The following is a 72,089-nucleotide window of genomic DNA, read 5'->3' as shown; positions in this document are numbered from 1 at the left end:
TATTTATTTTACATGAGTTTTAAATGGGCTTACTACAATGGTCATCTCATATTGCACACATATATAATATTTATAATATTTAAAAGAATTTAATTCATTATAATTATTATCCTATGAATATATTGACAAAATGATATCTCTAATCCAAGAGTCGATATCTTAGCTCTTAAATGTAAGTTTTTGAAATCGAAAATTTAAAAATTCATGCTATTAAATAGCACCGTGGAAAATTAGAATTTTTAAGATTTAAATCCCATGCTCCCAAATGATTTGTAAGAATTGGGTTATAAACCATAACACAATATAATCATTTTCCTATAGATTGGACAAGCTTTGGCCATTTTTCATGAACCTGCGCCTTTAAATTAGTTTGATTTGAGTTGTTTAGGTCTATGAAAGTGTGTTTTAACTGCTAAACTCTAGTTTGTTAATGTCATTTTCAGCTATACATGTGTGCGGGCATGACAAAATTGAAATTGCAGCTTTAATTCAAACCAAACAACAATGACCTCAAGCATCAAGATAGGCAGACACGTAGTATATGATTAAAATCTAATGAAATCGGTCACTTATTTAGTCACTCGATTAACATGTAAAATAGGATCAGGCGATGTTCAAAGGGTGAGGTTTGTCCTCTGATGATGGGTTGTACATTTGTCTTATGTACAAAAGAATTTTTCAATACAGATAAAAGTGAAAATGAGAAAGGGATTCTTATAGTTGGTTGTGAGGAGCAACTGCAAAACACCTTTCGGAATGAAGAACAGAATCCACCGTGTGAGCATAGACTCAAGGCTTGTTTGGGCATTTGCGTTAGGGTGGATTAAATGGGATGGAACTGCACTGACAACAACATTTCTGATAGACAATGGATTGTCTGGGGATAGAAGTATTGTAACGCCTTAGAAATCGAGGGTCGTGCATATACTCGACTCCCGAGTTCCCGAGTATCACTTATCATAAATTTTATGGTTTTATGATTAATCACGCTTCATTGTGCAACTTGGAATTACCTGGAACATAGAACACAACCACAACTAGTCTACTGAAATGAAAAAAGATCAAATATATACATATATGTACATGTCCAAAAGAATAAAGGGGTCGCACAAGGCATTACCTAACAAAATCACAAAAGAATAGCATGTCCAAAAAGAATAGAGTTGAGCCCACTGCTCAACGATCCAACGTCCCATCTACTGATCCGTTGGGGTCCCGCTCATCAGCTGGAAGTAGGAGAACTTGTCATCCTCATCGAGGCTCGTATCACCATGTTCCTCATACTCGATATTACCTACATTTACGAACGAGTCTGGCTGGTGTTTTAAAACACCGTCCCAGAGTGGGAGTGAGTGATCAACTCAGTGGGTGCTATTAGTCTTAAGTTGTAACAGACATTAGTTATAATATGAATTTAATGAAAAACAATCAATCATAAACACATATCTAATCTTATTAATGCACATGCATGACGGATGATATGATGCATGTCCTCGCCACAACTCTCCATCGAGCGACTCCATCTAACGAACGCGTATGACCAACACTCCCTTAGAGTGACCTCGACTGCCGAGTCGCCACCCCTAACTAGTGCAATACAATGCGGTCGTGTTAGTCGAGTTCTTAGTTAAGTTCATTCATCCAGCAGGTTTGGGAATCTAATTCATCCCATGTATCAAATGCCCTGAACTAATTGCGAGGCCAAGACCCCCCAACGTGTGAGGGCAAGACCTCGCGATCCTTGATCCCGTCGGGTTCCCCGTCCCCAACTTCAAGCACACAAAGAGTGCTGAGAGAAAGGGATCGCTCACGGTCACTATAGGGAGGTGCATTACCCCAGCATAGGCCGATGCTCGGATACAGTGTCCAATTCCACCATGCCCGGCTCACGAGACTATGGATCAATATTCCATTCGTTATCGATGGGATACAACGGTGGTAGGGTGTTCCGGATTTCATACATAAGTGAGCAAACATAATTAACAAACAGGGTTGAACAGTAAATACAATAGGCTGTACGAGTCAGGCGAGCACGTGACGGACGACATTGAGCACAAGAGGCCCATGTAGTCGAACTACTGCCGCCCACGTGCACCCGCCCAAATCCATGGGTTTAGCCTTGGGTAGCCCTACTAATGGGGCTGCCGTCTCTCCTCGAGTTTCTTAACCAACCCAAGAATTTGAGAACAATTTATAACATGCCAACCATCAAGGTTATCGACTAACATAACAGTATCATAATCACATACCTCTCAACATAGGATTCAAATATTCCTAACTAGTAAGTTACAACATCATGAACAAGGTGTATATAAGTGATATAGATTAGGGAGGAAGTTAAGCACTTTCTACACCTTAAGGGATTAATTACACAAGAGTAATAGATTCTATACACTATGAAACAATACACATGAGAAACATCAAACAACATGGGCATGTAATCATCTACACTAAATCATGTGAGAGGCAAGAATCAACGTCATGTGAAGGAAATCAAACAAGACATACAACTTCATGCAATTCCAAACAAATCAAGTAATTCCTAGGTTTCCTCTAGATTCTTCAATACAACATCTCAAACAAACAAAATCATTAAACTCATGGTATAATTAGTGCTAGGCTACCTAAGGATAATAGTCCGCACCTATGGATCGTTGGAGAGTTGGAAAATGACCTAAGAATGCGAATTTCGGGGTCGATCGGCCGGAATCCCTAAAGCAATCATTGGTATGTTAGATTTCCATGTAAATCTCCTCTCATCACGAGGGTTTCAAGAAAAGGGGTGATGAATCTTACCTAGACAATCAACAGAATGAAATGGCGGTCGTAAATGAGGGTTTCTTCTTAGAGAAGAGGTAGGGAGTTGCAAGGTTTGATTTTCCTTAGCCCTACCTCGATCTAGGGTCCACCTTGCTCACCTTTACTCCCTCTTTCTTCTCCTTTACTCTCTTGCTCTCCCTTTACTCCTTGGTGGTTGTGGTGAATGAGAGAGTTATGAGAGAGCTAGGGTTTATTTTCTAGACTTGAGCCCTTTGGCATTAAGTTTCAACAACTTCCCAAAATAGCTCTCTAGGACTCCTTATTAGTGTTGGGGCCACACTAGCACCCCTTTAGCCACCAAACTTGGTGTGTATGTGTCTCATGGCCCAATGAGGGGTCATGCAGAGTTTGAGAGCAAACGGATAAACGAATATGGGGTTTGATCATATGGTTCCGATCTTTAAATGGCCCTGTGTGGTCTATTCCGGTGATTGGAGCAGTTCTCGTGGCCATCTAACCCTGAAAATCATAGGGTAGGTGCTCCATGGTCCGATGAAGGGCCATGCAAAATTTGGGAACGATCGGGCATGGGGTTTGGTCGTACGGGTCCGATTTGTGATCAATGATCGCCGTACCACGATCGGGTCCCAGATTTTGTGGACGGGCATAAGAAACTACATTAGGCCTTCACCGTAAATTTTGAAGAAATCCGCCGGCTGAAATGTCTCACATTTCAGTTTTATTTACAAGTGTCAGATTCCAATTCTGGCATTGGAGGGGCGCGTTTGGCAAGTGTCAGATTCCACTTATGGGTGTCCGCTGGGTCTGTGGCCCGCGATGGCCCACAAGCCCAGTGAGATCTATGTTATCCTAAATTTTTATAATTTTCTGACCTTCCCGTGTCGCGGTATAACCCGCACGGGCTGTTGCTAAGTGTAAATGGCCATCTGGCTTGACGGCCCGCACTTGGTCCTATCATGATCTGTGTAGTCTATTCAATTTGGGCTAATCTTGGATTAATTTATTTGTGGTACCTCACTACGAGTGGCTTAAACGAACGGTCCTGTGGCAAATCCTACATGGACGCCCCAGGACACTGTACTGGTTCGACAGGATGTTACAAGTATGCACCTCTATTCCAGGATGGATCCGACATTATGGTTGAAATTCATGGGATTCCTTTCATCCCATAGGATATCACGATGGGGCTGTTTGGATTTCCCATGAGATACAATATATGGTAAAAACTAAGATGAGCTTCATCAATGGTCCACAGTCAGTACTCAATATCATCATTGGGGATTGTTGGATGGGCCTCGTTTTTGGACACAGTCACATTCAAGGTGGGGCTTACCTGATGTCCGCCTTGGATTCGTGCCCCACCATGTGTGTGAGTGGGCCAGCTGGTATTAAACGCCCACCGTTGAAAATTTTGTGGGGCCACATAAGTTTTGGATTAGAAGTTTTCGGAAAACTTTTGAGGTTTTTTATTCTGTCTCTGCATCACGATCTGTCTGTTTTACCACAAAAGCTCAATAAGATCATCATCTTATGGCTTGAAAAAATTTCAAAAAAAAAGAAGGAAATTCTAATAAACTAAAAAGAAAAAAGAAAAAAAAAAGGAAGGAAAGGTATTTCCGTAAATAATTACAGAGTAGATTTCTTCAGATGGTGGAATCCGGAAGAAGATGATGGGACGGAAGAGTCGTCTTCCATATCAAAATCTGGAACGTAGTGACTCATCGTTGGTTTATGACTGGAAAAAAAAAAGAAGAAGAAGAAGAAGAGAAAAGAGGATCAAAATGATGGAGAGAGAGAAGAGAGACTTGAGGAATTAGAGCGAGCAAACGTACTTGATTGCGTGAGGGTCTAATGATGATTTCTGCCTTCACTAGGAAATGGATTTCCTAGAATTGTATGTGGATGGGATTTGCGAGCCGAATTTAGGAATCGGCATGGAACTCAATCTAAAATGAAACGAGAGAGAGAGAGAGAGAGAGAGAGAGAGAGAGAGAGAGAGAGAGTGTGTGTGTGTGTGTGTGTTTCGAATCTTATGGGGAGGAGTTTTGGGCGGATGCAGGAACCTGCTCTTTATTTCCGAGCGCTTTGCTTTGCTTTTGTTTGGGATGGATGGATGGAGGAAGATAAGCGTGGATAGATTGAGTTCAATGCCGTTCTCCATTGTCATCTGGGAACTTGACGTCCTGCTGCGGGATGATGGACTCGAGAAGTCTTTCGAAAACCCTCCAAATCTCGCCCGCGGGATTGCCCGAATCCCGCCTCTTTGATAGAGGATTTTGAAAGTATAAGCTGGGACGGTGGCTCGGTTGCCCAAACGTTCATGGGATGGAATAGGGGAGGATTTTACAATCCTACCCCTCGTAAACCAGCGTAAATCAAATGTCCAAAGAGGTCCTCAAACTTCAAGTAAAATTACTAGCTATTTAATTAACGCTACACATTACACTATGAAATGTAAACAATATGCTGAAAGTAAATTATTATACTAAGAAATGTAATTTATTTGATAAAGAAATATAAGGATTACACTATATAATGTAAATTGACTAGTAATTAAAATGATAATTGAAAGATAACGTTTGGTTTGATTAGATTGGTATGAGATAATTTTTCCTGCTGAATTCATATACTATTTATAGTGTTCAGACCATTTAAATCATTTTTGCATTATGACAGTTGCTATAACCATTCATTATTACTTGGCTTCCTGTGGTTTTTTGCTTGACATATGTCTTGATAACCGCTTATGCACGATTACTTTTACATTGGTCTATCAAACAATGACACGGCATCGTTTGATACGCTCCTATTGTTATTACCAAGAAATCTCCTCCACACATATATACAGATCTTTGAATACACTATGCAGACTCGTACAGATCACATGTAACTCCCCGTGATTAGCTCTCAAAGGGAATGGGGATGAACACAGTTGGGTATGATTAAGTGGACGACCACATTCTAATTAATGGTATGTTTTAAATTGATGGTCTTAATGGAGATTTGGATTGGACCACCTAATTAACCATTCATTAAATCATAAATGTACTGAAAAAAAGACACTTGTCACAACCAAGTTGCAGAAATGAGGGTGGAAATATCAACTTGGGGGGGGCATGCATGGCCCATTTAAAATGGAAGGTGGGGTTAGGGGGAGTTAATGATTTTAATCCCTTTGCTTGACCAGACCCTACCACAACAAGAAAGCTTCAATCAAGGCATTTATTATTAGGAAGCTTTTTAGTTATTGCTTTGTCACCAACATGCGACCACTTTCATGCCCCTTCCCTATTTCTACAAACTACTAGATCTCTTCATTTAATCACTATTCATGCCTTGCCATATCTGTTACTATTGCATGTGAATTTGTGGGGCCCACTGATCCCAATACGACCATCCTAATCACATATCTGCCACACACGTGGCATTCATTTGTCCAGGTGGGCGTGTAGCAAAATATTAAATCGATCAGATGATCCTGACCGTTTGATCTCCGGTTGACTCATTTGAAAGTGGGCCACCATTGTGATGTGTGCACGCGTATTGTACACTGTTTGATTGGGAATCATGATGGGCCCAAGAAATAGATGGCTAAAATTGTTTATTGAACCTTTTTTTCGGTAAATTTTCTTGATCATCCATTTTATAAGCTTTTGATCAAATGGTAATAATCATCTGATCTGTGTATTATTTTTTCATGGGGGTACATGGAATATGTGCTTGAAATAAATGGACCGTCCAGATCAATCGAATCGACTGTTCAATTGACCGAAATCAGCAGTACGTATTGTAACTTATGGTGCTGCGAGAGTACGGTAAACAGAATTTATTCATCGGTCACGCTTCTTTGCATTTTCCCGAGTTATTAGCGAGTAAATCGGTGTAAAGACTCGGATACGCAGCCGCTGACTCACCAACCAACAGAACGCAATCTACCCTGCTAGAACGGCATGTGCTGACACGTGTCATGGTCCCATTGGTGGAGCCTGAAACCGCTTTGGAGTCTGAACCTGGAAAGGATTTGCACGAGATTGACGAAGCCCCATAAAAAGGCCATTCCCACAAAAATACCTAAAATACCCTCGCTGCACCGCTACAATATCCCCGTGCGAGGGTAATTTCGGAAATATAGGTTTCTATTTCCGACCGGAGGTTTAAAACGCGACCGTTTTTTCTCTCTTTTTCTTTTTTTTAAGGGAACTGAATACATACAGGCAAGGCACCACAAGTTGTGGTACAGCACTACCTTTTTAGGTAGAAAAGCATTTTTAAAGAGATCTATACCATGAACAAGGCTCTAATCAAAATTATATTAACCAGGAAGAAAATAATACGATAAATTCAGTTAGTACATATATTTAAAATAATGGACAATTGACGGTCTATAATACAATATAATTGTGGACTACTTTACAATTATATGGAGATTATTTTAAAGAAATATGATCTTAAAATTATTTTGTATGTTTTATATGGTACGGATTTTTAACTTAATTTTTATTCTAGTGGAAATGATGGTGCAGTACCACATGTTGCGGTACCGTTGCCAGTATCCGAACAATTCTCTATTTTTAGAGGGTCAAAGGGTACGCAGCAGCGGGTAAAGAACCAAGGTTGTGCGGGACCCAAATCGTTATTAATGTGTTATCTGATCCGTCCATCATCTGAAAATTATCATTTCCATCGTACATATAAAATTTTATCTCGATATTAAACTCAGAGAGGCCACACCACTGATATTATTTCTAAATCATGCATAAAGCCTTCAACTCAAGCTCTGTGGCCCACTGAGTTTTAGATCAGTATGATTTTTAGACCGTTTGTTCATTCGATGAGGCTCACCTGATTGACAGGTTGGATGGAATGCGAAACCACGGTGGGATCCACAAACAAACCTATGGTTGTTGTTCACTCCTCATTGTGATCTATGGTGTGGCCCACATAAGTTTTAGATTTCTCTTATTTTTGACCTTAGAGCGTAGAATCGGTGAGAAAACCTGATGAACGGAGTGGATTCTAGATGTGGAATACGGTGGTCCCACGGAGGCAGGAGTCTTTTACCCACTACGTAAAACAGGGGTTGTAGGGGATTCCGGTCCAGTCAAAAGAAGGAATTCTGAATAGGTCTTGACCCAAGTAACGCATGCAAGAGCTGAGGCTGGTGGGGTCCACCCCAAGGGATGACTGGCTACAGCCGGTGGAGTAGGGGATGATGACCGGCTACCGGGGGGTTGTTGATAGGGGTGGTGGTGGTCACAAATGTCATGCTTTTAGGATCACTGCAATAATTGAAGTGATGCAGAGATTAATGATAGGGGTAGGAAGGAGGAAGACATGAGAGAAGCATGAATTAGGGAAGGTGTGATGGGAAGGGACCCACAAACCCTCAACTACTTCCCATCATGCTTTTGACAAAGATAAGCTATTTTATTTTTATTTTTTGAAATGGGTTGCACCATATGATGTATGGCATGCATACAGGTGGCTGACATGCATGACCCTTTTGGGCAGTCGGAGTCCTGTCTTTGGTGGGACATGATTAGATATAAAACACTGTAAATAGTTTCATGTGGGGTGCACTATATATGGTACATGTATGACATTAAATTCTTTCAACAAGGTTGTCCCATCGTGAAAATAAGATGGCTCAAAACTCATGTTAATTAAACTATTATCAATAATTGTATCATTCACGTGATAGCCCATATGATGGTTTGACAAGTATGAGTTTCTAGCGTATTCCATTTGTATTAACTCCATGAGTGGGCCATGGTTTATGTCGGTGGGGAGAATATGTGGGTTGATGCAGAGTCAACCTATCAATCCATGATTTGAGGTGGAGCCCACTTTACATATTTGTCAGTTTTACGACGTGTTAGATTGGGACCTAAATAATTTAACCATGGATCACATTTTGGGTCAAACTTAAATGAATTGGTCTAACTTCTATAAAATAAAATGCATACGTTCGGCTATTCAAGTAGTTAATTAGTTATCCAACCATGGGGTTTTTTATTTTTAATTTTTTTTTTTATCATGTATTTGCTCTGAATGTTGGCCCCACTTCGAGGCTCAACTTTTGCCAAAAAGCAGCATCAGGTGGGCCACACTTGTATTCCTTGTTATAGGGACGCTATCAATTGTTTTCTAGGTGATGTTTCGCAATAGGTGGTCATCATGGTGAGCAAATCTATTGGATGGGTTGGATCTCATGGTCCTCATGGTGAGGCCAATCTATTAGATGGGTTGGATTTTTATTTTTATTTTATTTTATTTTTTTTAATTGGATTGGATTTCACATGCACATGGGAGGTTGGAAATTATAACTCATTAGATGATAACAAATCATCTAACCAGTTGGACACAAGCATTTTTTATTTTTAATTGCCTATTTAGCATGCATGTTTGCTAAGCATCACCTATTGGCTTCATCATATGGATTCTTAAATTGTAATTAGTTTCCTTGATTGTGTTAATTATTTAATTAAATGATTTGAAGGTCAATTCTAAATTGAAGGTTGAGCCCATGCTTGGATGGTACATTTAAAGAGATGCTCAAGTAGTACAAGGCCTTTTTAGCTTCGGATGTAGCGTAGCAACTAAGATTTAGAGAGGAAACCCTTATTTTGATATGAAGTATATAAAGTTTTCTTTGTTTTAAAATCTCTCTTTTGTTATGCTTATGAAGTAAAAAAATTTGTCTCATTTTTCGAAGGTAAAAGAGTCACATATGTAACAAATAATGTGTCAGTGGGCTACTAATATATTATATACGTGGTACATTAATAAACCCTAAAACAATCAAATTATTAATTGCATTACTAAAATTATATCAATAAAATGATCCAAATAGTCCAAACATTATGTGAGCATTTTCAAACTTGAACAAGTGGTCCAAATTTTAGATGCAGACCCAATCCTTGTCAAGTGGGATCTAACTAGCCAAATGGTTCATCTAACGCATTTGCATGTGGCTTTGGATAAATAGGCCACTTTTAGATGATCTTTTCTATGAAAATAAAAATGATACCAACATTCATTAATTTTGACCAATAATTGAAAGGATGCGGATTGCGTCGCATCCTACTCCAACTCGGACGGTAATTCATCTGGGCAAGGCTCTGTGAGCCACTTCATAATATAAGTGTTTTATGCACGCCATTCATCATTTTCTCGAATCATTGTAAGGTATGAACCAAAAAATGAGGTAGGTACGAGGCTTAAATGGACCACAAATTGGGGATTGAACATCCACCATTAAAAACTTCTTGGGAGTCGGAGAAGTTATAGATCAAGCTAATATTTGTTTTTTCACTTCATCCACGTCTACATGACCTTGTGAATAGGTTGGATGGTAAAATAAAAAATAAAAAATCACAGTGGTCCTTAGAAAGGTTTCAACGATGAGTGTCATTATCACTGCAACTTCCTTTGGTGTGGTCCACTGGAGCTGTGGACTTGCTTCATTTTAAGGATCTTACCTTAACATGACTCGAGAAAAGCGATGAATAGCGTGGATAAAATACTTACATCACGATGGGCCCCATAGACCCCTGCTCGGATGGATTACCGTCCAAGAGGGGGTAGGATGCAATCTGCGTCCTAATCGAAAAATTCAATCTATCCAATTACAAACATATCATAAGAAAGATGTTGTACACACAAGTGTAAGCACTTAGATTAAGAAGATAATAGAATAGATAGCTTTATGCTTATCTCTTTGATTATATATAAATTCTCTACAATCTCTACATAAACCATGTATGTGACCAATGGGGGAGGAAAGGGTGGGACCGGGCTCTACCACAGTATGTTTCAACCTTGACCATCAGGTGCATGACCTCATGTTAGTCCTAGGGCTCAATAATCAAATAAATATGTGATTTAGGTGGGCTACAACATTGGAAACAACTAAAAAGGATTGTTCCACCTTGATTTTTTATGGTGTCCATCAGGACCTTCATGTGAAATCACCATTAAATGTATCATCCTATGGTAGACCCTGGTTAAAAAAATCATCTTGAATTGTTAAAAAATTCAAGTTGACTTGTGATTCAGGTGAGAACGGGAAAAGAAAATGTCGGTAGAAGACCGACTTTCTCAATTATTTACAAGGCCGATCATGATGAGTATGTGAAATTCACTCTAACAATTAGATGCTACACCTAAAGAAAGCCGTGTAGTCCAAAAATCAGGCTCATTAATGATTCAAGTTGACTATACCAAGGAAACTAGTTCAGAGGGTGTGTCAGCCTATTCTCTTTCCAATGGGATGGTCCACCAAAGTTACAAATGGGTCTAGTATTTAAACCACAGGTCTAAAAATCGGATACCTGTGGCCTAAAAATAAGCCCACTATGAGTTGGGTGTACCACACCAAGGAAAATAAATGGAGGGCATCACCCTCGACACTTATTCCAATGGCATAGTACACTTGCATCCGAGATGTATGTTTGATATTTGGGCCCTAGGCTTAAAATGTCGTGACACACTCAATGGTGGGAGTGGATTTCACAAACACATAATGGTGGGCCCCTAGCTACTAGCTGATGCTCCAACCACCTACTTACTTCTGTAAGTGTATAAGGTTTCTAAGTCCAACCGGTTGGATCACAGGTTATGGTCCACTTGGCAAATAGTTTCTAACATATTAAGTGTACGGGACATCCAACCCGTTCAATAGATTGGCCCCACCATAAGAAGTACTTTATGCAAAAAATCAGCCCTATCCACTAATCAACTGAACTACACTTGTAATTTTCTATTTATCAACGGCTACACACTTTTTCTACAGTATAGCTCACTTGATGAATGGTTAGGGCTGATTTTTGCACTAGATCATCCACTTGGTGGGCCAACCTATTAGAATGGTTGGATGTCACAAGTACTTACCAGCTTGAAATTATCAACTGGGGTGGACCGTGAAATAATGGTCCAACCAGTTGGACTTAGACCTCATATACATTATTCTTATTGAAAATCATTAAGCTTTCACACTACGTAGTCCCTAAAGATTATCATGTTACCAAACATCATATATTTACTATTTTCCAAACATGTTATGTCGTTTATACAAAGGTTCGTTTCAGCCACTAATCAAACGGTGGACACCGACATTTCCAAAACCTGATCAAGAGGAGGTGGGCCCCACCAGAGCTGGCTCCAATTCATTCCGAGCCCAACCACCCTTCATCATGGAAATTACTCAAGAGTCAAACCAGGGTCCGGTTTGGTGTGAACCCATGCAACAATCTCTAGATTGGCTGTATGTGTAAAAAAGAGAGGACGGCATGATTCAGGTCTTGGGTGATGATGTCATGGTTCAAACCGGTCTGATATTGAATCATGACCCTTGAAATAATATGGACGTACACGTCTGGACGTATCTGTATACAGCTACTTTTGTTGATAGATGGATGGATCTTTTCCTTTCCCTTGCATTACAATATTACATAAATTAGAAAAAGATGGATGCTTGTATCGAATGTCTGTGTATAGATATCAATTCTATTATTGTTTTTCTTATTATTATTATTTTTTAAAAATTTGTTTTAGAAATAAGAAAAATCAGGATCGTCCATTCATGGGTGTGCTAAATGGGAAGGTAGCTTAGTACTCTTAAGTAAAGACTGTGGGGCCCACCGTGATTTATGTATTTTATCCACTCCGTCTATCCATCTTACAGATAATTTTATTTAATGAATTGAGCTCTAAAGTGAAGTATATCGAAAGCTCAAGTGGACCACACCATAGGAAACAATGTGAATTGAACGGCTACCATTGATTCTTGTGGAGCAATTGCTGATATTTGTTTTTTAACCTTCATCCACGTTGTGTGATCTTATGAACACATTGAATGACAAATAAACATGAACACGTTGAATGACAAATAAGCATCGCGGTGGGCCCTAGGAAGGTTTCAACTTTGGAAATCATTATTCTCATTGTTTCATGTGGTGTGGTCCACATGAGCTTTGGATATGCTCTAAATTTTTTCACAACCTCTACGATGAGCTAAAAAAACGGATGGACGGCATGGATATACCACATACATTCATGGTGGGCCCAACAGAGTAACGTTTACTCACTACCATACATTTATATGTTGTTGCAGATTAACATTCTATTTGGGCCATTCTGATTTTTCAGCTGCGTGATCGTTAAGATTAGAAAAATCCTTTTTAACGGCTAGGATTTCCTGAACCTGTGAGACATAGGCGGGAAACGATCCTGGCTATGGTAAAGGGAGTTTTGGTACACCGAAAGAGTATGAGGGTTGATACGCAGGCACTTGAAGTCTGTACATGGGTCATATATCATCACAATACCCGAACAGTTATAACCTATTATTCATGTACCATATTTGCATCATTTTCAATAAATGTCCATGGACATTTTTTTGTGATGATATAAGACAATTAGAAACCTTCATTTTCAACCGTCCAATAAATGTCCGTGGACCTTTTTTTGTGAATTACTTATATGCCACGTAAGCAATTTCTAAACGCCTGAGTACCATCCATCACACTCTGCTGGAGCATCAAAATTTCTTTTCTGATGGCAGTGGGGGCAGTACCTGATCATTTTTCCTTTCAAAATTGGGCTGTCTATCCCATCGACGGTTACAGAATCTTGGACCAGAAAATCATTAAATTATCAGTGATCCTGGCCGTACAATTACTGATGAGAATTTATGACATAGGACACAGAAATTAAAAAAAAGAAGAAAAATAAATAAAATATGGAAACGAAAATGAAGATTACTAGAATTTAAAGACCATCATTTCAGGCATTTAATTGGGAAAATCCCATGCAATTATTATTTCATAGTGGAAAGAAATCCACCGTCAATCTTATTATTGGTGCATTTGGGTTCCTTAAAATACGGGAGATCTTTCTTTCATGATTTCCACTCTATTTTGGACCGTTCAAATTTCAAAGAGGTTTGAATAGAACAGAGGCAGGTATCAGATCACGTAGGCATGACTCATCTCAGTCTGGTGGACCATCACCACCTTATCGTGACGGATCCTACGGTACTAATGCACTGGCGCTTGGGCTGGGCCCTAGTGTGCGATGATCTGTGCCATTGGATTTCATGGTTTGGTGATCTAGACCGTTGATCTAGTGGGCCCCGCAGTCGATGGAAGATGTGTCCAGAGTTATATAGATCGGCCGCTCCTAACCGTTTGATCTTTACATTTCTTTTGCTCTCTATGTATTAGTACGTTCTAGGCGAGTGAGTCCCATAGTTGTGTGATCCGAACCGTTGATATTATTGTGTCCACGAAGTTTCCGTTTACCAAAAATCTAAGACCGAATCATAGCCTTGTCGAAAAATGGGCCCCACTCGGGAAAATTTTGTCGCGTGACGCATCTATAGAGATGGACGGTCTAGATCACAAGACTGTCCGTGTAAAGCTGACCAGTGGTGTTGTGACGTATCGAGGTGGTTTTTGAAACATGCGAAATAAACAAAGTGGCCCCCTCAGATGAACGGTCTAGAAAACCTGTGTGTAGCCAACTGTCGTTGTACGGCTGATAGGTGCCTGATAAGACATGGCATGCACCTTGACCTAAATACCCAACTCCGACAAGGGCCCCTTTGGGAAAAACGATGGCAATTTCGTCATTTAAGACTGGAGATTTGCTTTGGATCCCATCTGACGGTGGGATTAATGGCAGTTAATAAGGGTCCGAAAACACCTACCGCACCTGTTTCTTACAGCGCCAACAACACGCAAGCAGTCTGGAGCCCACAACATTATATATATATATAATCCACTCCGTTAATCAGGTAAGAAAACATATATTCACTGTAAATACGAAATATAATCAAGATAAAAAATCCAAATGGACCACCCCTTGAAAAAATGTAAATTTCTTATTAAAACATCTAAGTTCAAGATTCTTGACCGTATGGATTTTGAATCTGGCTTCCTCGTTTAAATTGCGCTTTGTCTTAGTGATGCACAACAGACCCGATTAACGGATTGGATCTAATTTTCTGATCATAGCGGCCCCAAACGCAAATCTATAGTTATTGCCCTGTTGCAAAATTTTCCATTTGGTGTGGTCCACTAGAGAAGTGGGTCCCGATGATTTTTTTCTGTAGAGTGTAAGATAGAGGGTCTCACATGATGGACGGAGTGGATTCTAACATAGAACCCGGTGGGCGCACCGAACTATAATCTCGTTCGGTGTAAACAATAGTTGCATAGGGAGGAGGAGCACGGATGATTCGGTGCTCCTGCTCACGTGAGGAATCTGATAGCTATTTTTGAAAAAGTAAGAGAGAGCAACGCGCACGTCAAATCGGCGAGTCAAGCATGGGTGGGCCCAGGCGTGCGACAGAGGATTACAGACGGTCACGTGACGGGGGCGTGGGGAGCGTGAAGGGCATTGGTAGGTTGTCAGGTGTTGCTGACGTGGACCAATGGTAGGAGAGAAAGGTGGGGCAGGGGCAATCATAGCACTTGCGGCGGGGAGGGGACAGCTGCTCGTCGCGAGGAGACAAGTCTACAGGGGCAATGATTAGTACGGCTCTCTCAATCCTTTAAATGTGGTGGGGCCCACTTGCAATTATTAAGGGGTGATTGAATGGTCGCTCTTTTCTCTCCTGCCTTTGGCGCTCGTCCTTGCTAGGGTTTCCTTCTCATCATTACCTAATTTCTCTCTTCTCTTTATTTGCACGCGGGTCTGATCCGTACAAATTCACACGCAGGAGCACGTGTGAGATTTGAGATTTCAGATGGGGTAAGCTGTTGTGATCGTTTAGGATAGAAATCTATACATTTATCATCTCAGTTGTTGGGCCACTACATTTCGAAGTAGCTGAATTGTTCGGAAGGAGGTTTTAGCCGTCCATTTAATATGTTTTTTGTAGCTCACCTTATACTTATATTTGTCTGATATATAGTTAGAATATATATATAATATTTCCATCCTTATAGAAAGATCGGATTTAAAAGATATATTTTTTTATTTGTAAATATTTCCGCGTGTGGAAATGAACAAATTACACGCGTGTGCCTGTTAAATTAAGAAAAAAACCCCTCTCTCGTCCGTGACTAATACTTCTCGAATTTTTGAAAATATAACGATATTATCCCGAAATTTTGATTAGATGATAGTATCGCGTTACGCTCAAATTCTCGACAGCTTACTTTTCCGAAATTATCACGATTTTACCCGGTTTGGATCGAGATTTACATAGATATGGATTCCAATAATGCCACCGTTACAAATGTAGGAGTTTGTTTAATGGCATGGATTTCTAGGTAATGACGGTGTTGTCAGTGGATTGTCTTGAGATCCATGAGATTGCTCTATCCTTGGATTGCTATATCCAGTCTGTTTGGCATGCCTGGCCAATCCTGGGATTAAACCTTTCCCTTCCAATCCCTCGAACCAAACATGTCCTTGACAAATTTGAACGGATTAGGGTGGATTGGATGGGATTTAAGGGCCCGTTTGGCCACCTGCATTGGGTGGGATTAAGCTGAATGGAATTGAAAAGGTAGCATTAAATGCACATGTAAGGTATTGTTCTTGGATTGAGTGTATCCCATGCTTTTTAATGACATGTTTGAAAGATATGGAACTAATTTCTATCCCGCGGGATTGGGGCCATATCTTGTTTGGGAAAGAGAGGATTGCAAAAATCCGGCCAGTCAATCTGTCGCGGTAACAAAGCCAAAGTGGGAGAGAGAGGGAATAGAGATACTCTGAGAGATTATGAATATCTGTACGCATGCACACCGTGATGAATCACCTTCCGTTGTAGCTGTTCCCTCAATCCAAAATGTCTGAACCTTGTCTACGACAGGGATGATGGCTTCGACGGAATTTTGAGAATTTGGATTTTGAATTTGGACTGTTGAACTTTTCATTTTTAACCGTTCGTTTGATGGGTGCGATTGGATAGTATTGGAGACTTGTTCTTTGTCATTTTTTGAATTATGCCCCCATTCAACTTGACAGCATGGCCCACCCAATTGGACGGTTTAGGTTGGGGTTAATGCATAGTAGTTCCAAGAGTGTAATGGCTTGTGCATGGTTATGGGAGCCATGGTGGGCCACGTTATACAAATCAGTCCCTTGAGAATAAATAAATACAAACGTCGATCCAGTGCATTACATCTCGGGTGCATATATTGAGACACTTGGAGGGTCGGATCATCAACGTGGGCCGTCCATCCACTCCATTCCGTACTTACCTCCATTCCAAAATCACACTACTGTGATGGCCCACCATCAGTGAGATCATTTTAATGGTTGAGACAAGAAATGAGGTATATATAAATCTCAAGTGGACCATACCATAGGGAAGAATGATTTCCACCGTTGAAACCTTTCTATGGCCTACATGTATGTTTTTTTATCATAAAACTTGTTGATAATATTACAAAGACATTGATTAAGTGAAAACATAAATATCAGATTGATACAAAACTTTTGTGGTCCCCAAGAAATTATCAATGGTAGATGTTCAATTCACAATGTTTCTGATGGTGTGGTCGATTTGAGCTTCGGAAAATTTTCAATTTTATGGGTAATGATCTAAACTTATCTTTTAAAATGTATGGACGGAGTAGATGTAATCACATACAGCACTAGGGGCCCACGTTCATGCGTCGTACCCAAATGGACGTCACTCTTTATGCACGGCAGCGTAAGCAGTCTAGCCTGTGGTGAATATGAAGCGTCGCCCACGGGATTGCAAAACCTTTCCTATTGACATGAGGTATTGGCGGGAGACCCGATGTTCAATATCTCGGGATGAAATATGGTTTCCAAACAGGAACGTACGGTGGATATGGCAGGTGGCGGAGTGCAATCCCACTGAATCCCACCTAATGCAGGTAGCCAAACGGGCCCTAAAGGTAATGACGGTATTGTCAGTGGATTGCCTTAAGATCCATGGGATTGGGATCAGATCACCGACTCTATTTGGCACGCCCGGCTAATCCCGGGATTTAACTTCCAATCCCTTCCAATACCATCCAATCCCTTCCAATCCGACCAGCCAAACGGGCCCTAAGGGTATGTATGTTTCACCTGTTACATTAGTTTTTTTTTTAAAAAAAAAAAAAAAACAGTACTGAATATAAATTATTTTACTTATTTAGGTGTATAAGTTAAACTTTACCATAACAATGAGGTTGCTTACCTTGTTTACTATGATAATTTTGTATCGTAAATTTATGACTATAAATTATTTTATTTATATAATGTTACCCGATTTTTAGGGTGAGTTTGATCGGGCAGATTGAACGGGATTACGAGGGATGAGATCAAATTTAAGGTAGTGATGTTGATGTCAGTGTTTGTCCGTTGATCTCATGGGTTTGCAATAGCCCATGAGATATAGCATTGTGTTTGGACAGTCACTAGGATTAACTATGGTAACTGTCAACACCTATTGACATGTTTAGCTGTGGTGGGATTGCATGATACGCTTCCTGCACTTTACATTTACATCTCCACTGCTTCTTGTAGTGTGCCCCACTCACTGTTTTATATCTGCCTCAAAACAAGTTCATGGCTAAATGTAGGTCGGTGAAAATGATGGAGGGAGTGGATATCTCATTGAAAAACAAAAAACCACATTTCCGAGTCGAACAGAAGAATCAAAATGAAGAAAACCCAAAAAGGAAAAATAAGAAAAATCAAAGCAAGCCCACCTCCAAAACAACTCAATTGACATAAACTGAAAACTGAGAAAGGCCTTCACCTCTTGAAACCCATCACTTTCAATAGATGAAAGAATCCAACAAAATTCAGAGAAGAAAATTGAAGGGAAAAAAAAAATCGAAAAACCCAAATATACACATTTCCAAATCGAACCGAATTTGATTTCCAACAAAGGAACAGAAGAATGAAAATGAATAAAACTCAAAAGACCTCCATCACCCGTTCGTTGTCCTGCCCATGCCGTCTGAAACCAGATTTTCCATCTCATCCCGAATCCCATGGTATTTCGAGGGATGGGGGGAATCTCTATGGGATTTGCCGAATCTGTCTCTGAGATGGGCAGTGTTTATGAGGGCGTGGCGGATGAAGTACACCCACCATCTCAAACAATAGAAGGGATGGGATGACCTTCAATAACCCTCCTATTACCTCTTAAAACCATATCCAGTACTCGGCCAAACACGCCCTTGGCCGAGCGAATCTCATGGGATTAGGAGGGATGGGATGGATTTTAAGGTAATGATGATGGTGTCAGTGGATTGGTTTAAGATCCATGGGATTGCTATATCCCGAAACAAGTTCACAGGGTTTGTTTGGCACGCTCGGTATATCCCGGGATTTTACCTTCCAATCCGTCCAACCAAGGGATGAGATCAATTTTAAGGTAATGATGGTGATGTCAGTGGATTGTTTTAAGATCCATGGGATTGCTTATATCCCGGGACAAGTTCATCGGGTCTGTTTAGCTCGTCATGCATATCCCGGGATATCGCGATCCCATCCCTCCTAATACCGTGGGATTGGTCCGATCAAACAGGCCCTTATTGTTCACGGAAGAATTTGTTAGCAAAGGACATGTCTCCATGCATGAGAAGTAAATAGTACGTACAAAATTTGCAAGGATATTTCGAGTGCGTGTTGTGGAAGTAACTGCTGATACTGGTTGGGTAATTCACATAATTCAAAGATGAATTACAAGCGAGTAGTGAAAGACGGCATGTGGTCGAGCGGTACTCAAACTGTTATTAGGACATGTGTCCCAAAAAAGTCTGAAAGGTCGGGATGATGCCGAAACAATTGTTATAACCAATTGAACATGGAAAGAATCATCTAAATGACTATCTTAAGAAAATGTATAAATAACAAAAAGTTTAACGGAGCAAAGTGTCTACTATCAACCCAATCAAACAATTCAAATTTATCAATTATCCTTTATGTTCTTTAGCATAATTTGTCTTTTATGTTCCTTAGCGTAACCAGTAGCCTAATCTTACATTAGGAGTAGCGATAATCAAGTAGTTTTAATCCTTAACTGTAATCCAAGTCCACACTTATACGCTAGCGAATTCCATTAAAATATAAGTAATTTTTTCAGAAATATGCTTTACAATTACTTCCTATAGTCAATTGTAAGTGTTTCCTTTTTGTTTGCTTTTGTATCTGAAAGTCCTTTCGTATGGAAGGCAAAGTGCGACCCATTCTTGAAGGATGAACCCTACCCTCCAATAATCGCCTAATCGTTTTAAACATCATTTTACGAGTGGCTTAATAGGCGACTGGTTTTCCCAAATTTTAGTCATATACGATCAATTTTGAAGTATCTACCTATGTTGGCACTTGGGGTCAAAGTTGTTCGATTGAAATCAAGCTGCACAGTCAATTCTAGCACACTTGTAGATATGATAAATGATCCAATTTTGAAACCGAGAGGCAAGAATTACATTTGCATTTGATTCTAGATTTATATATTATATAATATTTTTTTAAATGGACATTGTAATACATTATTATGTAAATTCGCCAAATCAAATTGGCTCTAAAAAATTTACAATCATTATAATTTTACATTGTATTATAATTAAAAACGCCCATCTAAATGCATATAATATCATTTTATTTTTATCTATAATTTTATGTTAAAGTAGTATAAAAATATTAATATTGCAATTTTATAATGCCTATACAAACATGAGAATTATTGGACAAATTATATGTTTTCTGGAAACCGATATTATAGTTTGTAATCATGCGCTTTTAGAGTAAATTATTGATGTAATTCATAATCTAAACAAATCCTAACTAAAAATGTTAAAGGAGACTATCATCAAGGTCGCTAGATCAAAATCAGACTTTGACCTTTCTCGGAAAAAGTATGTTCTTAATTTGTTAAAGGAGACAGGTGTAGATATGCTGATACGCCAATTGAGACTAATGAAAAGTTATTGGATGATCAAGAAGAATTGTTTGGTGATCCAGGTAGATATAGAGGGATGGTTGGTAAGCTGATATATCTTATAGTCACTCGACCAAATATTATTTTTATTGTTAGCATTGTGAGTATACATGCACCAGCCAAGAGTTCCACATTGGGAGGCAGTACTTAAGATTCTTAGATATTTGAAGAAAGCGCCTGGTCAGGGAGTCTTATATCAAGCTAGTGATCACTTTCAAATAGAGGCATTTGCAGATGTTGATTAGACAGATTCCATCACAGATAGACAGTCTATTTTAAGATACTGTACTTTTAATAGAGAAATTTGGTCACTTAGAGGAGTAAGAAGCAAAATCTGGTACCTCACAGTGTTGAGTTGCTATGGCTTAAGTCCTTATTACAAGAACTTTAATTATTTTTAGGTAGTCCTATGCTGCTTTATTGTGATGATCAAGTAGCAGCCCACATTGTAAATAATCGTGTCTTTCATAAGAGGACTAAACATATAAAAGTTGATTACCATTTTATCCGAGAGAAGACCACTTCTAAAGAAATTATCACAACTTATGTTTAGTCCAAATTATAGATTGTGGAAATTTTACTAAGGTTTTTATCATTCGTAGACTTTTCATCACTGTGGTCTAAGTTTGTCATGACAAATATCTATGTTCTAGGTTTTTTTTTTTTTTTTTTAAACATGCGCATTCACACCACACACATGCATGCACTTACACTATAGTGGTTTTTCACCACAATGGATACTCGAACTCATGACCTTATGTTGAAACTCTCGTGAGCCTAACACTAAGGCATGAGTCAGGACTACTATGTTCCAGCTTCTGGAGGAGTGTTAAAGTGAAAACATTATATTATGCTAGTCCTATATATTACCATATGTTCTTTCATCACTTTATTAATATAAATTAGAGAGAGGTATTAGAATAGCCTTAATCTCTCAGTAAGACCAGTTACATAAAACTTTTTAAGAAGTTAAAATAATGAAATTTTCATTCCAAAATTTCTCACAAAGCATGCTTCTAAACTTACTAATGAGAGTTTAAAAAGACCTATTCATCATATTCTAAATGTATTAATGAGGGTTTACAAAGTCCTATCTATGTTTATTTTGAAAAAGGAAATGAAATCCCAAAAGACTCATGATAAATAGTAAAGAGCTTCGCTAAGCACATGCATGTGCAATAAAAGTTGTGTACATGCCATACATTTGCTAGCATGACACATGCATGCAATATTTAATACATTCATTAAGTTAGTCTAACCACGTATATGTTATTCCAAAAAGAACGTTTTATTCATTTTGTGTAGTCCTTAATATTGAAATTAAATGAATGGGTTGAAAAAAACTTCATCAAAGCTTTTTGGAGCCATATATTTGTTTTGAAAACTTTAGCCCACTTATAAATACATTAACACGAGTAGTATGCCCCCACTTTTGCTTTCAATTGCATGAATGGGGCGTGAAATTAGCTTAGATATAAAAGTACATTTGATTTTTGGAGTCGTCACTATTCAAATGAAGCTTTGAATCTATGACCAGCTAGAAACCATAGAATCACTTAACGGTTGTGGAATTGCGAGATTCCTCAGTTCTAATGACTCATGCAGTTAATTTGTAATTGTAAATTCTGGACAAACACCTTGGTGACATAAGAGGACTTGCACAATGTATGATATTTATTTAACAGGATTTATAATTTTTGGAGAGTTCGGCAGTATTCAACATTACTATATATAGTCGTGCCTTACATAATGTATAAGGGTTGAGCGGACAAACTAAAAAAAATTATTTAACCCTACTTCACTGAGCCAAGTAAAATTAGATAGGCAAACAAAATAATATAAAGAAAAAAAAGAGTAAAAATATAATAAAATAAGATTATTGTTGTTGATGTTGCTAGGATGTGTTTAATGAAGTGTGATTTGTGCTTGATTGACATGTGAGGAAAAAAAAAAAAAGATCGGACACCATTTTTATGCACAAGGAATGGTCAGATATTTTAAATTTTAACCATACTCTTGACTTTACTAGCTTCTTTAGTAGCCAATTTTTCTAGGGGCTGGTCTCTTGAGTTGGGTATGACCTCGGTGTCAGTCAGGAATCTCTGAAATCTTTGGAGAAGAAAGCGTCTCCTCGAATACGCATATCTTAGTCTCTCAGTCTCTTAGTGGTCCTCTCTAGTTTTTAGGCCCCTATCTTTGCTTGTAATGGTAGCTCCTATGTGGAATTCATAGACTGATATCATCGGCTCGTGGTGAGTCTAGGATGCCGCCACTTGTCTCAACTTTAAGATTTAATGAATAGGCAAGATCTTCTTTAAGTATAAAACATGTTAGGTAGTCATCGACTTATGGTGTTGGTTTTAAAACATAGAGATATAGTAGAAAATCCATAATAATAAACCATAAATAAGAATAAAAGAATCTAAAGAGCCAAGGCACATTACTATAGTTTTCTTAAATACAAATTCTCCCCACAGGATCCCTGATGCACTGAGTCCTAACAAGTCTGTCCTTAAGATACAATAACTCTTTTCGAAGATGAGTGACTTAGATTTGATGCACTTTCAATAACAGCCACACGAACTAAAAAAGGTAGAAATGACATTTCCAGCGAGAACTCAGAAAAAAATAGAGAGAAGATAGATTTTCAGATTAATTTTGCAAAGGATAGGAGATACCTTTATAAATGAAAAGTAGGTAGCTTTTGGAGCTTAAGGTGCATGTGAGCAGCGTAATAAATGCATGTCGGTGCATGTCTACTCATTAATTATTAAGTATGTGTGCAACGACTCTTTATCTTCTTATGCAGAAGAAGACAAAATATATGCAGAGAAAATCAAAAGTGTCTACTAAAAAACATACAACACCACAACACATCACACCACTCCACGCCTTACCATGCCATGACCATGGCTATGATGGTGAGTGCGCATGTGAGGTTTCTCCCATAACATATCTTTGTTTTCTAATACAAAGAATTAGCGAGGAGTGTTAATACAAATGCTTACTTTTCTTAACAACTTTTTAATGTGGTACTAATTTAAACACAATTAAGGCAAGTTGGTTAACAAATTCAAAAAATCGTTTTAAAAAATATCAAATCTATTTAAAAAAAACTTTTTTAATCCAACAATTCCCCATAAATTAAAAAATCTAAAAAATAATAGAAAATTAGTGGTCAAATCAGCGAAACGAAATGCATCAACAAATATATTTAAAATATTTGAACTTTGCCTAATGCAGATATGTTTGGTTCGTCGGGGGGAAATAATATAAAGTTTTGAATTAACCCCCCACAACAACAACCCAAACACATAACACATAAGATTTAAGAGTAATATGAGTTTTTAAAGTTAGAATATTATGATCATGTGCTTTATCCCAGTTTCATGAGTGGTTTAAAGAATTTTTAAATTTTTATAGAAAGTAGTGCTACTTCTGCACTCATACGTGAGTCCATTAGAAATGTACTTGCAGCTCGACATCCCACTATATCATAGATATGAAACTCATTAAGGACATAGTCTAACCTTCTTTGCTATCAACCTTCTTTGCTACAAGTCATGATCTACTACACCATAAGAGTGGGGTTCTCAATTTTTATATATAGTGATAATACCAAATCATTCAAAGCAACTTGTTATTACCCATTGAACTTAGTTCTCGGAATCTCTAGTCATATAGGTTGGATTCTCATTATTGGTGATTTATCTAAATGGAACTCAACCCCATTCTCCTCGATGTGCTTATCACTAACTCCATGTTTGACGCTTTAGTTAGTGAATCAATTATATTATCTTTAGACCTTACAAAGTTAATTATAATTATCCCATATTAGATCAATTGCTTGACTAAGTTAAGTCTCAAATGTAAAAATTTTTTAAATATAATTCTCTATTTAAGAAAACAGTTTTGGCATTCATTTGGTGGATCACAAGATTGTAAATAAAAGCAATAGTTATCAATACTTGTATAGTTGTTATTTTGGTGACTGGTGAATATGTGTCAAAAAAATCAATTTGTTCATTTTGCTTATATCACTTAGCCACAACTCTAGCCTTCAATTTCTTAGGGCCTGTTTGGTTTTCCAAAATCTCGGTAAATCGCTGTAAAAAAGTAATTATTACATGTTTTCACTTGTTTGGAAATGAGGCAGTAATTTCACCTAGAAAACCGGTCCAAAAATGTTGACTTAAATCCGTGGCTCCCACCATAATGTATATAATATATCCGTGTTGTCCATCTGTTTTATTAGAATATTTTGAGGGTTGATCCGAAAAAATTAGGAAGATCTAATGTTCAATTGGCCCACATGAAAGGAAATAATGGACTTAATTTGTCCACCGTTGAAAGTTGATTATTTTACTGAGCCCACATTGAGGTTTATTTGCCATCTAACCCATTCATAGGGTCATATGGACATGGATAAGTGAAAAATATAAATATAATCTCGATCTAAAATTTCTAAGGGCCTCAACAAGTTTTTAATAGTGGGCATTCAATTCTCATAATTTCGTGTGGTGTGGTCCACTTGACCTTTAGATTTGCCTAATTTCTGGGCTCATGCCTTAAATTCATTTGGCATAAGGAATGGGTGGTGTGGATAAACCACACACATTATGGTGGGCGCCATATTTATTTTACAAATTCCTCGATTTAAGTGCTTAAAAAGTAACTGGCCAAGTCAGCATTGGGAAAGATGCAGGTAATTATCTTGGTAAATAATGATTACTCATTTACAAAGTAATTACACTTGAGCCAGAAAACCAAATAGGCCCTTAACAAACCTATCTAGTCTTTCCTTAGTCTTAAAAACCCATTTGTAACCTATGAATTTATTACCCGGAGGTAGGTTTACCAATTTCGTAAGTGTTATTATGTAATATAGAGTCCATTTTACTATTAATATCTTCCTTCCAAAATATTGCATTAAGAGAGCTCATACTTTAGCATGTAAGGATGGATCATCCTCTACAAGAAAGGTGTAAAATTCGAGTCCAAAGCTAGTCTCAAATTTGACCCTTTTACTTCTTTTAAGTTTTAAGAGCTCTCCTATTGAGTCATTCTCCATATCAATCCTTATTACCGAATCTTTTATTTCCATAGAAGAAGTATATTAGATTTTACTGGAAATATATTTTTAAAGAAATTAGCATCTAAGAATTAAATGATGAAATCGACATCAATATGATTATAAGACTTCAAAATCAAGAATTTATAAGCCTTATTGTTTTATACATAACATTTGAATGCACAAACAAGAATTTCATCCCCTAATTTTCTTGGATAAAGGTAGTCCTACCTTAGCTAAGCACCTATATACTTTAAGATACCATAAGTTAGCTACGTACCTCCATACTTTAAAATATTATAAGTTTGGTTGTTTATTATTTCATCATTCATAAGAAGTTTTATTAGAATGCTCATGAGGTACAATGTTTAGAATATGACATGCAGTAAGAAGAGTTTCTCCTCATAAATTAAAAGGTAAATCAGAACTATAAAGCATAACATTTACCATGTTCATTAGAGTTCTATTTTTCCTTTAAACTATTCCATATTACTAAGGTGAATATACTGTAGTTACCTCATGTATAATTCCTTTTGCTTCACATTAAGATGTAAAGTCGTGAGAAAGATATTATCCGCCTCAATCGCATCTAAGAACATTCATTTTTCTTTTTAATTGATTTTCTACCTCATTTATAAAGGATTTGAATTTATCTTTTGTCTTATCTTTAATTCTAATCAGATATACCTTTGTATATATGGAGTACTCATCTATGAAAGTAATGAAGTATTTCTTTCATCTACAAGTTATAATATTTTTAAGATCATATATGTCACTATGAATCAAAGCTAGGACTTAGTTATTCTTTTCAATTCATTTGAATATATATATATATATATATATATATATATATATATATATAATTTTTGTATGTTTAAATTGTACAGATATTTAACATTTATTTTGATTTTGTGTTTCCGCTTTATAAATAAGCCCCATAAAGATCATGATTTCAAGAGAATGATAATTCACATGTCCTAGTCTAGCATGCCACATATTAAGAGACTCAATCAAGTAAGGAGAAGAATTAGCACTATTATTAGTAATAACACTCAGTTTAAACAATCCATTAGGTACATAGCCTTCTTCAACAAAGGTATCATTCTTATTGATAACACATTTTTCATATTCAAAAAATAACTTAAACTCATGCTTGTCAAGAGTAGAACCGAAGACAAGATTCTTTTGAACATCCGATACATGCAATAGTACATCAAGAAGAGTTAACACCTTTCCAGAATAAAACTTCAGGCTCACATTTCTTTTGCCAACGACCTTTGCCTTTGACAAATTTCTCATAAAAATGTCCACAACATCCTCTACCTTTTAGTAAGAGAAAAATACACTCTAGTCGTAACAAAGTTGCTTGGTGGAATATAAATCAATTTAACACTCATTTGAGCCACAAGCAATGAGTGCCTCAATAATGACCCCCACAAACTCTTCAATAACATATGCATGATTTTTTTCTTTCTTATCTCTTTTATGAAATTTACATTTTTTAACAAGGTATCCCTTTTTCCCACACACATTCTTCAATCTTTTTATTATTCTTGTATATTTTTTTTTATTTCTTTATTCATGTGTATGCTTTTTCTTTTGTGGTAAAGACCTTCGGTTTTCTTAACCCTTCTAGTTATTCTCAAGAAGGTGGGCCTTAATTATAAATTCTAAATTTAAAAATATTTGTCACGATTTCTATCTTCCTCCTCTATAAGCATGTGAAGGATAAGGTCATTCAGGCTTATGTCATTTCTCTTATGCTTTAGAGAATTTTTGTACTCCTAAGAGTGTGCAAGTTTTTCGATTAATCCAGCAGATTGGAAAGCCTCATCAATCACCATACCTTTAGATAAGATTTAAGAGCTATCTTCTGTAAATCATATACCTGATCTACTATAAATTTATCATTAGACATCGTAAAATCAATGAAACGACTAACTACATGCTTCTTTGTTCCAACATCCTCCGTTTTGAATTTCTTCTCAAGATGATTTTACAGTTCTTTGGCAGTGGAGAGATAGCAGTATATACCCTCATTTTCGTTAATCTTTGCATTCAAAATATGATTTCAGCACAGATAGTCATTATTCTTCTATTTCGATAGTTAATGGATGCCATTGGTTCATTCGCCTCAAGTGATTAGGCAAAGTCTTTGATAACGTAAATCAGCTTGATGATAGTCAGATAGAACTCCATTTTATACTGCCATCTCTTGAAGTTTTTCTCATAAAAAATCTTGATTATAAGAGTCTCAGAGACGGTAGCTATAGTGTTGAGATTTTTAGAGAGAAATTTATTTTTAAATTTTTGGTTCTAAAATACAGAGATATAATAGAAAATTCAAAATAATAAATTATAAATAAAAATATAAGAATTTGGAGAGCTAGTGCACATTATTGTTGCTGTCTTAAAAACAATTTTGCCCCCACAGGAAGACGATGCTTGATGCACTGGGTCTCAACAAGTCTACTCCGAGGATACAACAATTCTCATCCAAGATGAATGGCTTAGATCTAGTGCACTCTTGATGACAGTCACACGAACTTAAGAAAGCTTGAACTGACTTGTCAGAGAAAACTTAGAGAAAAATCAGAGAGATAATAGATTTTTCGGATTAATTTTGCAAATGAGAGGAGATGCCTTTATAACAAAAAAGTTGGTAGCTTTTGGAGCTCGCAGTGCATGTGAATGGTGTAATAAATGCATGTCAGCACATGCCTCTTCATTAATTATTAGGTAGATGTGCAACAGTTCTTTAGCTTCCTATGCATAAGAAGACAAGGTATATGTAAAGAAAACTAAAAGTGTACAATCAAAGACACACCACACCGCACCATGCCTCGCCATGCTATGACCATGGCTACGCATATGTGTTGCATACCGATGTTTTTCAGCACAAAAAATTAGTGAGGGGTTTCAATATAAAGGCTTAATTTTCTTAACAACTTTTCAATGAGGGAGTAAACTAAATCAATTAAGGCAGGTTGGTTAACAAAGGCAAAAAAATAATTTTCAAATATATTTTAAAAAAAACCTTTTTAATCTAACATATGGTGGGCCAACTAGACACTTAACACGTTTTACTTTCGCAAAAATAGCTTCTTAACACCTTGTTGGATCGAAAAACAATAGTATTGGTGATGATGTCATTGTCGGCTCATGGCGAATCTGTGGTTTTACTTTGTCGATCGAGTAGATCCATTAGTTATTTTTGAGAGATGCTGGAAATCGTTTATATTTGATCTGTTTGGATTTTTAAAGTTTTATGGGATGATTATAGACAGTTTTGTTGAAATAAAGCATAAACAGGGTTTCTGAAGAGTTTGAATGGTCAATTAAGATTTAATTGGTCATGTTCCAGATCTTGAGGTTTGTCATTCATCCTCATGACGTGTCAAGGGTCTTACTCATTTGATCAATTTAGTTTTTCGGTGGCTCCTGAGTTGCCTAAATATATTTTTATTGAAGCCCAATTGAAACTTAAAAGAATATTTCATTCTTATCTTCCTTGGAGTGTCTCCACCCTTAATGAGTGAGTCTACTTGATTCTTAGGCTAGGCATCGATGAGTGGCATCATATAATTTATTAGCAATTACAACTATTTACCAAAGGTTCATATTTATATTCTAGTGTTGCCCTTGGATATTGTACAAAGTTGGACTATCTAGATGGACATGTGCCCGATAGGCACATGTGAGTTGTACACAAGCTTCATTGCCCTTAACATATGTGCATAGCAAAGCTCTCAATCAGGCATTTATAAATATGAATGTTAAGGGCCCATATGGATTAACAGTGGGTTCAGCGGTAGCCCTCATAATTCCCATTGCTTATTTCGGTGTAGTCCACTAGAGATTTGGATCTGTTCTATTTTTAGGCTCATGCGTTAAAATGAGATGGCAAAATAAATTGACGACATAGGTAAAACATATGCATCATGATAGGGCCAGTGAAGTTTTATTAAATGAATATGATAAAGACATAACAGGGGCCATCACTACCAAATCTTAGGGGAGGAATCGCATGAGCAAATAGTTACTTTAATTTTTGAGTAGTTACATGGAGCTGAATAGTTGAAAGTGTCATTAATATAATTTTATCATATCCCAAGACAATTAGATTACTAATTACATCAGTATAATTACTTTAATACAATGCTTTGTGCCATTGTTTACGTAATCAATGGTTAAAAATCATTGGTTAGTCAATGAGATGTGATCTTGTGCTTGAGGCCCATCCAAGACATGGAATTCCATCATTTGCAGGCGAAGTATACATTTCAATAGGTTTATTATAGCCATTGTGTCAAATATTAGGTACATCCACTAATTAGAGATATTAAAATTAATTTAGTAATTAAATTTAAACTCCTTCAATATACTATGCCTAGTTACTTTTAAATTACAGGGAAGTCTAAAAGAATTTCAAATGCATGGGTTTTCAGACACAGGGATTCTGAATTTAGGGGTTTCAAATCTATGCTCCCAAACAAGCTATTATGATGGGAAAGTTAGTAATTGTGAAAGAATTTTTAGTAAAAATCTCCAAAATAATAAAGTTTATAATTTTATCTCGGGTTTTCTAATTTATTTAATAATGCATAATAAATATCTTAATTTCTTTTTCAGGAGACAATTTTTCCATAATATCACGATAAAATCTTCGGAGAAATTACCTGCCGAGAAATTGCTGAGACACAGATTTTTCAGCACGTCTTGTTTCCCTCTCTCTGCTTTTGTCGTTTGCCTCTCTGAGTTGTGGGCTTTTAGCCACGAAAAGGCTGCTCGAGCGTGCCCCAGATGATTCTCCACACGTGCCAGTTCCGCACGTGCGTGCATGTTCCAGATATCTTGGCATCCAGCCATCAGATGGAGGCATGTGTTTGAACGGTGGAGAACGATCACGTGACTTCAGGCAGCGTGGGGCCCATCGTGATTTTTGAGTGCCATCCAACACATCCATTACATGCATCTTCCACATGTTAGGCCTATAATCAATAAATCTGGTGGACCGCGGACCACTCCAAAGGAAACGACGAGGACACCCACCGTAGAAAGTTTCAAATGGAATGTGGGGCCCACCGTGTCATCTGCATGCCATCCAATCCGTCTATCTTGTGGATCTAATGGAAACGGATTGGCTACTCCCCTTGACACCAGCCAATGGCTGGTGGTCGGTGCCCTATGGGCCCCACCATGATGTGTGTTTTTCATCCATGCCATCCATCTATTTTTATAAATCATTTTAGGGTACGAGACCAAAAATTACATATATAACAATCTCAAGTGGACCACATCACAGGAAACAGTGTTGAATGAACGTCGACCATTAAAAACTTTTTGAGGGCCATAAAAGTTTTGGATCAAGCTGATATTTGTTTTTTCCCTTCATCGGGTCTGTATGACCTAATCAACAGATTGGATGTCAAATAAAAAGTACAGTGGGCGTTAGGAGGATTTAAATGGTGGATATCCAATCACTATTGTTTTCCTGTCGTGTGGTCCACCTGAGATTTATATCCCTCTCATTTTTGGAATAAAGCCATAAAATGATCTGCAAAATTGGATGAACGGAGTGGATGAAACACATACATCATGGTGGGGCCCACAGAGCACCGACCACAGGGGAGTAGCCAATCCGTCTCCGGATCTAATGGGATGGAGGGGCAGGTGGGCCTCTGGAAGTCAATATATAAGTTGTAGGCTTGATTATACGTTGCTCCTTCCGTATCACTCGGATCAGGGTGATTCTTCGCAAGTACGGTGATCATGAGGAGGCGCACCAGATGAATGGTTCAGATTCCACGTAAACATTTCGAGTGGGCCCCACACAGCTAGAACATACAGTAATTGTACTATGGGTCATTTTCCCGTCACAATACTACAGCAATCCGACCATTAAACAAGCATGTGGTACTCAGACCCGTTCAATATCAGTCCGTTGCAAAAGGTGGGCCCTACTTTGAAAAGCAACCAATGCAAAAATTAGACTGATCCATTCATTGAATGGGCCCAAAATACACCATATATGATTTCAACGGTGCACCATGCATGATCATTTAACTAGCCCGATTTTCATGAGCGGTGATCTTCATTGTGGGCCGTACAATTTTCACGGCTCAGATCTCCCGCAAGTATGACACAACGTGAATAAAAACCGGTGTGCACGATAGACGTTGATTAGCTACTGACCGGTTTGCTGACGTCTCCAAGTTCTGTACGCCCCAGCCTAACGCATGTGTTGTATCAACACCGTCCATCCATTTAGAGAGATCATTTTCTTGCATGAGACAAAGAATGGGTAAGATAGAAAGCTCGAGTAGACCCCACCACAGAAAACAGTGGATAGAGTGACGCCCACCGTTGAAGCTTTCCTAAGGTGCATCGTGATGTTTGTTTGATATCCAATCTATTCATAAGGTAAAACACAAATATCAGCTTCTCAAAAACTTCCGTGGCCCCTAGAAGTTTTTAATGATAGGCGTTCAATCCCCACTATTTTATGTGGTGGGTCCACCAGATATTTGGATCTCATTCTTTGGATCCTACACTAAAATGATCTCTACAAATGAATGAACGGTGTGGATACAACACATACATTATAGTGGGGCCATAGAACTTGGTGACGTCACTTAACCTGCCAGTAGATAATCCGCGTCGAACTTACAATGCTTTGAGTTGTATGTGATCATTACTTCTGTTTTTTTTTTTTAATAGTTAAATGAGGTGGGCCCACCTGACAATCAGAGCAGCCTTATTTAGGGGCACAATTTACAATGATTCGCGAAGTGATGGAGGATAGAAGAGGGAAGGCATCTAGGCTCGCCGCCAATCATGACGGTCTAAATGGTGGGCCCTTTGTGGATCGGGCATAGCCCGGAAAACACGTTGATTGGATGGTAATCATCATCTGATTTCGCACATGGAACAATGATCACTTCCTTGGGGCGCAATTCACGTGTGCACTGTCCACACGTGTGGAAAGCCATTGTCACTCATGGTATCACTCCAACCAATGGAACGGTTAGGATTGACCGAGTATTTTGACTTTTGGTCCATTTATAGTCCACAGTGGGCCCATCAGTTAGGCAGTCTTGATAGGGAGCAATTAGGAGTTAAATGATTGATTATTCACATTACAAGTATGCACAAGCTATTCATTTTCTATATATATATATATATATATATATATATATATATGCGCGCCGAATGCTCAGGTGCACACTAGTTAATACGAAACTACAAACTTTTTTAGAACTCAGCATGCTTGGTTTGACTCCCAAATCTAAACAGTCCATGTGAAGCGGCACCTCATGAAACACATTAGGCTCAATTTTTACCTTGATCCAAATCTCTGGTGGGCCATGAAAAATGAAAATAGTTTCCTCCATTGATTTGCATTTCTCTTTACTATGGGGTACTAGAATTTTAGATCATGAAAATTTGTTCTTTGGAATTTTATGGGATTCTACATTACATGGACCGTTCGGATTAGACGCCATGACATGTGTGCAATGGTACACACATGTGTAGGTGCACAGGTCAGCATGACTATATATATATATATTGATGTACTGTTGGACATCCAACTTACTAAACAGGACCCGCTGATGCTTTTTGACCAATTAAATTTTTAAAGAAAAAGTCGTGCTTTTGTAGAAGAAAGAGTGTCTCATGAATAATCCACCAATCAAGAAGAAAAGCTATCCTACACGGATGAAGTATCTCTTAATAAATTCATTGTTGGATTGCTCAAGGAATTTAGAGGTGGATCAACTAATAGATTCATTATTGGATTGGAAAATATTACACTTTTCAATTGCTGAAGAGTGATATGATAAAAGGAATTAGTTGTGCTAAAGAGATGGAAACTTAAGCTTTGTAAATATAGAAAAAGCTTTATAGAGATGAAAACCCTTATGCTTACTTTGGGAATCGCATGAAAGTAAATTTGAATTTAACCAAACAAGATGAAATAAAACGTAAACCAAATACGCATAAAATATATGAATTTTACGTAGAAAAACCCTTATAGAAAAATTCACGGCGTGAAACGACAAACAATGCACTATGAAACGATATTATAAGATACGATACACTTACAATGATGAGAACTCCCTTTCGAATCTTAAAAATAAAAACCCTACCTTTTCTACTCTTAAACCCTTAGGAATGCCATAGAATTATTACCCTAATTCCGATTATACCCGTTATATGTGTGTGTGTGTGTGTGGGGGAATAGGAAACAAATTGTGTCTGCTTGTATCGTTAATCGATCAAGCAAGGCTATTGATTAATCAATGTCCCCCGATTCTTCATAGATTAAAGACATCCATTCAACAATCTTCAATATAGATTCAATCTTTATGCTTTATTGCTTTGTTGCCATCACCATATCTAATTATCTTTTGCTATAGATTCATCGTTGCTTATCATGCACACTCTATCTACATTAAGTCTTTGTCAAGCCTAAAAAAGTCGCATAAAACTTAAATTTCTTTATAGGAACTACCTTTGTAAGCATTTTAATTAATTTACGTTTTTATAGATCTTTTCTAGAGTCATACTGCCCTACTCAAGCACCTGTCGGATAAAATGATGATGAACATTAATATATTTAGTACATGAGTGGTAAACTGAGTTTTTAGTCAAATTAATCACACTTTCATTGTTATAATTAATCGGCATGGCCTCCTGCTGAAGCCCGAGATGATTTATCATTCTTCTCAACCAAATACCTTCTTTAAACTCCTCCATCACCGTCATATACTCTACTTTGGTTGTGGAAAGAGTTACCACAGACTGAAGGATCGACATCTAACTGATCGCACCACCCGCTATAACAATCGAGTAGTCAGAAGTCGACATTTTATTATCCATATTACTTATGTAATCGGCATCCACATAGCCTATTAACTTGTCCTCTAACTTTTTAAAAGTCAAGACGTAATCCATTTCGTATATACCGAAGTAACTATTTCACTACCTCTTAGTGTTGCTTGCTGAGTTTAGCCATGTATCTGCTCACAACACCCACTGTATATAAAATATTAGGTCTTGTAGAAACCATGACATATATTAAACTACCAATGATGCTCGAATATGGCACACGAGATATCACTTGCTTTTCTTCATTTGTAATAAAACATTGTTACAAAGAAAGCCTAAAGCAAGCAGTATAGGGTATACTAATTAGTTTCATCATATCCATATTGAATTTAACTAATGCTTTATCAAGGTATTCTACTTGTGATAACTGTAACATGCTCTTTTGTATATCTTTGTGACTATCTTTATCGAGAATCTTCTTTGCAACCCTCAGATTTTTCATTTCATATGTCATTGAGAACTGAGTTTTCAACGTATTGATCTCAAACATACTATGGTTGGCGATAAATATGTCATTTATATACAATACCAATACAATGAATTATCCACGATCCATCATTTAGTAATAAACACAATGATCATACTCACTCCTAGTAAACCAATGACCCGTTATGAAAGTATCGAATCTTTTGTACCACTGTCTAGGTGAATATTTCAGGTTGTATAACAATCTTCTCAACCTGCAAACTTTATTCTTTGCCCCATGTATTTTGAACAATTCTTGTTGCTTCATGTAAATCTATTCCTACAACTCTCTATATAAGAAAATAGTCTTTACATCCATCTATTCCAATTCTAGGTTGTATTGGGCAACTAACGCCAATACAAATTAAAAAAAATACCTGCTTAACCATGGTCATGAAAATATCACTAAAGTTGACACCCTCCTTATGCGCATACTCTTTTGCGACCAATGTCGCCTTGTATCTATCATATTTCTTCTTATAAATTCACTTATAACCAATTGTTTTACGCTCCAGTAAAAGCTTCACCAGCTCTCATGTATGATTTTTATGCAGAAAGTTCATCTCATTATGCATGATCGTCATCTAGTTCTTAGCATATAGGTTATCCAGTGCTTCCTAAAAGGTAGATGGATTACCCCATTCATAATGAGGGTGAATCCAGTATTCGAATCATCTCTGTATTTGCCCCGTAATTTGCAATTTCTTGACGGATTTCTTCTGAGAGGTGACTACTCCACTTGCTCTTATATTTCTATCACAGCTTAGCTCTAAATCGTGTCTCACCCCTTTCGATTTCAACATTAATTATTATTGATTTTTTCGGTTCCTTGCTTTTGTCCTTACGGAACAAAGAATCCTCATCAAACCTGATGTCGTGGCTCAAAATGATTTTTCGAGTCATGGCCTGTACCCTTTGACGCCATCACCATAACCCATAAAGATGAGTTTCTTCATTATTTGACCTATCTTATCTCTCTCAATTAACGGTACATGAGAGTAAGTGTTACAACCAAATATACGAAATACCGAATAGTCAACATCATTAACACTCCACACTTCTTCAGAAATTTTATAATCTATCGGCGTATGTGTGGACCTATTTACCAGATAATAAGCCTATTCACGGCCTCAATTCATAAATCTTTTCTCAATCCAGCATTACTTAACATACTTTGGGTTCTCTCCAAGAGAGTTCGATTCATACATTTCACTACACAATTCTGTTCAGGTATGTGCCTCACTATATTAATTGTACCTTATAATTCACTCATATTTACAAAATTGGTTGAATTCCTTTGAAGTGAATTTATCTCCATCTTCTATCATTAAAACTTCTAGTTTTTGCGTTGTCTACTTCTCGACCATTACCTTTCACACCTTGAATGAGGCGAATACTTCATATTTATTTTTCAGAAAATAAATACACAATTTTCTGAAATAGTCATCTATGAATGAGATAAAAAACGATAACCCCTCCAGCGGAAATAATCGGCGATGGGTCCCATACATCTGAATGCACATACACAACCACTCTTTTATATACATGCTTTTCAATCTTAAAATTTAGCCAAAATTGTTTACCATATATACAATGCTCACATGTTTAAAAATCAATGTTTTTAAAAACAAGAATCAAGCTACAATCAACAAGTATCTTCATACCACGCTCATTCATGTGCCCAGACATGCATGCTCCAAACGTATCAATGTGGACTCCACTATAGATGTTGCGGCTCCGCCTAATATGGTATTGTGGATCAACTTATAAAGATTGCTATTCTGTTGCGATTTCATCACTACTAGTGCCCCTTTAGAAACTTGAAGGATTCGATCAAAACCAGAAAATTTGCATCCAAATGCTTCTAATGCCCCTAAGAGAGATAAGATTCTTTCTAAGGTCATGAATGTATCTCACATCCGTTAGGATATGTTTCACCTATCAAATATCCCTTTACTTATTGAACCGATTCCAACAACCTTACATGCAATGTCATTACACATAAACACATGTCAAACATCACACTTGCTGTAATGGATGGTATTACCTGCATGCATATAATGACTTGTGTATTGATTAGAGGTCGTTTGGCACCATGGATTGGAGGGGGTTTCAAATCCCCTTGGTTATTTGGTGCATAAAGTAATTGGGGGTTGCAAATCCAGGGGGTTTCTAATCCCCTCATTGAGGAGGTTTGCAATCCATGGTGAAAGCTTGGAATACACCTAAAATCATTTTAATAGTTACAAGTGTGACATGTGTGTCATTGTACACTATCATTCCATTGGGCACATGGCCCACTAATGATGATCAGAATCGTCCAAACATTATCCATGTAAATCAGCATCATCTAAACATTGTCCAGCACCGTCCAAACATTGTCCCTATTAATCAACGATTAAAAATCATTAGTTAGTCACTCAGATATGATCTTGTGCGTCCATCCAAGACTTGGAATTTCATCATTTTCAAGCAAAGCATATATTTTAGCGGACTTATCACAACCATAGTGTCAAAAATTATATATCTCACTAATTAGATATATTAAAGTTGATTTAGTAATTAAATTGAAACCCCTGTAAATATACCATGCACAAGTATTTTTGGATTAAAGTTGATTCACACTCCAGGGTGCCAAACACACTGTGAGGATTGCAAATCCAGGGGGTTCCAAATCCACGCTCCCAAACAGGCCCTTAAGATGTGTTTGGCCGGGTGGATTGGAAGGGATTGAATGGTATTATGGTGGATGGCATGGATTTCAAGGTAATGATGGCTGCGTCAATGGATTGGTGTAAAGATCCATGGGATTGCTATATCGAGTCTGTTTGGCACGCCCGGCCAATCCCGGGATTAAACCTTCCAATCCCTCGAACCAAATACGTCCCACGCAAATTTGAACGGATTAGGGTGGATTGGATGGGATTTAAAGGTAATGATGGTGCTGTCAGTGGATTGTCTTAAGATCCATGGGATTGCTATATCCCAGGACCAGATCACCCAGTCTGTTTGGCACGCCCGGCCAATCCCGGGATTTGACTTCCTATACCATCCAATCCCTTCCAATCCACCCAGCCAAACAAGCCGTTATAGTTGTTCTAAATTTAATATATTGATTGTATTTTACCTTATGCATATCATTATGTAAAAGATGTTCATATTTTGAGAAGATGGAGGAATGAGAAGAGCATTCTGTCTATGTGATTTATAAAAATTTATTTTAGTAAAAGTTGTCCCAATTTCAAAACTTATTACTAAAACACGATAGTGCAGGCATAAGTTTTTTTTAGCTTGTTGGGCTTTAGAGGGAATTGAGGTGGAACGGTCTTCATTAGCAGCTAGTAGCTCTGCCATATCATTGGATCTAGGAACATTTATATAGTGATCCAAACCATTGATATATAAGATGGTTTGTACATTCTTTAAAAAATAAATAAATTTGTGCCATCCAATTGACCTAAAAACCTAATAAGATAACTCTTTGACATGAATATTACACAATGCTGCCATGCGCAACAATTGTAAAATAACACTTTCTTTTAAAGCCTTGTTTGACATGTAATAAAAAATAATTTAGCATTATTTTAGAGTACAAAAACTGCAATTTCTAATACATGATGAACTCATGTTACCGACAATTATGTGATAGAGATCTTATTGTTAATTAAAATAAGATGAACTCATTTTTAGGCCTCTATACGCTCTAAAGGATTATGGATAGTGTTAGATCAACCCTCTACATCAGCCCTTGTATTTTTTATTCATGACTAAAAATCATAATATATAATAAGTTATGGCTTCTATCTACCGCCAACCATAAGAATTCCTCCACCGCCCAACGCAACCGTCCATTTCTATTGGGGCTATTTGTTTTTCCAATTACATATGTAAATGAGAGCAGGTAAATAATAATTACTTTTGAGCTGTGTTTGAATGAGAGAGAAACCCCGTGTAATTTCACCTTGGAATCTACATCGAAATTCATGAAATTGCACAGTGAATGGTGCCTGTAAAATATGTGGGTCCTACCGTGACGTATGTGTATGATCCATGCCGTCTGTCCATTTCATCATATCATTTAAAGGCATGAGACCGAAATCGTGCTAGATTGTAACCTCAAGTAGGCCACACCACATGAAAAATAAGAGATAATAACATCCACCGATAGAAATTAAAAGCTTCCTAAGGCCTACAGGTATGTATTTCTGTCATCCTACCTGTTCATAAGGTAACACGGACATATACGAAGGGACTACATAAATATTAGCTTCATCCAAAACTTTTGTGGCCATAAGAAAATTTCAACGTTAGGCATTCAATTCCCACTGTTTCCTATGGTGTGGTCTACTTGAACTATAGATCTGCCACATTTTTGGGCTAAAGCCTTAAAATGAGCTGGTAGAATGGATGGACTGTGTAGATAAGATATGTACATCACAATGGCCCCACAATTTTTACATCCTAAATTAGTACGAATGTATCAGAAAGAGTCTCCCCGTCATTGTCGATATTTTGGGACAACTGCTATGGATTCAGACCCTTCGTATATGTCAGTGACCCAACACCAGCCGGTTAGATGGTGTCCAAGATTTGTGGTCCTCACCATGGTATATCTGTTTTATCCACACCATCTGCACATTTTCAGGCTAATTTAAAGGCATAAGCCCAAAAATGAGGTAGATCTAAATCTCAAGTAGATGACACCACTTAAACATTGGGAATTGAACAATTACCATTGAAAACTTTTTTAGGGTTACAGAAGTTTTTCGATCAAGCTGATATTTGAGTTTCCCATTCATATAGGCCGGTGTTACCTTATGAATGAGTTGGATGACAAATGAAAGTTACAATGAGTGTTAGGAAGCTTTTAATGGTGGACGTTCAATTATCAGTTTGCCTCATTTTTTCAGCTAATGCCTTAAAATGAGCTGGCGAAATGGATGTACTCTCTTGTGTTGGGGTCATTAGCCAAATGGCATCCCTCTCTCTCTCATTCTTCTTATAACACTCGGGGCGATATTTTTTAAGAGAGAAGGGACATGGTTTGGCTAGTAAGCCCAACACTAGCTAACTAGCTTGTGTCAAAGTTGTATGAGATCCTCCATGATGTATGTTTTATTCACCCTCGCCATCCATTTTTCCATCTTATTTTAGGGCATGGGTCAGAAAAAAATGAGGTAGATCTAAATAGGTGGACCACATCACGGGAAAATTCTATTAATTGAACTTCCACCATTAAAAACCTTGTAGAGCCAATTATAATGTTTATTTGTCATCCAACCTATTAATAATGTTACACGAACCTCGATGATGGGAAAACACAAACATAAGCTTGATTTAGAACTTTTGTAGCTCCCAAAAAGTTTCAAAGTACTGATTCAATCCTCACTATTTGAGGTAATGTGTTTCATTTGAGATTTAAATTTACCTTTATTATATGCCTATGCCGTAAAATGAGTTGGTAAAATGGATCAATGACATGAATAAAACACATCTGGGGACAACGATGCTTTGACAAGTGCTTGGGTCATGAGCCAAACTGCATGGAGGGATTGTTTGAGAGCGTGGATTTGGAACCCCTTGAATTTGAAACCCTCATATTGTGCTTGGCACTGTACATTTGGAATTCCATGTAATCCAGCTATGCATAATATACTCAAAGGAGTTTGAATTTAATTACTGAATCAAACTTAATATCTCTAATTAATATATTTATGTAATGTTTGACAGAGTGGTTATAAAAAGCTGATTGAAATATATACTTTTCTTGAAAATGATGAAATTCTGAGTCCTCTATGAGCTACAAGCACAAGATCACATCTGAGCAACTAACCAATCAATTTTAACTATTAATTTACGGGGATAATGTTTGAATGGTACAAATCATCGTATTAAAGTAATTACAGTGATGGAGTTGATAATCTAATTGTTTTGAAATATCATTAGTTAGCGGCGTGACCAATAGATATATATATATATAACTCTTGAAAGAATTTTAGATGTAATCTAATCTTTCACCTTAATTTCAAACCCCTTCACCACCTGTCTACCTAGCCGGTGTCAAAGCTCTCTGGTCCACCATGATGCATGTATTTTATATATGCCCATCACTTTTTATCAACTAATTTCAGGGCATCAGCCAAAAATTTAAGGCAGATGCGAAGCTCAAGTGGACAATTCAGCATAAAACCAATGTGGGCCTAGGAATATTTCGACGGTGGACATTATTCTCCCCACTGTATCTTGTGGTCTGATCCACTTGAGCTTTGGATCTGCCTCATTTTTAAGGTTATGCTGTAAAATGAGCGGGAAAATTGGATAGACGGTGTGGATAAAACACATACATCATGGTGGACCCACTGAACTTTCACACGAGATGGACGGCTGGTGTTCACTTAACTAGCCAAACCGCGTCCGGGAAAAATTGGACGGTCCCTTGTTATGATATCCAATATCTATGCATGAAGATGATCAGGAATGTCCATTGGATGGACCACCTACATCCATCACCTGTACAAGATTTGGGAATCAGCCAACCGACGGGCAGGACAGCGTCCATGTCACCTCGTACATGCGGGACGCGGATTGCCTCCAGACCCGGTTACGAGGGACCCGACTTTGTGGGGCCCACATGATGTATGTGTTTTATCCACGCCGTCCATCCATTTTTCCAGATCATTTTAAGGATATGCTTCAGAAAATGAGCCAAATCCAAAGCTCAGGTGGACCACACCACTGGAAACAGTGGGGACAGTAACACCCACCGTTGAAACCTTCCTAGGGCTGTCCATGATCTTTATTTGCCATCCAACATGTTAAAACGGTCATACAACCGTGGATAAAGGGATACAAAAATGTCTACTCGATTCAAAACTTCAGTGGCCACCATTAACTTTTGAACGGTAGGCGTTCAATCTTCTTTGTTTCCAGTGGTGTGGTCCACGATATCTTTGGATTTGCGATGGACGGTATGGATAAAACACAGACATCACGGTGGGCCCCACAGAGTCGGGTCGCCAGGGATATCCCTCGCGACCGGTTCTCCAGGCAATCCGCGTCCGTACATGCAAAAATGATTCCAGCCGTACGCGTGGCCTAATAGTTTTCCGCAGGTAATGTAGATGGTTTTGTACAGTACATACGCATGTATCATGGTAAGATACATGGACCATAACCATTGGATCTAAAACCGTTTACGTTGATCCAAACCGTTGTAAACCAAGATCGATGGATTATAGCTTATTCATTGAAGAAATTTCAAGATCGAATGATCTATAACGTCAGATCTAAGGCCCAAAAATCAACAGTTACGAGAACGTCCCAACGGGCACAGTCAAGACGTATTTAATAACCGTACGTCGGGACGTACGAGACGTCCTATTTTGTCTCTTTTGTCTTTGATATCCTCCGTCAAATCAAGGCCGCTCTTCCAATTAGTTGGCAGGTACGAATCGACGGCTATACGGTGCCCAATGTTAAAAGATCCGCGCAATCAGAGGATCTCCGTACGCTGCCGATCGGTTCTTGGCGGGGCAATCTCGGGCAGTGTCCACGTAGGCTGCGCGTGCGTGACGGTCAAGCTAAATCGTCTTACACACGTCAGTCGTGTGAAGTCCTGCACCAATACCTCGTGTGAGGGAGAGAGCTAGACACATCGCGGCACGAGCGGCGTCCTGGAAAGCGTGTGAGTGATCTGATGCATTCAACATGTTGGGTGACTACTACCCATGCCGCATATCAAAATCAGGTAAGGCTCAGATGCATGGCTAAATAAAGAACCGAGAGGGTTTCTTACACGTGTACTACATCGCCACGTGTTGTGAGATCTTCATCTGAAAATCAAGCGCGCGAGTGACATTACATTTCGAAAGTTAAGCGATCCTCGTCCGCCTCGTCCATTCCCTAATCACCGTCGATTTGGACGGCTTTGATATCGCCATCCATCATATTTTACGGATAGGAGGGCGAAATATCCGCTATTTTCAGGTAACGAGATAATATGGTAGAGCAGGTAGATCCGGAGTATGGTATACACATCTCTCCACAGCACACGTGGCGAGGTACCGTAACAATCAGGACCGTTCATAGGCTTTCTCAAATAGTCTATGGAAAATTGTTCAAAAATACAAGAAAAAATGATTACAAAATATAAATGTTTCTTTCCAAGTAAAATCGCTGATCAATGTGACTTAACGATTAAAATTCATTAATTAATATATCCATTACTTTCAAGATAGTTACTGAAGTGTAGATTACAGACGATGGACGGACCCGATTGATTTATCACTGTGTACTTTAACTGTAAATAGATGGAGTCACACAAATTTCAATTCTCCTGATTTTGTCATTTTGCAAAAGAGAGTGTTTGTCATCTGTGGCGGATCAAGATCCTAGTCTTTATCATCTATTGGGCCCACATGCTAAAACATTCCGACGATTGGAACCGTCCATTCTTAGGCTTATATATTGCACGGGATTCCTGAGAGAAAATTTTCACGTAACGGACTGTCCTATATGTCGATGATTTTATTGTTCGACTTAAGTGATGAAAGAAAAAATCATAATCATCAATGAAGATCGACTATGAGAATATAGCGTATATATCACATTACTAAGAAATTGGACGGTTTAAATCATTAGATCATCTAAGTATGTGGGCCCGATGGAGCGATACATTGTGTCCATGTCAGTCGCGGGCCAAACGAACGCGAAATTATGACAAGGAGTGGAATCGTGTCTTCAATGCATCACGCATTTTGTTTGGAGGAGTTATTTCAGACGCTCTCGTATTATGATCCCTGTCTATAGGAATCCACGCTTCAACCGTACACGTGGCGTAGATTTAACCCATTTAAACGGTTCAAATCGTGTGTCGTCTCACGTATGGGACATATTCAAAACTTTTACGTACTTTCTGGTTGTTGGACATCAAACGGATGGCTGAAATGGAAATACTCAACGGTTCAAATTCAATACGATGGAAGTTGCGGGCTTCCAATTAATCTAGCTTTGGGGATGTGTTGCCTACGAAGTGGGGTCCACAATTTGGACGATTATTTAGAATCACACGTGTGGTACTTGCATGGTCGCCGTGTTCTCCACTATAAAATTATTTTACTTGCAGCTTGTACAGCACCTGAACCGTGCGACCCACCTTGTTGTTCGTGTGACATCCACTCTATCCATCCCGTTCGTACGTCAGTACCAGGCCTGGGGGCCGAAAATAAGCTAGACAGACCACTCAGGTGGGCCACACGAGATAAAAAAAAGGGAACGGCTCTGATCTTATTGTTGTGTTTGGAGTCGACCACGGTATGTATGTTTTGATCGAAACCGTTCATCAGGTGAGGCCCACAAGGATGAGGGGAAAATACAAAATTAACCTGAGACAGAACTCAGGAGGAGTTTCAGGCACCATCTTACATTGTTCCTGTTGGTGTGGCCGATTATAGATTTCTACCGAGCTGATCTTTTGTACGCACGGAGAAGATCAGAATTCTCACCGGATGGACAGTTTGGATTCTACACATACAATGCGTACAGAGTTTTCGTGTTGTAAACGATTCCTGTCCGAGGATTGGATGCAGGTTGTGTAACTAATCATTGTTTAAAGATCATATTCTTCAAACTAGAAGACTTCAGTAGTCGGCGGACTACTCAGTTATACCATAGTCCGCGACCTGGGCCATTAGGTTGAGTGAAAGACTCATATCAGGAGGTAGGCCCCACCATGGATACGCCATTGAAGGTCCTCCTACACCGTAAAGATAATCCTATCCATTCAAAAACCTCTATATGAATGCAAATCTTTGACCTTCTTGATATCAGGTCCACTGATCTAAAATCTAGAATAATTTTAAGTAGTGGGGTGGATTAATTGAATGGCTATGATCTTCCATAAAAGTGGCCCGTATTGTGGCGAGATCATTCTCTCGAATTCTCCGCGGACTACTATACCTAAATTGGAGTTACGCCGTACGACGGCGGATGGAAGTATTTTACCGGAGTCGTACAAATTGTGGGCCATCTTTGATGGGACGTTCAAAAAGTTGCACTTCGATTGATGGATTGGCGGCTATTTTTTGGATGGTTAGAATGGAAAGTAGTTAACGGTCAAGATTCAACAAATTGGAGGTTGGGATCGTTGCCCCAGACACGGTTTCGCTGGTCAACCAAACACCAACCAGCTAGATGTTGTCAAAGTTCTGTGGTACCCCACCTTGACGTATTTGTTTTATCCACGCCGTCCATCCATTTTTCCGGATCATTTTAGGGCACGAGGAACAAAATGAGTTAGACCCAAGTGTCATGTGGCCCACACTACAGGAAACAGTGGGGATTGAACTCTTACCGTTGAAAATATTTCGGTGGGCCACTGAAGTTTGGGATCAAGCTAAAATTTGTGTTATCCCTTCATCCAGATGCGTGTGACATTATCAAACGGTTGGATGACAAATAAACATTACAGTGGGCCCTAGGAAATTTTAATGGTGCATGTTCAATCAACACTGTTTTCTTGGGGTGTGATCCACCTGTAATCTGGATCTGCCTTACTTTTGAGTTCGTGCCTGAAATAAGCTAGAAAAATGGATGGGCGGCGTGGATAAAACACATACATCATGGTGGAACCCACAGACTTTGACGTCATCTAGCTGGTTGGTGTAGCCAAACCGGGTCTGCTACTTGTCCCCGGTTTGGTTTGTCCGGGTCTTCGGGTCCCGTGAGGGTTGAAAAGCTCACAGGATACGTGTTCGTACCGTTCTTTTTTTCTTTTCTTTTTTTTTCCACTCAAAAAGTATTTCATTAAATTGAATTTTTAGAATATGGAAGTTAGTTTTTTGATGAAAATATTCCTACCTATTAAGATAAAGTAGCTGAAAAAAATAAAAGTATTTTTGTCTTTTTAGATTCGGCCATACGAATAATAGTCTGGTTTAATAATTTAAATTTTTTCGGGCCGAATGAAAAAATGTGGGTAGTACGTTGGGTTTATATGGCTAATGGATTTGGTCTGGTTACAGCTAGGCAATCTTGACCCGATCCGGCGGATCCGACCCGATTCGACCAAATCCGATCCAATCCGACGGCCTGGATCGGTGAGAATTGAGTAGGACAGTTCAGATTCATGCTTACCCGGACTGATTCGATCCGATTGGATCTGTTCTGATCTGATTCAACCTGATCCGGAGTGGATAAGCACATGCATTTTCATGGTGGGCCCAACAGAGTTTACTAAGTACCAAGCAAAGGCGGATTTGCTGGTGTACCACACACTAGCTATATAGACGCGACAGGTACTTGTCGTGTGCGAAGACTGGCGGAGACGGATTAACAACTCCCCATGGTCGGTGCTCTGTGGGCCCCACCATGATGTATGTGTTTCATCCATTCTGTTCATCCATTTTACAGATCATTTTAGGGCATTAGAAAGGGCATTAGAAAAAAAAAAGAAAAAAAGATAGGGATACAAATCTCAGGTGGACCACACCACAATAAAACAATAATGATTGGATATCCACCATTATAATCCTCCTAAGGCCCAATGTACTGTTTATTTGACATCTAATCTGTTGATTAGGTCATTAGGAACCAAATTAAGGGAAAAAATAAATATCAGCTTGATCAAAAACTTTTATGGCCTCCAAAACGTTTTTAATGGTTAACGTTCATTAAACATTGTTTAAAAAAATGTGGTCTACTTGAGATTTTGATATACCTCATTTTATTTTATTTTGTTGCATAACATAAAATTATCTATAAAAATAGATGGAGGGCATAGATGAAACACATACATCATGGTGGAGCCCACAGAGCACTGACTGCCAACCATTGGCTGGTAGCAGAGGGAGCAGCCAATTTCCAGTACTGGCATCTGGTGCTCATCGAGCTCCGAGTTGTACGAACGGTTCAAAGAAGATTAGAGTTATTTGGGCCCCACAGTGATGTATTTATTATATTTACACCGTTCATATATTTTTAGAGATCATTATAGAGCACCATCAAAAAAATTAATAATATCCAAAGATTATTTGGACCACACCACAAATAGCAGTAGCGAATGATTTTCACCGTTAAACAACTCATGTAGTCCACTTGATAGTTAAATCTGTCTTATTTTTCATCTCAAGCCTTAAGACGAGCTCGCCAAATGAATGGACGATTTGGATATAACACATATCCAATGATCAGACGCACAGAACTCGCTAACGATGATATAAATGTCATGTTGTGCAAGCTGTGGTTGCGCAGGAAGCAAGTCACTACCATTTTCGTGCAGTGCACGTCATCGGCTCGGTAAAAATATGGTTACGGTAGATGGAATGTTATTTTAGAGCCATGTGGGGCCCACCTTGATGTATATGTTTTATCTAAGTTATTCATCGATTTTGAAATATTATTTTAGTCCTTGAACGAAAAAATAAGAAATATTAAAGGTTTAAGTAGACCACACCACATGAATCAATTGGATTAAATCATACAATTCGATTCGTACCCAACCCGATCTGATTCGGACTCAGTTTGGGTCAGGCCAACCATGTGTCGGATCGGTCTGAGTCAGGTGACCTAGATCCAGTCACGGATCGGATCGAATTCGATTCAAGACATTAAAATTACGGATCGAATTGAGTTGGTCACAATCCGATTTGATCCGGACCGATGCCCACTTCTAGGTCTGGTCACCTTTGAATCGAGTGAGGTCCTCTAGCTACCAAGTCAGGTTCGATTTGAACTGGTCCCTCTGCAACACGCTCGAGTTGCACGCCTATTCAACGGGGAGATAAGATATGGATGAGGTTAGGTGAGAGATTTTGGATATCAGGAATGAAAGAAGAGCTGTGGGCCCCATCCACTAATGTCTCCCATCAAGCGGGGCCCACACCCCTAACATTTGTACATTTCTCGCATCCCAACCGTACGTTAGAAGATCGGACGATTGATCTAGTTAGCCACTCAACGGCATTGATGGGTTACAATGTTCATCATCATAGGCAATAAACCTTAGCCATTGGATCTGTTGAAAGCAATGGACGGATGGGACAGTAAATCTACGGTGGCGCAGCTATGGTTCCTTGGGACTTGTGAGCCTTGAACTCTCAAGCACCTTACCTCACACGTGCCAGATTGATGCACGCGTGTTGAGATGTGATTTAAAAAAGTACAGCAAGTCCTACGTGTGCCTTGTATAAAAGGTAGGTTGGTCTGCCTGGGTAGATTACACGTGTACGACGAAAGGTACTTTTGAAAAGTTGGTCAACGGTCCACATTCAATGAATGCATGGCCCACTCGTGAGCACACGATCTTGACTTCTCTGGGTTAGTGCAAATACAGGGTAGTGCCTTCCTGGTAATCGGTCCGGATCTGCCACGTGCGGCTCGTCCACACGTGTACCACGTGAATAGTAGGCCCTCGGCGATTATCTTTTTCCGTCCGTCGAGTCCAAGGATCCAGCTGGGGCCTACATGTTTAGTGGCCTGATGATATAAAACGTCCATGTTGTGGTATGTTTTTTTGAAACCACAGCAATTTCAAAAAATCTCTTGATTTTTCTACTTCCTATTATCCACCGTTATGAAATATTAATATCTTGATTTGATTGATAGAAAATAGATTTTGTAAAATAAATCTTTTATTATTTAAATATTATGTCAATAAAAAAAGAGTTTAACGGTTTGGATTAGCAAACCAATAAGAGGATTGGGTGGGTCTCCATCATTAACGATCATGATCAAGAGGAGCTCTTGGCCATTAATCCAACAGTCATAGATGGCCTACAGTTCAAGTACAGCACACATTAGAGCAATCAAAGCGGCTTGAAGGACAATGATCGAATGTACAAGGGAGACTAGATGGACGGACCGATTGATATGGGCCCAATTGAATTGACGTGAAGAGTCAGATAGCCATCTATATACCGTGACCTGAAGAAATGACGCCAATCTGATAATTTAAAAATTGAACGGATCAGATGAACGGTTCCTAATTTCCTATCATCAGAAAATGTCATCTCGCGGCCCCAACAGTGCACGTCGATTATCCTCAATCGCAAGGGGAGTGGATTAGGTGTGCCCTGAACGTGGGGCCACCTTGATGTACGTGTACTATATTCATGCCGTCCATCCGTTTTTCCATATCATTTTATATCAGGAGACCAAAAATTAAGAAGATTCGACTCTCAGGTGGACCACACAAAAGGAAACCGTGGTGATGATTGACCTTCAAAAATTTCATGCGGGCCTCAAAGCTTTTGATCAAGCTAATATCTGTGTTTTCCCTTATCAATAACTCTAATAGCAAAAAATATTACGGTGGGCCCCCATAAAGTTTTTGTTATGGCTTATACCGTAAAATTATCTGAAAAAATAGATGGACGGTGTGGATATACTAAAAATACATCAAGATAGGCCCCACGGTCGGGACTGCACTAAATCCACCCCCAATCGCGACATACACAAAACCAACTCACCAAAAGTACAAAAGACGCTCGGCGACTCATTGCTAGCCTACTACGTTCTTGTAACCAATAAGCTTCTGACAAGTGTCACTGTTGTGATGACGTGTCAGTACGGTTCTCGTAACCTCGTGGCCTTTCCTTACCTCCCTATCATTCCTATGATTGCACACGAATATTAAATAAATAAAATTCAAAATAAAAAATAAAAAATCGTTTTTAATTGTAATAAAAATAGAAAAACGAGGAGACAGGAACGGTACAACGTCTCAGTCCATCTCCGCATGTAAGGCCGTCGACATCATGATTGGAAATTAGTCATGCATCATCATCAACCCACACCCACATCATCATCATCATCATCACCATCATCATCCCTACATCATCATCATCATCAACACATCTAAAATTGAAAAACCCTAATCAATCCGTCTCTATAATAAATAATAAATAAATGTATCGTACAATGGTGACCCTTTATTTTTTATTGGTGGGCCATGATTTTGTAGTTCTTTCTAAGAAGTGTACATTTTTTTATACCAGAAGTTGAGAAAATGGGGTGATCAATCAATTTTGAAGGGTGTAAATCTCAATTCATTGGATGAGGTGAGCAAGAGATGTATGGAGATGAGATCATGGCGGGGAATGGATCCGGTAATGATGGCCACAAGGACTCGAGACCTTGTTTTTCTTTATATTACTAAAATGCCCTTCGCCTTTCCACCTTGGATTTCTGGACGGGGATAGTGTCCTGATATACTCATTTTGCTCTAGTTGGTCATGCTTTTGTTGATCCAGACCGTTGATATGACAGATTGCACCGTGGATGGTCTTGGAGACCGAATATTTATTCTTTGTACGCTCTTTGAACCGTCTATTTTGTAGGGTACTGATTTAATGTGGAGCCCTTCGTATCAGAGGTGCAGATCACTGAAACTTATGTCCGATTTGGCAGGTGGGGAACATGGTTCTATAATCTAGAATGCAGATGGTCAAAACCTTCAGACATTTTGTTCGATTTTTCTTCTTAGCCATCTATTTATTGGGATGATAATTGAAAGGTTACCATTGTCCAATGATGGAGCTTTCTCTGGTATGGTTCATCCACCGTGGGGCCTAATAGACTAACGGTTTGGATCTTCAAAAAAAGGGCCCCACTTATCATAACATAAAACCCGCGTATAGTAACAAAACCTCGGGTTGATGATTCGGGAAAAAGCCATGTGATATGGGCCCGTGACGGGACAGGAAAGGAATGATGGAATGTCGACTCGTCCGAGTCGACTCGGACTCGGGCGAGCCGAGCAGATTTGCTTGGTCCCCACTCCAAGGATATATATGGGTAGGATGTGATGGTGGGGTGGAGCATTAGGCACAACAGTGCTTTTTTGCCACTGGCCTTTAACACGTGGAAGTTTGCACATGTGTATAAGATCCGAGCCACTAAATAGGTGGCCTAACGTGTAGATAGCTTTTCCCAGCAGCCAATCTGATCATCGAATAGCCAACGCGTGTACAATATAAATCGACACAGAGATAGACTGACCAAAGGTCTATATGAGTAGGTAGACCACATGATGATTAGTTTGATCTGTTTTTTAGATAAAAGAAATCTAGGAGGTGATTTCCACGTAATTAACGGTCTGGATCTCATACACGGATACGAAATTATCACGTGTGAGATGCTGGTGCCACAAAGTTCCATACAGCAATGAACATTGCTCTCTGTAAACCGACAAGCCAAACGACACACAAAACGACGCGTGAGAGCTGATCCGAACTGTTCACCTCCTCACATTCTTCTTCCTTCTGCACTGTACACGTGGCAGGATAACTAACCATTTATGACCTTCTATCCATCCATCCATCTTCTGGATGGCAATTTATTCAGTACATATATGAATCGGATGTTCCTATCCGTTTAATGGACGCTCTAAACAATAGTTATAAATAGTAAAATATTCATATATTTTAATCTTATTACAGATATGAATCCATCTATCATATGGTCCACTATATGGACAGACGAGATGTACAAATAACTATGCCAGGTATATTAGTAAGAGAAAGACGCACTATATTTCTGGTATACCTTCTTGTACTGAAGTAATAAAAGGTCAAAAAGTACTGGTGTGAGATAATAAATGATGAGAGGGGGAGGTACGCGTGTTGAGTGGCGTTTCCGTAAAAAAAAAGACAAAAGAAGGCGCTTTTGGTACTCGATTGTATTTCAGAAAGTAAGTGCTTTTCGCTTGGCATATACGCCTCTCGTGTGGTCAATCATACCCCTTCCTTCGTCCAATCATATCCAGAGACAGACCGGATTTCTAGCCGTCCAGACTCACGAGATCCTGCTTTGCCCGCACGTGACAATCTGCCACGTCAGCTTGTGATATTTACCATTCATCAGGTGGGCCCCACTGGGAACATTCCGTGCCATTAACAATCAGAATGGTCCAGTCATTAGTGTACCACAGACGTACATCGAGTCGGACCATGGGCTGTCCGTCCATTGAATTCGACGGTCTAGATTGCATGATAAATGGGCCGTACTGGTTTTTGATCCAGACGATCTTCGTGATGTGGCCCACCATTTTCACGGCTCGGATGTTGTATAAATGTGACACGTTGGCGGGAAAGAGAATTTGCATGTGAAAATACGCATGCAGGAACATTACGAGGGAGAGAGCCTTGTCAGGCCCATCATCATCATCATCGGACGGCCACCAAATAGCCTCGTAGGGTACTGATTGTAATAGCGTAGTAGGGCATAGGCAATTGCTTTTGTAACGTTCCAAGACAGAAAAAAAGCTAATACTCTGGAAGAGTGTGCTGGTGATACGCAGGCGTTCCTAAATTGTACACGAGGCATATACATAACTCCATTTAACCGTCTAGATGGTGGACCCCACTTTGATATTGACGTTTTACAAGACAAGAAAATCATTTTTATTAATTCAACGATGTAATTTACATAAATCAGAGACTAGCATCATCAGATTAGTATTATTTTGAGTTTCTTATTTATCTATATTGGCTGCAATAATTTGAACGGTCTACTTTCGCTTAAGAATATTGCATGTGTCCGAATACAAGTGCCTGAGTATCATCTGTCCAGCTCTGTCGGAGTATGAAATAGCTATCTGGTTTTAAAAGCGAAGCATGGGAAGGCATGGGATACAAAAGGGTGAGAGTATCTGAGATTTTCATCACAATTTTCTCCATTTGCACCCATGCCAAAATCAACTATAACAACAACCACAATAGAAGACTAAGATTTTAGACTCTCATACAGAAATGGGACACTTAGAGAGTCTGCTCCGTTAATCTGGACGGTTCATTAGATCCAATACATATTTCATGGGCTATGATACAAACATCAAACTAATGGTACAAATATTAACATTTCATTGATGGTTTTAGCATGGACGGCCAAGATCGTTTATACAAAAGAAGAGGTCAAATAAACAATTTGGTCCATCTATAGACAATGACGGATTGATTGGTTATGGTTCTAAAAAGAGTCACTTTTGTTTTGGCAATCATAACCATCTAATCCGTTGGTTGGAAAATGGACGATCTGAACCGTTGATATGAAAGCAGTGGAGCATTTCTTTAGAAATAATAAATATAGCATTGATAAACAACAGCTACAACAACAACAACGAATGGGAAATGATGACAAACCCCTGAAAAGAAGGAAACATGCAACCCAATGCATGCTTCATGCAATCAAAGCCATCCTTTTTTTTTTTCCTCCATCTTTCCTTCCTCGTGTTGAGGGATATTTGTCTCTCCTTTGTCTTGAAAAGAAAGGAGTGAGGAAACCTAAGATGCTACTCTATCCTATTACACGTGGGATGCTCGTACGTGATCTAAACCGTTCTTCTGGTGGCCCTTATTTTGGGTGGCTATAGATTCATGGTCAATGGAACTTAAATGGTTTGGATCAATGATAGAAATATTTGAATGCACCGAATCACATCCTTGACATACATGGAAAGATATAACGATATTTTGAACTGTTGTTGGGATTTTCAAGGGCTGTGATCTTTCTCGGCCATGGCCCATCCAAAGTGGGGAGTTTTAGTCTTTTAGATATAAGTTCATGTGAGCCACACGTGCGAAAGTGGTCCCCACTGCATCCACATGCCCGATGTACATGTGGCGTATTTTTATCTTTATTCGAGCTGTTGAAATCATGCGCCCCACTGAAGGTGGGCCATGACTCGAATGATCCCAGCCGGTCGATTGATGGATGGGCTAAGTGTTGCATTTGGACAAGTTCGAAACGGCATCACCTATCCAGACCGTCCATTAGGTCCAGTCTACTCTTCTTCCGCCACTACGCAAGAATAAAAAAAAAATGAGATGGTTTTAAACGCCCGTAACTATACCAATTTTCTCAGAACGATCTTGTCCATCCACCTTTGCATGTCATTGATTGGAAGGTTTGGATCATCTGCTAAGTACGATTTCTTCAAGGTAGCTTATGATGAATGAAGTGGACCTAATGAACAGTCCAGAAAGATAGATGTAGACGCCAACGAATCCAACTGAATGCCCATTTGTCAGATGGTTAGGATCATCTGGTAAATGTATTTGGGGTTATGTCCCATCTAATGGTCCCACTGTTTATACGGCCGTGATTTCGTTCTATCGGCATCAAGCGTACAACGTCTTAGTGCAAGTGTACATCTCCAATACGGTACCAATGTATCAGATAACTCTCCACACTAAATGTAATCTGGTTTTGAAATAGTATAGGTGGGTCCCACAGTTCAGCTATCCAAATCAAGGGCTATAGCGTGGCTGGATCACGCCCTGAAAATCTCATCCGACGGTCAATCCGAACTTTATAATTGGTAGCTTCCAAATAGACGGCTTAGAAAGAGGAGTAACACCATAGCAAATCTAAGATTGGGGAGAAGGATCTTACAATCTAGGATTTTTTTTCCTTGTCCAATGTTCATCAATGGGAGGACCGAACAAACCAACGGTCTAGATCACAGAATGATGGACCCCACGTATACAAATCAGACACTCGACTACACTTTGCATATCCTCCTGTGGAGATCTAAAAATTCACTCGAAGACATCGCAGCTTTGTTGGGAATGATACGGTCAAACCCTTTGAAAGAACAGAAAAGAGAAAAAAATTCAGTCAAACCCTTTCTCACCAAAAAATCAGAAGCCCTTTAACTGGTGGGCCCATAAGTGGGTCCCACTAAAAATAGAGGTGGGCCATTCTACAAGATACCAATCAAAGGGCATCTACTTTTTGGCTATGTTGAGACAGGTTTAGACAATATCATTTCCTACTAAAATAAATAGAAAAAGGTATTATTTTGTTGATGATAATTGCAATTAATGAACGGCTCTTGTCTGCCTTTCTAAGGTAAGAGGTATTATTGAATTTCTAACAATTTCCCCAATGTTAGGTTAATGATAACAATAATGATCCATTAGTGTACCATTTATTACTTATTATATACAAACATACACATTACAATGATGAGAATTAGGGCTAGGCTTCTATGATTATGCATATATATACTTGCCTTGTATGGCCCACTAATACAAGATCAAAGCCTCTCATCAAGTGGGCCCACCATGAAATACTTTTTGTAAAGAAAGAAAAGGTTGGTAGTCTATTAGGTGGGACATGAGAATAAAAGATAGAGAAAAATGCCCAACATTTCATAATGTGGATAACCTTAATAGGGGACAACATCTTATATAAATTCAAATTTGAATTTCTTCTCTCAGGAGAAAGTTTTAACAAATCCAATGATGCGTGGGTTGGTAGTGCGTTGAATGTTGGACTCGGCTAATTCTTGAACTCAATAACAATGCAAATGATTCTATGTTGTGGGGCGTTGCGGGTTTGTGCCGTTTATGATGTTAGCTATCATGGATTGCAAGGTTGGATTTCGACAAAAGCTTATTTGATGAATTAATGTCATGTTATTGCATTAAATAGGATGTGCGAGACGGATTTCGACAGCCAATGTATTTTTAGCTGTGGTTTAAAAACTAGAAAACTCAACCTAATATATAGCTGAGTTTGGTTGATTCAAGGACTTAATTTGACTTAATTGGATGTTTAATAAATAAAATAAGAATTCAATTACACTAATGATAGAAAATTAAAATAGCATAAATATAAAAAATTACAATTTTGAATGTAGTAGCATGTGGTTAGTTGATAAATGGCATTAGCTTCTTGATTGAAGTAGCGAATTTGAAATTCTCCACTTGCCTTTTATTGTAATGGAAATCTCCTATTTAAACATGTACAACTGTATATTTTTTATATTAATTTGATGTTTCATTAACATAAAAGCATTGTTAATACGATTTTTTCATGCTTATCTAAATACAGGTTTTGTTTGTTAAATTACTATTTTTTTATATTTAAAAAATAGGTATTGTAATTTGTAATCATTATAATTTTATATTATATTATTGATGTAATTTTCAATTCAAAAGACTATTTCAATTAAAATTCTCTTGAGTCAACAAGAAATTTCTATTAATTCGTGTAAAGTTGACCAAGTAACTTCTATGTTTTCTTTTGAATTAATATTCTCTTTGACAAGTAAGAGATTTGGTTCAATTCATGTCGAGTGACTGAGTAGGTGAGCTAACTCCACAAGTCAAGCTCAAAGTAAATTGAGTTATACTCTTTGGCAAGTTTCATAATAATTGGGCTCAATTGTTGAGTTGACTCAGCTGAGTTTCGAGTCAAGTCACTGTATATATAATTTTTTAAAAGGTAAAACCCTAGATCACTCACACACACTGTATATTAAGTTGAGTTACGAAAGTAATATTCACTAATCTTTATAACTTATTCATATGCTTTGGGTGGTTGTTCGTTGTTCATAACGGGTGGCCCACTTGATGAATTTAGACTCAATTAATCTTTGAGCTGTCCCATTTCATGGTGGGCAACATGCTAGATGGGTTGGATATTGCTATACAAATATCACATTGTAATCCACATACAACTGATTACACCAAATTCTCACCTATAACAATTGCATAGGAAGGAACATCATGATAACAATCCCAAATGACAACGACAACAACAACAATAATAAAGGTTTTGTATTGATATCTTTCAGTATGATCAATCAGTGAGGCCTCACTAGACTAGTATATAATGATACCATTCATTGCTCTGACAATGATATAAGTGAACCCACTCTTCTATATGCTATTCTAGAAGCAATAATAACACTCATGCATATACCGCATGCACAAAGAAAAAGTGAAACATGAGAAGAACCAATCAACCATTTGTCAAGGACGTGTCAGACACATGTGCATATGGCACATGTGCCAGAGATCCAAACGATTCATCAGGTCGACCACATTGTCAGTATGTCATGTGCTAAAAATCAAGATAGTACATTCATTGAGTATGCCACACATGTATGTTGAATTTTAACAGTTGAAAAGGATAACCTGCCTTGAATAGGGACCAACATTAGTCTTGGTCTATGGCATGTTCAGGATATAACCTATTCATATACATCTTGAATTTATGTATTCCACACCATCTGTTGTGGGTCCATCGACTCTTTGTCAAATAAGTACACATTGTTGAATATTTAATACTGAAATCTCTGCCACATCTTGTACAAAGTTATTATTGTTGTTCAAGAACGAGGGCCCACTGAGGTTAACTGGTTTTATAAGAATAATAGGAAAGAGTTGAAGAAGAGAATTCATTACTTCATCAATGCCATTTACAAGAGTGTAACTGAAGACAATGACGATGATGGAACACTTTCTAATATATGATACACCTTAATCTAATATAAGATATATCCTTAATGATGCTTAGCTCTAAGATTTAACAAAAATCTGAAACTTGACAAAGGAAGGGGCATCATGGAGTGAACATAGGGCTGTAACTTGGGTTCGGGTTGAACCAAACGTGAGTTTAATTTGGTTGTCAAGGCCCTCAGGTTGGACGCGGATTGTGTCATAACCCCACCCATCTCTAACTACAAACAGGCAGTTTTGTGGGCAGCCCACCATGATGTATCTGCTTATCCATGCCGTCCATCCTTCTGTCATATCATTCTAAGGTATGTGCACAAAAATGAGGCAGATCCGATGCTCAAGTGGACCATACCAAGGATGACTCTTGCATTTAATACAACTGGCATTTAATGCAAACCAAGCTTATTATTAGGCATGGATCACTTGAGCGTTGGATCTACCTCATTTCTGTGCACATACATCACGGTGGGCCCACCCATAGAACTGGCCATTCATGGCTAGAGACGGGCAGGGGTAGGACGCAATCCGAGTCCCTCAGGTTGGGTTCGGGTTAGTAGATGCTAACCTGATCTGAATTTCGGTTGGGCTCGGGTAGAACCACTTTGGATTTGGTGGGAAAGAATCATATGTACTTGGGTGGAGGCTGGGTCAGGTTGAGTTGGGTAAAGTATAGAGGACTTAGGGTTGGGTTCAGGTTAATCACCAGAAGTTGGAATTTGGGTTGGGTTAGGTTGTGGGTTGGATCTGTTTATGCAGGGCTAGGCTTGTGTTGACCCTCGACCTGACCAAGTTGCACCGTGGGCGAACACAAGCTAAGAGTGTTTGAACTGAAGGAGGGTTTTAAAGATTACTAATCCAATGTGTAACTTTGAACTGAAGGAGGGTGGAAATGGGTCCTAATAGCATGGATGTTAGGGCCAAACTAAGATAGTTATGGGTCGGATCAGAAAGTTTGGCCCATTTAAGTAAATGGGTCGATATTGGGTCAAACCATACTGGACCTGAGCTGCCCAGATTGGTTATCAATGGGCTAGGCCAGATGACCTGACCCAATCCATTCTTAAAACTTTGTGTGGTCATGTCAGGTAGCTTGAATGGAACTCAGCCCGGTGAGAGCATTTCAAAAGAATATCATGAGTAACCCATGCAGATATAAATGTTGAATTTTTAAACACTTGTAATCATATGTAGGAGTGGCGATGGTCTGGGTTGTGGTAAGCCCTAGTCTGGCCCAGTAATTGAAATAGTTCAATTAAAGTTCTTTTTTTTTTTTTTTTTTTCAAAAATTTCATTCTGGCCATCTCCATCCATGATGAGTCCCATCATATTATTGGCTTGAATCATTAAAACATGGCCTATATCCAAGGAGTGTCTTTAAACTCTATATGTATAGTGAATAGGAATATTACAAATGTCTTTAACCTTCCATCCTTTTTATTTATTTATTTTATATGGTCCCACTTGATGATTGGGACCACTTGATGATTGCATTGGGCCGATGGGCTGGGCTAGGCTCATCATAGTTAGCCAGGGATGGGCTCAACCCAGATATGGATGAGAGAGAGAGAGAGAGAGAGAGAGAGAGAGAGAGAGAGAGAGAGAGAGAGAGAGAGAGAGAGAGAGAGAGAGAGACTTATTCATTTCTCTTCAAACAATGAAAATACTCCCAAAACACTGAAGGTCTTCCTTCACATCATACTAAATACTTAGAGGGAGATGATACATATACTGCCCAAAACGTGCTACACCCTTTTTTCCCGCCAACCTGTAACATGTGTAGGGCATCAGAGCTGAGCAAAAGGTGGGTCCCATCATGATGATCACTTGGCTTGAAAATCATGCTGATCCACACATCAGGTGGACCTCACATCCGGTTGTCCCACAAAAACAAATGTCAGCCATCTTTGATTTTGATGGCATGGCTCGCATTATGAGTGGACCAACCTGATTTCTGCTCCATGTGAACTTCACTGACGGTCCCACCTTTTGCACGACTTGGTCGTCCTACACGTGTTATAGGTGGGCCATATATGATCATCTTCACTACATTCTCTCATGACAGTGCCTAACCTCCATTCACCCTCTTACAATCTGTTCGGATCTGACCATTGCTGCCTGTTAGGGGGCTTATGTTCCCCATATTGATCATGGATGCTGCGAAGCTCTGAAAGAATGCGCTTTGGCTAGCGGCGAAGTTGTTAACGATGGTGATCGTGGGGGCCCCACTCGTCGAAAACAGCTCTTGATCGGATTGGAACAACCCTTGATTGTTCTGAAGGTTTGTGTAGTAGTTGTTATCGAAAGTGTCAGGCGTTGTGGGGTCCAGATTGTTCAATGTAGTCAGGGACCCATTTTGTGGGCATGATTGCCGAAGCGTCGCTAAGTATGTAGTGTTCAGCGTAGGGTCAGGATTGCCCGTCCCGCTGAAATTGTACAGGCGGCTGATGAACGTCAGACATTGACCACGTCCGAACGTGTGTGCACCTAAAATCACACGCATGGTTAGATTAATATTTACGCATATATAATATGACTTGCATACCTTAAACTTTAAACCCTAAACCCTAAACCCTAGATCTTAAAATGTATAGTGACTATCATGTATTGGAGTATTGTGGGACCCATCCAATGATGTTTATACAGATTACAGCTAATGGGCCTTTTCCTAACATCATGTTTAGGGTACAGGCAAAGGATCATCCCAATCGAAAACTCAGGCGGGACACACCACACCACACCACAGGCCAGGAGCAATGTATAAGGGTGTTTCTATCTATCTAAGTTTTTATTTATGTTTTAACAATTAGGAGTTTTTCTTTACGGATTTTACAAGTTGCAATTAATAGGAATCTTAGTTTTTAAGTTATTTGATAATAGTTGGAGTCCATGATATACAAGGGTCTCTCGTATGCTTTGTAGAAACGTATAAGTACCTTTTAATCAAGTGGTGAATTTGTGAGCTTCTTCTTCTCTAGTTCCTATCATTCTTATTTTATTTTTCATATTTAATTGAGTTCAAGGGTCCTTGTGCTTTTAAGTGGACCATCAAGTGGCCATTAAGTGGTATCACTACCCAGGTGAGAAAGTTTTATTTTTTATTAATTTTATTCTGATTTGATTTATTGGCAAAGTGTTACGTCGACGCAGTTCATGCTCATGAGTGGGATGATTCAACCATAACTTATAAGGTTTTGTGCGACAAACTATGACTATTATAGTATTTGGAAGAAGGTTTACTTCTGATCTCAAGAATTATGGAATTTGGTGGAGAGTGGTTACAATGATGTGGGCAATAGGTTGAGTTTTTAAAGCCTTTCCACACCCAATAAAAGAATTGCTTCGAGACACCTTAAGGAAAGAAAAAAGTACTCTATTTCATCTTCTAGGTGATAAATGAGATAATATTCAATGGAGTTTTAAGAGCTAAAATGATTAAAGAGGTATGAAAACTATTGGATAAAAGTGACAAAGATATAGATCTAGTGAAAAATGTAAGAATCAAAACAATTAAAGGTAATTTTGAAGCATTAAAGATGGCATATATTACAAGATTGTCGATTATTTCAATAAAATTATTTGTGTTGGAAATTAATTACGTGCAAATGAAAAAAAAATGATGATTTGAAACCGTGGAGGAAAATTTATAAACACTCACTCCAAAATTCGAGTACATGTGTACTATTGAAGAAGTGAAAAACAATTCTCCAATGCCTATCAAATTACTTATAGGTTCACTGCAAACCCATGAACAGTGAATAAATAAGAGGGCCACTTCATCACTTGAGAGCACACATTCAAAACTTAATTACAGATGTTCAATAATTCTAATTATAAAAAGAAAAGAGGCATATATTGTTATGGTCATAATCATGGTATCTAAAAATGAAGGAAAAGAAAATCAAAGCTCCGGCTTATTGTGAAGAAGAGAAAGATGTAAAGTCCAAGGAATCATTTAAAGTTTGAAAAATCTAATATTATAGCCATCATAAATATGGTCATTACCAATGAATGTAAAGATGAAAAGTTAAAAATATTAATTTTGTTAAAAGAGAAAGATTTGAGTGCTCCTTTATTGTTATTATGCAATGTTGTAGAGGAAAGTGAAATTAATATCTTATACTTCGAGATGAAATGCACACATGCAAACACGTTAGTTGAGTTGGATGGGTCAGTCGGTGTTATAGTCAAGTTTGCTGAATACATGAAGTTACTGATATAAGGAAATAGTAAGACTATCACATAGTAATCATCCTTATATATTTGATGTGTTTTATATTCCTAAATTGAAATGCATTTATATGTGTGAATGTGTCATTAATTGAATTAAAAGATCATACTTTGAAGTGGGCCACTAGTGGCCACCAACATTCCTTCGTTGTGGTTGCCCTGAGTTTTTTTGAATGGGCTTCATCCTGGCTATGTACCTAGTTACTAGGTTAGATGGCATATACACCACATAGTGGACTCATGACTAAGCGGCTCTCTACCCAAAGACCCTCATGTAAGACTCCATCAGGTGGGTCACACATGATTATTAGCTTAGATAGGACCATTGAACTATTCAGATTGAGCAATTCAGTGGGCTCCACAATAGTTGTGATCATCATTACATATAGGTATAGGGATATAAAAATGTCCAGTGTGAAGACTTTAGAGGAGAGAAGTCCGATGAGTAAGCTTTTGTATAAATAATGTTTTGATTCTTTCACTCGTGTAAGAGAAAATTTTAAACCTATTAAGAGATTCTTCTAAAAGTATAAGGTATTGAAGACCAAGATCCCTTCTTAACAAATTGCATCATTGGGAATGTCTTCCTAATATATGGTATGATTTTAAGATTGAAATGATAAATCTCCATTATTGTTGTATAAACAATCCGTTAATTCCGTAATATAGAAATAACACCTCAATGTTTACTTTTGTGCGGCCCATTTGAGTCATGAATGGTTTTGGTGTCAAACGATCTACACATGGCAACTAGGCATCACTGAGGGCCCCACACACGGGTCACACGCATAAGTTGGAACGTATGTGACTATTTTCCAACATAATCTATGCTTTTGAAGATGTTTTGGTGCTATAGATATCAGCCACCGGGCCACTGTGCCGAAATCACACTGACAGGATCATCCCAACGGTTGGATTGATGGCAAGGATTTAGTTACAACAGATTATAGTAGGAATGTTTTCAACACCTATCTAGAAGCGTCCGTTCATCCAGTTAGTCAACCCTTTTGATTGCTCCTGACCGAAGATTCGCTAGTTTTGATGGATAATCCTCACCACCGAATCATTGGCCTTAAAAATGGATGGTTGTAACAGAAAAGCCCAGCGAAAGTGCCCTACAAGTGAATTGTTACAACTTCTACCAAACTAGATGGTCAGGATCATCCAATCAAAGTCACTTCTTAGCAATTTCAATTTCCAGGTAAGACCCACCATATTGGACTGTCCAACTAGTGTCCGAAGCATCTCATATTTTCCGTGGGGTCCAAAAAATAGTTGGGCAACATCATGAAAAATCATGCCCGATGACTCTAAAATCAGGTGTTGTAGCCCAACTGAGGTTTGGAATGGCTTGATTTTTTAGCTGTCCGTTCATCCTGGTGGGATGCATCTTCTTAATGGACTGGATTGAATATAGAAACACAGTGGGCCAGAACACAATCCGAAAGATATTTAGTTGTAGGCATCCCCATCCAAACTGATCGTTGTGGTTTGGCCCACCTGAGTTTTGAATCCACATGAATTTTATAGGCCAATGATAAAATGAGTGGACGCATCTGATGGACGGATTGGATTTCATTCACACATCATAGTCCTACAAAGCATTACAGCGGATCCGACGGGTTCAGAACATACCCGATAAAGCGACTAGATCGTTGGTGTTGAGTCCGACAGCGGAGAACTTGGCTGTGATGTTGCTTAGGCTTTCAAAGGGCGTTGGAAGGTTGCTGTTCGCTCCAGCTCGATTCGCCGTCGTGCTATCTCTCCTTCCTAGAAGAACATTCCATGTGGGCCCTCCTGACTGCAGACAACAGCACCCGTAATTTTACACATGCAACACGTGTACCAGATCTAGACGGTCCATTTATTGGGTCCTACTATAGATGAGCCATATGACGAAATTCATACTGGTCAGACAATCCTGGTAGGGCTATCAATGGTCTGGGCCCATGCCGGGCACGAGCTCAGCCTGTGATGAATATACGTGGGCTGAGCCCGGGCCTGGCCACCTACTTTTTCTTAATATCTGTGTTCATTTGGTGGCCCTACATGCATGTTGTATGCAAAAAATGCCCTTACGATGTTAGAACGGGTCGCAGACAGTTTCATGGCTAAGATGGACCAGAAAAGACCCGATAAGAGGAGGAAGAGATCCGGACCGTTAGAAGCTTTAAACGGGCAGATCTCGCATACCAAAATGAGTTATCTGACGTGCCATATATAATTTTGGGTAGGACGAGCTACATTAGCCACCCAACCCTGCTACACCGAGTTGCACACATTGAATTTGCGAAATACCATCAGATCAATGGTTGAATTTCCATTTTAATTTCATTTTTACTATTTATAATAAGTTTTAGTTTGATTATAATTTTTCATCAGTTGAACTTTAATAGTTGTGTCCAACACGAAAAGTGATTAGAATAACTAAGAGAATCAGATGATTGGGCCAAATAGGGCACTATTTTTGGCCGAAAATCATGATTCGGGATTACTAGTAGGAATCATGATCGTCCATAAATATTAAATTTAATATTTATAGTAAGTCACGATTTCTAAGAGTTTTAGTTATATTATGATTCCGAAACTTCTTCCTAGGGTTTATGCAACTATTTAAGAGGTTGTATGCTCGTTTTAAATAATTAATCAATTTATTATGAATTTTTAGAAATTATTCTATTTTCTTATTTTCCTTGTGGAGTTGAGGTATTTGTGTGAAGAGTCAAAGAAGAATAGTTATATCCTGAGGAAGACGGTGCTCGACCTCAACACGTCCTCCCTGGCGTCACCTTGAAACCCTAAATGGGTCCTAGCTGAGCTGACGTGCTCTTAGACAGCCCAAGCCCAACCCATAATTTTGAATCTGGGCCCAAACTGAAGTGGGCCAGCCCGGCCCATTGAGAGCCCCATATCCTCTTTTCGAATTGGTGTGTTTTTTGTCTACTGAAAGTTTCACTGGTGGCTTGATTATTTATGACCTTCTAATAGTAATTCTCAGAAGTTGTACTCGCACATGTGGCAGTCGATCGACGGTCTAGATCAACGGTGGAACAAATGCTTCGAAACAATTAATAGAGTATGAAAGAAAAGAGGAGAAATGATGAACGTACGAGAGAAACTGATGCTTCAGCTGCAATGGCGAGGATGTCTGCACATGAGACAATGCCCGGGCATGAATTCTCGAGGGCAGTTTTGATGTTGTCGACGACGTTAAATCCTCTTATTGAGTTGACGTTGGGGCCCGCGTCTTTCTCGGTCACGATGCTGCTGCTATTGTCCAGAAGAACCGATCCATCACAGCCCTACCACATGCATGCACAACATTTTCTACGATCACGTAGTGCAACACCATGACGTTTGTGCATGAAAATAAGCATTGTTATTAGGTACAATCATGCCACACGTGAGTGTTGGCCCACTCACATGGGGAGCACACGTGTGAAGGATCTGGGCTATTCATTGGTGGGTCCCACTGTGGAATGATCCTGGCTTTTTTTTTCTTTTGTCTAATTGAAGATAATCGGAGTGATTCGGTTGAGTTGACTCGGCTGAGTTTCGAGTCGAGTCACATGATTTCGTGGCACTCATTGGTGGGTCCCATATTGACTTGGAAATCAAAAGCTAAATTATATTCAATGTAAACTTGTGGCCCAATTGATGAATGGACCAGCCTGATTTTTTGGGCTAGGGAATGTTGACGGCTGGGATGTAGCACATTATCACGTGTGCCACGAATAACTGCTCTAATCTTAATACCCAACGGTTCATCAAGTGGGTAGAATACCATTTGGGTTTTTGTTGGGATTCATTCCAGGTCTGTGTGACCTTATGAACAGGTTGGATGACAAATAAACGCCCCCAAGAATTTTTCAACGGTAAGGATTCAATCTTAACTGTTTCCTTGTGGTGTGGTTCACTTGAGCTTTGTATCTGCCTCATATTTGGGCTCATGCCATAAAATGAGCTAAAAAAATGAATGGACGGCATGGATTAAACACGCACATCATGGTGTGGCCTAAAGAGCTTCGACATCAGATAGCTTGTTGGTGTTGGGGTCACCTGCCAAACCGGGTCCAGTTTGAATACCGAAACATGGGCCCCACATTCACGACGTTTGCCGATGATTAGAACCTTTTATCCTCTTATCATAAGGACTGGGACTTCGGGGGTGATGTACACATCTCTTTGCTAGAGTAATGCTAATAAGCCTCGAACATGAAAACGATGCAGACGTGTACAAGATCAGAGCCGTCTGTTCATGCCATATGATCATAAACGACCCTCCCTTTATGAATTCTAATAATCATGTGGATCAAGACCGTACAAAAACAAAAGAACGGTTATGAGAAATCAACCAGCCGTTCAAAATCTGCATACGTCTACGCACGTGATGATCCTATTTATTACCTGATTTTAGATGCAAGGAATCTAAACGGTGAGGATAGCCTAATGAACAAATCTGATCTTACACACGTGTAGTGGCGAGTGTACTCTCAAGTAACATATATGTTTTCATTTTTTTATATCATACTCACTAAAAGTAAGAGCCGTGATATATCACCTAATCATGCAAGTTATTGTCATAGTCACGCTGAAAAGCTTGTTCCAACCACAGCTTTATCATTTTCTTTTGATGTTAAGCTTGGGGTCATTCTCTTGCCAGCGTTGCACAATTTTTACGTGGAAATGTATGTTTCGATAATCCAAACCGCGTAAACTAACATGTTCTAAAAGTTATGGTACACCTACCAAATAACTTTTAATATATTAAGTGAATGTGACATTCAACGGTTGTGATAGGTTGGGCCCACCATAAGGATCATCTAGTGCAAAATTAGCTTCATTTATTAATTAGGTGGGTTACACCTAGAAAGCAATGTCTAACTATTGATAAATAGATAAATAAGAGTCATCTCCTCAATTAGTGGATGTGGCTGATTTTGCGTAAGGAAATTCTGGTGATAGGGCCAATGTATTGGATGGATTGGAAGCACATTTCAAGTTATCTGCTGTACCTGGTAGCTTGTGGTCCAAGTTTGAACATGAGATCATCCTCTCACGTGTTTGTGCATACGCATGCACACACTCACTCATGTGTATATGCATGTCTTTTATATATATATATATATATATATACACTCACTTGCCAACTAGTTGCCAACTTGTTCTCAGGTTCTCACCTAACTTGTGAGAACTTTTTGAAAACTCATCTCATTTGATATGAGCTCAAAATTTGAACGATTCATACGAAACCTCAGGGCCCAACTTTTATCTTGATTAATAACTTTGGTGGGCCATGATAAAAGTAAATAGTTTCCTCTCTTTACCATGACACACAAGAATTTTGGATCAAGTTGAAGTTGGGCACTATAGGTTTCATAAGATGATGCATCAATACACACACCCACACACCCACAACTAGTTATATCGTCTCATCCCTCGAGTCAAGGATGCCCTAAAAATCAAGAAGATCCAACCATGAAAATGGGATACTCCATGTGGATGTGGAGTTTTTAGGTGTTAGTTTCATGGTTTCCTACCGGGCATCTCACCTAATAGTTAAATCAATTTGATTTTTGGGACATCTCATTTTTGTAATGGGATAATCTTAATAAATGGTCAAGATGTTGTACAAACACCGTGGTCCTCACATGCTATATATATAGGGAAAAGGTACTATGTGCTTGACCTCACGATAAGCTCCCGTGAGGTCAAGCTGTGTGGGCCCCACCATGATGCGTGTCGACCATCAACACCGTGCGATGGGTCCCCTCTAAATTATGGGATATCCAAAAAATCAGCCGTATACGTAACTCAGGTGAGCCATACCATCTAAAATCATGTGAAGACACCGTTAAAACATATAAAAGCACTTTGTGGGGCCCACCTGAGTTTTGAATGCTGCTGAAACATGGCCTGAACCCTTGTCCAAGTGGGACACACTGGATTTGCAAACCACATCTCGGTGGGCCCAAAAAATGATTATGAACATTTTAATGGTGCACGTCCCCTACCCACTTCTGTATGTGGTGTGGCCCAAACAAGTCACGTATTGACTTGATTTTTGAGACCTAGGCCCACGATGGAATGGTGCATCTGACTGATGGGATAGATGTTCGACACGCATCATGGTAGGGCCCACACAGCTCGACCTAATGGGACGGACTCGTGAGGTCGAACGCATAGTGTGTGTGTGTGTGTGTGTATATATATATATATATATATATATATATATATATAGAAAAGGTTCTATGTACTCGAGCTATGTGGGCCCACCAAGTAATTTTACATGTTTTAGGAAAGTCTTCACATGATTTTACATGGTATGACCTACTAGAGTTCCGCATACGGCTTATTTTTGAGATATTTCATAATTTAAAGGGGACCCAACAAATGTACCGTGCTCGACAAGCATCATGTGTGTGTGAACTGTATCTTGTGGTCCAAATTCTTAAACTTGAGAACTTCCTCTCATGTGCACGTATGTGTGTGTACATACACCTGTACATACGACAAATAAAGATGGTCCACTCAACTTTTAATAACCAAAGGCTTGACACCTCTCAACCTAAGAGTGCCCTTGGTCATCCCTATTCATGGTGAGGTCCATACAAGCTTATGATCATTGCGAAGGACACTGATCCAACGGCTAAAGTTCCAATCTATCCTACTGCAATACGTCCATATGTATTTCCGGAGCGGAAGTGGATTAGCTGTTACCCGGTTTTAACCGTCTGGAGCTCACGTTCATGCATTTTTTGTACATCCATGCCATCCATATGATTTTCCATATCATTTTATTACTTGATCCCAAACCTTAAGAAGATAAAAATCTCACGTGGACCATACCACTAGAAACAGTGAAGAATGACCATTAAAAACTTTCTGTGGCCCACAAAAGTTTTGGATCAACCCTATCTTTGTATTTTCTCTTCATAAAAATCTTCTTGACATCATAAACTGTTTGGATTGAGAATAAACATTATTAAATCCTTACAATGGGCCCTTTGGAATGTTTAATGGTGAGGCACTCAATCACCACTTTTCCTGTGGTGTGGTCCACCATAGACTTCGATCTATATAATTTTTGAGATACCATTCAAAAATGGCTGGATAAACAGATGGACGGCGTGGATATACAAAACATCATCAAGGTGGGCCCCATGGCAAGGGTAACACCAACTAAGGTGTTATCCTGATAATGATAACACCTAATCCGCTCCCATGTATTTCATTTGACTTCTGCTTTTTGCAATATATAAGAACGTGGGGAGTATAGGTGTTGGTACCTGTCCTTGTCGGTGACCAAACTGTCTATATGTTATATATGCTTCTTAAATAATTAAAAACCTGAAGATCTCAGGTCCAATCGCTTGGACTAAAGCTAACCATCCATCCAATGGATAGGTTTTCATCTTTCACATGTGTGTACGACATTCAATCCATCCTATTGGTTGGCCCATCATAAGGATCACCTTATGCAAAAATCAGCTGACATCCATTGATTGAGTGGATTACAAATGTATTTGCTATTTATCAATGGTTATACATTGTTTTATATTGTGTGACCCATCTGATTAGTAGATAGGGCTGATTTTTGCACTAGGTGGGGCCAACTCATTCGAAGGGTTGCATATCGCATGCACTTATTAGATTGGAAATTATCTGCTAGGTGGGCCGTACTTTGTGGTTCAACCGGTTGGACGGTTGGACCTGAGACCACTTCATCAAGGAAAACAATTACATTTAAATATTTCAACTTGTTGATTATTCCAAGTTGAAAGAGTCAAATCATCAAAGGGTTGAAATATTCAAGATGAGTCCCATCGTATAAACGGTTTGGATCATTGAAAGAAGACCCAAGATCGAACGGCTAATTTCCCAACGTGGCAATATATTCTTGCAAACTTCTCCTCATGTTGGAAATATGCAAAGACTGAGGTCTGGTGAGCCCACACACGTGTAGAATACTTCCCTTCATACGTGCGTGTGAATGCCAATAAGGCACACTTGTGTGAGATCTGCGCTTTTAATCTAATTGGGAACAATGATCAGATATTCTCCCTTAAAACTCAGGCTTTTCAGACAAAATAAACCTTGAAGGTGGAACGACTTCGATTACTGATTTTAGACCGAAAGATCTAAATGTTTTAGCCCAATTAAAGAAAAGAAATGATCATGCATACATGTGATGTATTGACACGTGTGAATGCACGTGTATGGATTCTGTGAACCTACGTAAGGACGTAAAGCTACATGCAGAGGAACATCTACGTTGCATGAGGAGCCAGTGAAGAGTAATTAGCAGACACTTCAATGGACACAGGTGTACGATATCAGGGCCATTCATCAGATGGGGTCCACCACGAACAACCCTGTGTAAAAATCGTTTTGTTCCACTCATCAAGATGGCAACATGGTCCGTTGAATATAGATTGTAAGTCATCTTTTCCATCATCAATTTTCTCACACACGTGTCCCGTCCAGTGATCAGTGACTGTGACCATCTATAGTGGGGCCCATTAGTTGGATGGTTAGATTGACCTACATTTGTGAAATGTGAGTGGTGGATGTGTCATGACTAGGGCCATCATCTGCCGTCCATTAACCATACTCGTTTTGGTTGATTGAGAGTCGGCCCCAGCGCAAGTCATCAGAATCGAAGATGGTAACTCAACCATGATGCATGTGGTATACATAGAATTCAAATCCAAACCGTTAAATCGTGGACCCCAGTTTCTATGAAGACACCCAAAAAATTAATACTGATAAAATAATCCTACGTACCTATCTAACCGATGGCCATAAAAAATGAATATTGTAAAAGAAATGGTCAGCAAAACACAGTAAGTGATATCGAATTCTTAAGATACTCGGGTCAGCATGAATTTTGGTTGATGCTCCACAGACAATGGGGCCCACCGTTTTGATGGTCATGATCAACCTACATTTATGCATCATCACTGGGTGGAGAATGCGTATTGGATTCTAACCCTAGTTTAAATCATAGTTTTCAAACGAGAGAGAGAGAGAGAGAGAGAGAGAGAGAGAGAGAGAGAGAGAGAGAGAGAGAGAGAGAGAGAGAGAGAGAGAGAGATTACATTAACGAAGCAATCATGGAAATGAAGGCGAATGAGGCTAGCGCCGATCCGAGCGTCGGATTGTAGAGCGTTTTGGATGACGCCACGTACAATGCTTGACACGTTTGGGCACGTGCTAGCGTAAAACGTGGCATTCAACTGACCGTTGGATGGCCCAAACATGGCCATGAACAGGACTACAGCTACCAAGACAGGAGTAGACATTTCTCCTTATCTCTGTTACAAATGCTTGTGTTTGTTTCTTCTCTACGTCTCCTCTCCTTTTATAGGGAAAAAAGAAATAGAGATTAGTTGAGTTAATTAATATAAAAATATCTTCCTCTTCTTCTTTTGTATTATTTGATTAGACAACTGCCAAAGCTTGTGTGGGTCCCACTAATTTACCAAAAAGATCCCTGCCTTTGAAAATGTAGCCATTTCAACTGCCCTTGGTGGAGGTCGTTTTCTGGGTTTATCTTCCTGTTGCAAACCTAAAAGAATATCAAACGTTTACAAAGTATCTAAGTTAGATGAGAGATACTTGAGGGAGCTCATGTTGTAGGATTATGTAGGTGACATCCAGGCCATTGATCAGATGGACCCAAAAGGCTGGTAGGCTTATCAGGGATCCAGCTTCAGTGATCATCTTAACCCTTGATTTTCAGACCATTCAAAAATTTCTTTTCATTGTTGTGGATTTATCTATAGACAATGATATTGGTCACAATCAACGGTTCAGATGATTTTCATGCTGGGACCCATATTATATACAATTGTCGGACCACTCGGCATATGGCCCCATTGGCTGGCTACAGTCAAAACTTTTTGAACTGAGAAGACAAGCTTTCCTTAGAGTTTTTGCTTTGCTACACTCAATGGCAACGTGGCATGTATGAGTAGAGCTGGGCGTCGATTCGTGTCAAGACGAGTTAGGGCTGACCCAACTTGATCCGGTTTTGAAATAGGCCTGACCCGAACTCGACTCGACTCTGTACTGAGTCTAGCATGCCTAAACCAATCCGAATCCGGGTTTGGCCTAGACTAATTCAGACCAAGTCCGACCCGGTAAAAAACTACCAAGTCAGTTCGAGTTGGCACCAATTCGGATCGAGAGATGAGGGAGGGAGGGAGATAGGGAGTAGAGAGGAGAGAGAGGAGAATGGTGGTGAATCCGGCGATGGCGGTGGGTGGCTGTCGGGCAACTGTCGGGCTTAGAGAGAGAGAGAGAGAGAGAGAGAGAGAGTGCCAGGCTTGGAAGAGGAGGAGGATGAGGGAGGAAGAGAGAGTTTGGAATCAGGTCAGGTGCGGCGTATAGGGTTAGAGATACCCGAATCCGAGTCGAATCGGTCAGATCGAGTTTTGGGTCGAGTTACTGTGTAACTTGAACTCGACTTGGT

The 72,089-nt window shown here is 38.9% G+C and overlaps 1 protein-coding gene across 1 annotated transcript; it reads right to left on the bottom strand.

Moving 5' to 3' along the window:
• Positions 1-59,005: 59,005 nt before the first annotated feature.
• Positions 59,006-70,972, bottom strand: LOC131251643 (peroxidase A2-like). Its single transcript, XM_058252496.1, has 4 exons — positions 70,714-70,972; positions 64,723-64,914; positions 63,248-63,413; positions 59,006-59,869 (listed from the first exon to the last, which is right to left on the bottom strand). The coding sequence occupies exons 1-4, from the start codon at positions 70,915-70,917 to the stop codon at positions 59,451-59,453; spliced, it is 981 nt and encodes a 326-aa protein (XP_058108479.1). The 5' UTR covers positions 70,918-70,972; the 3' UTR covers positions 59,006-59,450.
• Positions 70,973-72,089: the final 1,117 nt, after the last annotated feature.

This window comes from Magnolia sinica, chromosome 7, assembly GCF_029962835.1.
Source record: "Magnolia sinica isolate HGM2019 chromosome 7, MsV1, whole genome shotgun sequence".
NCBI classification, from domain to species: domain Eukaryota; kingdom Viridiplantae; phylum Streptophyta; class Magnoliopsida; order Magnoliales; family Magnoliaceae; genus Magnolia; species Magnolia sinica.
Note: the sequence above shows the minus strand (reverse complement) of the source record. Positions and strands in the feature narration are given on the sequence as shown.

Excerpts from the sequence above, each read along its gene's own strand:
- LOC131251643 (XM_058252496.1), bottom strand. The coding sequence starts at position 70,917 with ATGTCTACTCCTGTCTTGGTAGCTGTAGTCCTGTTCATGGCCATGTTT. Across the intron at positions 64,915-70,713 it reads TCCATGATTGCTTCGTTAAT|GGCTGTGATGGATCGGTTCT; the intron begins GTAATCTCTCTC and ends TGCATGTGGTAG. Across the intron at positions 63,414-64,722 it reads CTGAAGCATCAGTTTCTCTC|TCAGGAGGGCCCACATGGAA; the intron begins GTACGTTCATCA and ends TGTTGTCTGCAG.